Genomic DNA, 60,948 nt, shown 5'->3' with positions numbered 1-60,948 from the left:
CTTTCTCCCTAAAAAAACTCCATTGGCAAAAGACAGTACCAACGATGTAAGAAAAGAGAAGCATTACTACTAGTATCTAAAGGGTAAATATATATATGAACTTTTTAGTTAGTAATGAGCAAAGTTAACCTCAAGGCTATTGGTGAAGGCAAGTAGTCACACATCTTTTGTTTTTTTTTTAAAAAAAGTCATTCGCTCAACATCTTGCACTACTACAGAACATGGATGTAGTAACACCAACTTGTGTTCCTATAGTCTATTAAAAGTGTTACTATGGTGCCTAGTAACACATCTTGTTAGCATTACTATTTCTAATGTTACTACAGCCCGATCTATGGGAACACAAGATATGTGCTCTTTTACATAAGAGAAAATGTTACTACTCTGTAACACAATTTCCTACCTAGTGGAATATTTATCAAGTGTTACAATTATTCTCTTAGTAACACATTTTTTAAGCTATAGTAACACTTTCTCTTTGTGGTAGAGTACATGAACGTAGTTTAGAACACATGGTTTGCAACACGTATTTTACCTATTGTTACACATTCAAAAATTACAATAAATATTATTTTACACTTGCATTTCGCATATAATGTTTATATGAACTTTTCCACAGTGAATATGACACAATACAGAATCACTTAAAACCATATATATTGCAATAATGATAGAAAGATGCATTGATCGTAGGAAGGTTACATCGTGTCGTAGTACATATACATAAAGATACGATCCTAACAAGAAAATGTAATGAAGGGTACAAGGTCCATACTTTTAGACAAAGGAAAAAGGAAAATGTAGACCTAAACATCTAGTATTCTTAAACTTTATTACTTCTTATCGTTCTTGTATGCATCGATACAAGAATTTAGCCACTGATCATTTCAACCTGCATATAGAAAGAAAAATGTAACAATATATAATATGCTATGCATATATGCTACGTTAAAATTCAGAAAGCTAGCTGTAACATGTACACTTACTGAGAAATATTAATTGAATATGAACTATCTAGAATAATCTGAAATGCTAAGAAATTGATTCATTATTGGAAATATATTAAAAAGTAAACAAATAACTTTGTTAGGGAGGGTTCAATATTTCAAGTAAACGATTACTATCCTAACCTTTCAACAGCAGCTACTGTTGTTTCACCGAAAAATTGCTATCGACTGAATCCTGACACTTTCGACAAGTATGTGTAATGTTTGCACTCATGCCATGAACACAATAAGAAAATTGAGCAGCACCAATAACTAATACTTGTATAATATCAGAGAATTCCAAGATCTGTTTATTGGTATGAATATATAAGAATGTGTCATGCTTCATACAAAAAAAACATACTTTACCAAAGGTTCTCCCTCGGTTGTTGGCTAATTGATCCCCTTGGCAACACTGGTTTGTTTATTAGCTAGACAATGAGCAATCTGAGTGGACCTATCGCTAATTTGGAGGGCAAAACATGAAAGCACATAAATATAGTAAGGAAATATCACACCCGGTTTTAAAACAAAACCAAGTGCTACCTATATGTATGTCAGGATCTAGTTTCATAAATATAGTGACATCATTAGTGAATAACAATAACAATATCACGTAAAAGAATATAAATAAAGACTTATGATTCTATTAAAGATATACAACTTAATCCTAGAAACGGAGGCTCCAAACTTCACAAGCAATCGATTGGGGGCTGTGTACGCCAAGAACTCAGCATCATCTTCAGAAAACTTCACACACCTTCCTCTTCTGAGTAGCAGTAAGCAAGGGTGAGTACACTTATGGTTGGTACTCAGCAAGGTCACAAGAATTAACCAGAATAAATGATTTAAGTCCATCTTCAAGTTTAATTAATCCTGTGAGGGTTCAGGCCGCTCTTGACCGTGAGCACGTCTGTTATAACAATTTTACACTTTGCAGAGGTTGTACACTTTCACCACAAGTCATGTAAAAGTTCAGAAGAACTTTGGACCCAACCATGTTGTGCAAAAGTGGGCACTTATCACACTACGGAGGTGTGATTACATAGGGATGCTTCGAGGCCTTTACAAAGATTCCCTAGTTAGTGGTAGCCCGCTAAGGTTTCTGGATCAGTAGCAGAGCATAAACCTCCCTAGTGGGCATAGTGTCTTAGCAAAGCTCACTTCCCAAGAGGACCGGGTTATACACCATCTACCGCCACCCCTCTTGCCCTTTCAGTAAGATTACCCCAGACTAAAGTCTCTAATTAATTAGCCAAGACTAGAGCTATTTAGTTCTTGTGGTTGCATTATTTTCCTAGGTGGTTCTCCATGTTCCAATTAATGCATGCATGGTATTCTTGAAAATAATCATAGGCAGAAGGATGGTTAGGAACACTTGGCATTCTCCAACAAAAAGTTACTCTGACTACTCTTCAACTCTTGCTCTCTTGAAATTCTTAACTTCAAATCTATCGAAGGGCGATACTTCTACTCGAAGCAATCACCAGCAAAAACATACAAGCAAACATAAGAGGGAATAAAGAGACTATATGCTAGGTTTATTTTAATTAGAAAAACATAAGTAAAGGAGATTTCAAAAAGGAAATACCCTCAGTTGGAATTAATGCAAATTATACTTTATTTGCAAAGACCGAGGTAAAAACCTAGTCAAGTTTTATTTATAAATATTCATGTATAAATTACACCAATTACACACTTACTTTAGAAAGGTGAGAACAACTAATCCAATAAACACATATGTTGTGTTGGCTAAACAAACTTTATTTAGAAAACACATTCCATATTGACATTAATCATTTATCAATACTTAGGAAAAATCCAGTTATAACTTAACAATATTTTAATTACAAATATTGAAGTATAGATTATACCATTTGACATTTGGCTTTAGAAAGACTAAACTATATGAAACATCTAAACGTACACTTTATGATTCAAGTGGACCTAATTATTATTGAAAACATATTCACGTTTGTATTAATCATGTTAAGATTTATTTATAAAAGCTGGTGTAAAAACCTAATCATCTTTTATTTAGGAATTTGATTTGAACATTAATCAAATTAAGTGTGATTATAAAAAGTGGAGATACATTCTATTTTGATTTTATTTAGAAAACTCAATTAAATAGTATTAGTCAAGTTAATATTAATTATGAAAAACCGATGTAAACCCTACTTAAATTCTCATTAAGAAAGGCATTCAAAGAGGCATTAATCAAATTAATATTAAATTTATTTTCAAAGACATGGATAATCGAAAACATCACCACTATCATATAATTTATGTTCTTATGAATCTAACGCAACTTGAACAAGGTTAAATGGAGCTAAAACATGTAATCTATGAATTAAACAAGGTTCTAAGGAGCTAATAGTGATCCGTAGACTTCAGGGGCTAGCATAGAAGATCCACAAGACACATGGAACAGTTCTCGTGAATAGATATATACGCTGGGTTAGATCTGCAAAAGAGCCTTAGGTTGGATCTGTTTGCACGCATCAAACCTCTAAACTTTCCAAGGGCTTTCTGTAGAAAGCTCAAGACTCAAGGGAGAAGGCCAAACATAACCAGATCTTCCAAGGGCTAAAGCGCAAAACTGCTAGGGTCTTCTTCACCTCTTGGCGGGGAGCTCTGGACGGCGACTCTCACCGGCGCTACAGGCAGCCGGGGCTCTAGCGGGCGGCGTAGGAGGTGGAGGAGGTCGAGGGAAATGTGGGGGGGGAGGGTGGTTGGCTCACTAGCGGTAGGGCAGATGGAGGCGTCTGGAAGAAGTTGCGGTGGCGGAGACGGCGACTGGCTCAGGCCTTTGCAAGCGGCGGCTCTCTGGTGGTGGAACATGGGGCGGCTCGACGTGCAGGCGGTGGCAGAACGACCTAGGACTGTGGTGGCGTGCGGTTGGCGGTGCGTGGCAGCGGCGGCGCAGGGGCGACGGTGTTGGAGGTATGCCCTAGAGGCAATCATAGAGATGATGATATTCCATTTGTATCCATGATTTGTATATTGTGTTCATTGAATATCCATTAAAGGCTACTTGAATTGATTTGCAATTATGTGAATTGTATGTGAAACTCTTTACTTGTATGGTTATTCTAAAGTTGTCCCTAGTCGGAGTTCATGTGAGGACACACATGAATATTAGACTAGCACATGTATTAGTTGATGACTATATTTCACAAGTCATGGACATGGAGATGTTGAACTAATAATGTGGACACATGTGGAGACATGTGCTAGGACTGACCCAACACGAGAAGAAGTTCTCTCTTTAAACAACATATACGCTTTGTCCTTAGACCTGAGATTGTCGCATGTATTCTAGATGTGGATCGACCTACTTAGGGGCTATCAAACGCTACGCTGTAACAGGGTAGTTATAAAGGTAGCTTTCGGGTTTGTCAAGAAGCATGCTATGAGACATGGTCAATCAAGATGGGATTTGCCCCTCTCTGATTGAGAGTGATATCTCTGGGCCCCTCGAGTGATCGGATCCGAAAATGCATGGCCATGCTACGTACGGTTAAGAGTTAACCTACAAAGGGATTTCGAATTACAGGATCGAGAAAGAGCGGTCGGCTTGAAGCTAGACCAAATATCGTGAGGCAAAGGGAATAGCATGTATATTATGTTGTGATGGTTCGTCTAATATGATCTTCGTGTGCGTATAGGAGTTGGCACGTCTTGCTAGAGGCCGCTACCGACTATTGGGCCGAGTAGGAGTACTCGGGCCATGTCTATACGTATCCGAACCCATAGGGTCACACACTTAAGGGGCTGGAAGCCCAATTCGGATCTGATCCGAGTTGGATTAGGTTTAGAAGTACTAATGGGCCTCGGACCCAGAGGCCCGTTAGGAACCTCTATAAATAGAGGGGTGGGGGCGCCCTAGGGTTTACACCTTTTGGCGAAACACACTTGCCGCGCCTCCCACGCCCTCGCCTTGTTGCAACTCGCGGATCTAGCAGTCCGGCTTGCGACGCTTCTTCCCTGCACGTGTGGATACCTTGGAGGTGTTACGCCTGCAGCACTTGGACGAGCCACCGACGAGCCACAATGAGCCGCCGACGAGCCACGACGAGCTGACGACGAGCCGCGGCACGAGGGCGATCTTGCTGCACGTGGACGAGCTGCTGAGGAGCTGCTGGACGTTGACGTGATCGACTACGTACGACTACGTTGATCGACTACGTACGACTACGTTGATCGTCTTCACTGCATCGACGCAAATCTACATCTTCCGCACCAGTAGTGCGTCGAGTGGTAATCCCGTGATCCTTATATGGCAGTTCTTCCTAGTTTTACGCGGTAGAAATTTTGGTTTGCGCTAGTGTAGCCTACCTCGTAACCCAACAGACGGCGCACAAGTGTGGTGCTAGACACAGGAAGACGGGGACACGGCGTAGCCATGTGAGGATGGCGGAGGCAGATGCGGTGCAGCAGGAGGCCTCGGGCGGCGCGAGCGCTCGCCCTTGATAGGGCGCGGGGCCTTACGCGCGCACACCTAGGTTTTCCGGTAGCCATTGAGTGCCGACAGCGCATGGGTTTAGATGGGCCTTGGCAGGCCGGTTGCTGGGCCACAGCAGGTTGGGCTCGCGGGCTTAGCCTGGGGGAAAGGATAGGAATATATTTCCCATGAAAGAAAAATCTAGAAATTCCAGATAATTTATTTAATTCACGTGAAATAATCCAAAAATCCTAAAAAATCCATGACAAATAATGTAGATAGATTGGGACACGAGGAGTCCAAATAAAACACTTGGAACTCGTGAAAAGGATTCTAGAGCCTTCCAAAAATTGGGTTTACCTCTGAAAAAATCAGAATAAATTCTAGGAAATTCTGGAGAATTCTCGGAAGAACCTAATCATTTTCCAAATGCCTTTTAAAATATTTTGCACTCATGAAACACCAAAATGCATCAGCATGAATGCAACACACACAGAACAACACTGTTTAATTTAGAAAAATAACCAATTGTTTTTCCTGTACTATATTTCCTGAGAAGAAAAAAGATAAATGTTGGGAAAATTTTAAAATTATGAGAAAATCATTATTTAGGTATTCCTTTTTAATCACATCCTAAAATCCAAAAATTTTAGGGTGTGACAAGACTACCCCCTTAACAGGAATCTCGTCCCGAGATTCGCAAAGGCTAGCAAGAGACAAGGGTTTAGGTGGGTAGCATCCAACACTTATTAGCTTTCTTCCAGATCATTCATCTTTACATAAGCTCAGCAATCTCGCTTCTTTATTCTTCACAACTCACATAAAAGCAAAAACGCTTCAGGGATACTTAGTCTAATTTCACTTTTAACTATCCATTCCTTTTCTGGGCTTCGTAAGCCCATCTTTGAGGAACCTTCGTTCGTATCTTGATAAAGTAATTTGAATAGAGCTGGGTGTCTTCTCTCTAGCTTGACTGTCTCAAATCATCCTTCAAGTCTTCAGACCACTAGTATCATAGTTTCCAAAATCTTCCAGTGTAGTGACAAATATAAACAAACCACACAATTCCAGAGCTTCCAAAACATCCTCAGGCATTAGTTGCATTATCTTGTCTATTCTGACTATGAGCCTTCTTCTCCATTTGGTCCAAACGCCTCTTGGGGCATTCACTGATGAGATGTCCCTCTTCTTTGCAGTAGAAACATGATTTCCTTGCTTTAGTATCTTGGTAACTAGATGTGGTATGAGAATTGGGCATTGGGGATTGATGGCATTCTTTTCTAGCTGAGGCATCCTGATCATCCGTACTAATAAAGAGGTCAACTAATGGCATCTGGCTGAATATAGGGCTACTGAGACTTTGGTTATGTGGTTGATTATCCTCCTCTTTTGCACACCAACTGGCAAGATGTCCGTCTCCTCCACACTTGAGGTAATATAATCCAGCATCACGGGACCTAGTCATCTTACGCTTTGTTGGACATTTATTGACATAGTGGCCTCCTTCACCACATTTGAAGCACAATCCTTTAACATGTCCATCTTGGCTTCCTTTCAACTCTACCATAGCTCTTGGTGGAATGGCTTGTGCATCAGGATTCTTCTTGATAGAGTTGTCATTTGGAGGTTGAACAACTTTAGGTTGTGGATGGTTGGAACTGGGTTGAGAACTGCTATCTATCAATGGTTGAGGTAACTCCATCTTCTCTTGACTTGCTTCACTAGTTGGCTTCTTGGCGTGCCTACTCCTCTAGGGCTGAAATTCTTTGAAAGATATACTCCAATCCTCAAGGTTCATAGTCTGAGTACTATCCTCATCTTGAGTAACTCCCTCTAGGACTGGATCTTGGGCAGATAACTTCCTCTTGTTATTTATGTCTAAATGATAATGTTGTCTTGCTTCAGTTGTCATTAGGCTAGCTTCTTCCTGGAGACATGGAAGACCATGGTGTCCACAACATTGGCATGTTCCTGGAATCTTAACATCCTCATGTTGTCTCTCGATCTCCAGCTCTGGCGCTCCACAGCTTCTCTTATTCCTTTGATGGTTCCATGCTTCAGCAACTTGCCTCTTCATTGGTCTAGTGGGAACTCCAGCCTTGGTCATCTCCATGTTATGAGGGGATGATGTGTTAGTCTGCATCCTTCCTTGTAAGACTTGAGCCTGCATGGCTAATAGCTTCTCTTTGTCGAACGGTGACGGAATAGATGAAACCTAATGGTTATCACTGGTTACAGGTTGTGGTATGTAGGGAATGAGGTTTGCTCCGTGATATACTGATGGATATTAACCATGGTTTGAGCCATTGCTTGTAGAGTCTGAGTTTGTGCTACCATATACTCTAACATTTTGCGCTCATATGATGGGCTACGGATGGAATGTTGAGGTCACCTTCATTGGCTCTATCTTCATGATTTTCATTGGGACTCGCCATCTAGTTGGGTGGTGAAGATAAGATCAGAACAGAATGGGAATAAATAAATAAAATTGAAGAACAGGGTAGAGTACTTCATGACGTCATCTTCATCTTTTCTTGGTTGTGGTAAATTGGTTAGCAAATAAATCAAGGTAGAGAGGAGAATAGCACGGGAGTAGCAAAGGAAATAGAGCATCCTTTTCTTTAACTTCTTTCATGTGTCGACGTCTGCACATACTTGATGTTTCTGTTGTCAATGTTGGTGTTGCCTTCAACTTTTCATATTGGCGTCCTCCATTGGAATGGGGAGAAAGAAAGGGAAATGACAAGGACATGGGAGGGACAAAAGAAGAACCCAGCTAGGCAACTGATGCCATTGTAGGTAGAACCACAATACACCAACAATCAATACAAAGAACTGACTTGATCAATGATATAACAACAAACATCACAAGCACACTCACACAAGGATTATTGACAACTAACAAGAAATGGTGCTAATCTTTGTTATTAGAGTTACAAGCGATCCTCCTAAGCATGGGTTGTGTGTTAAAGGTTCGACATTCTTGAAAAAGGCAACCATTAGCTTGTCCAACATTGACTCCATCTTCTTGATGCACACTTTAGTTGCTCAGGCTTGACTTCTGGTGGTGAACTAGTAGCTCCATTCTTTGGATGACTTGGACAGGCTTTAGGATATGTGGCATGGATCATCTAAATATTTTTAAATAAAAGAGACACTTTGGAATCAAAATTTCAGAGTAGAGAATTCAAAGTTACAACATTATAAGAAACAAGGCAGAGGTAATTTGGAACATAGTGACAAAATGCAAGTAATGCCAAGGAGGGGATGGGTACAATGATAAGTAGGCAAGGAAAAATATTAATAATATAAATAAACAAGGGATGACAAGGTAGCAATATCACCAATAAATCAAGGAGGTGTATTGCATGAGATAGGAAAATTATTCATCAAAGGAGATGTATGAACAAGATCAAGGAGTCATCAAGGAGATAGAAAATAAATAGACAAGGATTAAGGGTCTAACATTTGCAAAATAAGAAAGTGCCAATTAAAAGGGGATCAAGTGGGAAAGGTGAATTATCAAGGAGGAGAGAGGAAAGAAAAATGGTCAAGGAGTGACAATTTTCACAAGAGAAGTCAAAGGTAGGAATTGTTTTTACAGTAAAATAGACCATAGGAAGCGACCATTGCTATCTAGACTTATGTCCTACAGTCGATACAGCTCTGATACCATTTTTATCACACCCGGTTTTAAAATAAAACCAAGTGCTACCTATATGTATGCCAGGATCTAGTTTTATACATATAGTGGCATCATTAGTGAATAATAACAATAATATCACGTAAACGAATATAAATAAAGACTTACGAGTCTATCAGATATGTACAGCTTAATCCTACAAAAGGAGGCTTCAAACTTCATAGACAATTGACTGGAGGTTGCGTACGCCAAGAACTCAGCATTATCTTCAGAAAACTTCACACACCTTCCTCTTTTGAGCAGCAGTAAGCAAGGGTGATTACACTTATGGTTGGCACTCAGTAAGGCTACAAGAATTAACCAAAATAAATGATTTAAGCCCGTCTTCAAGTTCAATTAATCACGTGAGGGTCCAGGCCGCTGTTGACCGTGAGGACGACTGTTATAATAGTTTTACACTCTGAAGAGGTTGTATATTTTCACCACAAGTCGCATAAAAGTTTAGAAGAACTTTTAACCCAACCATGCTGTGCAAAAGTAGGCACTTATCACACTACCGAGGTGTTATTGCATAGGAATGCTTCAAGACCTTTACAAAGATTTCCTAGTAACCGGTAACCTGGTAAGGTTTCAAGATCAGTAGTAGAGCATAAACCTCCATAGTGGGCATAGTAGCTTAGCAAAGCTCACTTCCCAAGAGAACCAGGTTATACCCCATCTGCCATTGCCCCTCTTGCCCTTTAGGTAAGATTACTCCAGACTAAAGTCTCTAATTAATTAGCCAAGACCGGATCCATTTAATTCTTATGGTTGCACTGTTTTCCTTAGTAGTTCTCCATGCTCCAATTAATGCATGCATGGTATTCTTGTAAATAAGCATAGCCAGAAGGATGATTAGAGACACTTGCCTTTCTCCAACAAAAAGTTACTCTGATGGCTCTTCAATTCTTGCTCTCTTGAAACTCTTAACTTCAAATCTTTCGAATAGCGATCCTTCTACTCGAACAAATCACCGGTACAAACATACAAGAAAATAAACAAGTACAACTAAGAACAATACACCAAAACAAAAGAAAAGCTTTAAAAGAGCATACTAAAGGATAGGGCTTCAATCTAAGGTCACGCGAATGAAAGAAACGCAGGGAAAGAAACTAGGGTTGAAAAGATAAGCTATCGAGAGATCTAAATTATAAGAGGGAATAAAAAGACTATATGCTAGGTTTATTTTAATTAGAAAATAATATGTAAACGAATACCGTTAGTTGGAATTAATGCAAATTATAATTTATTTGTAAAGACCGAGGTAAAAACCTAGTCAAGTTTTATTGATAAATGTTCATGTATAAATTACACCAATTACACACTTAACTTTAGAAAGGTGAGAACAACTAATCCAATAAACACATATGTCGTGTTGGCTAAACAAACTTTATTTAGAAAACACATTCCATATTGACATTAATCATTTTATCAATACCTAGGAAAAACCGAGTTATAACTTAACAATATTTTAATTACAAATATTGAAGTATAGATTATACCATTTGACATTTGGCTTTATAAAGACTAAACTATATGAAACATCTAAACGTACACTTTATGATTCAAGTGGACCAAATTATTATTGAAAACATATTCACATTGGTATTAATCATATTCAAATTTATTTATAAAAGTCGGTGTAAAAACCTAATCATCTTGTATTTAGGAAAGTTGATTTGAACAATAATCAAATTAAGTGTCATTATGAAAAGTGGAGATACATTCTATTTTTATTTTATTTAGAAAACCCAATTAAATATTATTAGCCAAGTTAATATTTATTATGAAAAACCGATGTAAACCCTGCTTAAATTCTCATTAAGAAAGGTATTCAAATAGGCATTAATCAAATTAATATGTAACTTATTTTTAAAGACATGCATGATGGAAAACATCACCACTATCGTATAATTTATGTTGTTATGAATCTAACGCAACTTGAACGAGGTTAAAGGGAGCTAAAACGTGTAATCTATGGATTAAACAATGTTCTAAGGACCTAATTGTGATTAACCGTAGACTTCAGGTTGGATCTGCAAAAGAGCCTCAGGTTGGATATGTTTGCACGCATCAAACATCTAAACTTTCCAGCGGCTTTCTGTAGAAAGCTCAAGACTCAAGGAAGAAGGCCAAACATAACCAGATCTTCCAGGGGCTAAAACGCAAAAATGCTAGGGTCTCCTTCTTCCTCTTTGCGGGGAGCTCTGGACGGTGACTCTCACTGGCGCTACAGGTGGCCGAGGCTTTGGCTGGCGGCAGAGGAGGTGAAGAAGTTTGAGGGAAGCGCGCGCGTGGGGGGGGGGTGGCTCACCGGCTGCGGGGCGGACGGAGAAGTCTGGAAGAAGCTGCGGCGGTGGAGACGGTGGCTGGCTCAGGCCTTTGCGAGCGGCGGCTCTCCGGTGGTGGAATGTGGTGCGGCTCGGCGTGTAGGCTGTGGCAGAACGGCCTAGGGCGGTGGTGGCGCGCGGCAGCGGCGAGCGGCGGCGTAGGGGTGACGACTGCATAGGTGGTGGTGCTAGGCACAGCAAGGCGGGGCGTGGCGCAGCCAGGTGAGGACGGCGGAGGTAGCGGCGGTGCAGCAGCAGGCCTCGGGCGGCACGAGCGCTCGCCCTTTATAGGGCGCGGGGCCTTACGCGCACACGCCTAGGTTTTCTAGCAGCCATTGAGTGCCGACGGCGCATGGGCTTAGATGGGCCTTGGCAAGCCGGTTGCTGGGCCTGAGCGGGTCGAGTTCACGGGCTCAGCCCGGGGGAAAGGATAGGAATATATTTCCCATAAAAGAAAAATCTAGAAATTCCAGAGAATTCATTTAATTCACGAAAAGTACTCCAAAAATCCTAAAAATTCCAGGACAAATCCTGGAGATAGTTTGGGACACGAGAAATCCAAATAAAATACTTGGAACTCGTGAAAAGGATTCCAAAACCTTCCAAAAATTGGTTTTGACTCTTAGAAAATGAGAATAAATCCAGAAAATTCTGGAAAATTCTCGGAAGAACCTAATCGTCATCTAAACGCCTTTTAAAATATTTTGCACTCATGAAACACCAAAATGCATCAGCATGAATGCAACACACATAGAACAACACTGTTTAATTTAGTAAAACAACTTATTATTTTTCCTGTACTACATTTCCTGATAAGAAAATAGTAAATATTGGAAAAAATTTAAAATTATGAGAAAATCATTTTTTAGTTATTCCTTTTTAATCACATCCTAAAATCCAAAAATTTGAGGATGTGATACAAAACCAGTAATTTCTGGGAACATTTCAACAAACAAGTTTTGGGCATGTCGATTAAAGAAACCTGCAACGTGTGCAACACGGATGCAATTTAATTAGTCAACAAAGATGTAATGATCTGTCTACAACAAATTTATTATACTTAAATTAGGACCCTTAGTCTGAACTTACACGAGGCGATCTGGTGCAGAGGCAAAGTTCTCGGTTCCGAGCGGCACCTGCTAGGGCCGAATTTTGCTACAGAGCAGATCTAGTAAAAATAAAAAAACCAATGAGCAAATCAGCATCCAGGAAAAACACAATTGAAGTACGGAATGAAGGCACGCATAAGCAGACACTCTAATCCCTTTGTCGAGCAGGGTGCTGCAGGGTCTCCGATAGGCCGGCGTTGTCCGTCAGTGCGGTGCCGCGACTTCTCGAAACAAGGCAGGTTGGTTGATTACCTCCAAGCTGGTGTAGAGGCGCCATCCCGGATGGCAGGTGAGCCGCCGCCGCCGCTGCGGCCGTCGCTGCCGTTCCTCTCGTATCCACAAAGGAGTAGTTAGATTTTACGGTGGCCGGGATGGATCCTTGAAACAAGGAGTGGTGGGCTTTTGTTGTTGCGGAACGGTTTTGTTTTTACTCGGCTGAACGATAATCGCGCTTGGACGGTGGCCTTGCAGCGATAGATATTCCATCGGCAGCTATCGTTTGTATATCAATATATGGGTGATCCTGTTGCATATAGTGTGTCATCGTTATACTACCACTTAATAAACAAATGATATGTGATGACAGATTGAGATATGTACTGCTCACAACGTTAACGCTATTAAAAAATAATATGAAGGGCCGATTGATAATGGGAACCACTTTGATCGTAATTGTTGTTATCAAGTTTAAATAAAAATACAATTGTAAACCTATATCGGAATTCTGCTACCATTAACAAATTTGATTAGTTCCTCTAAAAAACAAATTTGATTAGTTGGAGCAATGACAACGCGGGAGCTTACGGGAGGTCCAAATCGGCCACGCTGGTCACGGGTGAAAACATGGGGGCAGCCCGAAGATATGAAAATGATCAACGAACATGTGTTCGGCTATGAGAATATGTGCTATAGCTCACAGGAGATCCAAAATGGTCACGCCGGCTACCGGGGTTGCTAGCAGCCCTAACTTCGGGCTACGGCGCCATGCAGCATGGGGAGCCAAGTACCATATCCTTCCTCACGGATGGATTGGGAGTATCTTTTGGCATGACACCCATGCAAGGGTGCCCTCAGCTAGGTCTCCGGCGCAATGAACCACAATTCAAATTCTAGTAGCACCAAACAAAATCCTATCACTAGCAACCCAAAAAAATAGTGGAAGGACGCCGACTTGTTGCACCTGTGGTTAGTTTTGGTCCTACCAGGAGGTAGATGCAATGGTCGCTTGCCCAGTAGGTCATGGTCAACCAAATAGGGTGAGGGCAACGTTCATTGTTTTTCTTGACAGGCTTTGCTAAGGCTCCTTCTCTTTTGTAACATTGTTGGGGGTGGTCTTTCCCTTCAGAGTTTTTTTTATATAGATGAAGCACCCACATTCAATAATAACAAACCATTGTATGTCTATTATGCACCTAGGTGCATTCTATGTACAGAATGCACTCAAACCGGTAGGCGAGTCAGACCGAACAAACCAGCATGCATGTACCCAAGATAACCAATAGCTAATTTGCTATTTCTCACCACTCATGGTTAGCCACGTGCAAAAGACAACTAGCAGCCTGCATGCATGCATGGATGGAATATTTTATGAGTTCGATTCTTTGAAATAAATTTTCTCCTAAACCGTAACCCCAAATAAGAAACTGTCTGCTGCATCTTACTCAAAAAAATGTGCTTAACAGAACTAGATCCAATATGGATATATTTTATTATTTTTGCGCGAGTTGCATATCTATGTATTACCGATTGCAACTGTGTATACTACCAAGTTGCAACTAATTATAAGTCCATGTATTGTTTACATCTGGTCACAATAATCATATCAAGTTGCAATCATACCTTGTCGAGATCAGAGTGCCAACTGTGTTGCAACTGAGTAGTAACTAGCTACAATCAATAGTAACCGGTTCCAAATAGGTAGTAATTGGTTGCAATTCTATTCAGTAGGAAACACATCTGGTTGCAACTAACCGGGTTGCAACTGAGTAGTAACTAATTGCAACTAAAAGAAAAGGAAAAGGGGTTACATTAGGTTATAACTACTTGCAACTAGTGCTAATAGGTTACAACCAAGTTGCAATTGTGAACAACCTACTTCAAACGGATCCAAAAACGGATTTGCGGTTTAGGAGATACGACATTTTTTTCGAAACGAATCAAGAAAAGATTTCATCCATGCATTCCTAGTGGGTGGATTGACCTGTGAGGTAGAGTCACGTGGTTGGTTGTGTCCATTTAATTTTGCATGCACGAGCGCAGGTTTGGCAAGAAAATGTAGGGAGGGTCCTGCGGGCGTGTGCTGGGGCGTGGACCCTAGGGTTAGAGAGGGTCTGTGCACCCGTTGCACATAATGCATCTGGGTGCATTTTAGTCTATATATATATTCCTTTCTAACACTTTAGCTATAATATTATTTTATGATACTATAGGGTATGTATTTGTAACACATTATATGTGTTCTAGTTATGTGTTACAATATACTATCATTTTGTAACATTTTAGCTGTAACATTTATTTTGTGTTACTAAATAAATTACCTATAACACATTTTAACAAAACAAGTAATATGTGTTACAACATTCATTTGTAATACGTAGCTTTGTGTTCATATGAATCTTCTTTGTAACAGATTAAAGAATGTGTTACAAGAGTATGTTACAGAATTTTTGTTTTGTAGTAGTGTTGGTTATGGAGTAATTGCAGTTGTTTGATAAGTGCTGGTTATTTTATCAGGCACATCAAGCTAGAGAGCATGAGTATGCATGCCAGATTGACAGGAATAGTCAAACAAAAATTGGCAAAATAAATTAGAAAAAAACTAGGCGCCTAGTTTTTTCTATTGTATTTTGCAAAATAAAATAGAAAAAACTAGGCGCCTAGTTTTTTTCTATTTTATTTTGACTATACTTGTCAATCTGGCATGCATACTCATGCTCTCTAGCTTGATGTGCCTGATTAAATAACCAGCACATCAGATTTTCTGTAGTATTGACAAATGCAATTACTTTATAACCAAGATGTTGAGTGAACAACTTTTTTTAAAAAAAAACAGAAGATGTGTGACTACTTGCCTTCACCAATAGCCTTGAGGTTAACTTTGCTCGTTACTAACTTAAAGGTTCATATATATTTACCCTTTAGATACTAGTAGTAATGCTTCTCTTTTCTTATATCGTTGGGGCTGTCTTTCGCCAATGGAGTTTTTTAGGGAGGAAGCACACTTTAGCTGTAATATTATTTTGTGATGCTACAGGGTATGTATTTGTAACATATTATATGTGTCCTAGTTATGTGTTACAACATACTACCATTTTATAAAATTTTAGCTGTAACATAAATTTTATCTTATTAACAAAACAAGTGATATGTGTTACAACGTTCATTGTAACACATAGCTTTGTGTTACTATGAAATTTCTTTGTAACACATTAAAGACTGTTTTACAGCTGCATGTTACGGAATCTTTGTTCTGTAGTAGTATATGTCTAGATGCATACAAACATTTATTGCACCCAGGACCGGGTAGTTGATAGGTAGCCAGCCAAAACGACCTATAATTTGAAACGGAGGTAGTTGATAGGTAGCACATTGATGGGAAAGCGTCTTCAGGACCGAGTCCTAACCCCCCCTAGTACCGACTGTGCAACCGGTATTGCTACTCCGGTACTAAAGGCGATCAAATAACCGGTACTAAAGGGAGCCTTTAGTATTGGTAGTTTATACCAACCGTCCTAAATTGGCTACCACATCGCGCGTGGCCGAGGCCAATTTAGTACCGGTGTACTGAAGGTATTTTTTCTTTTTTGTTTCTTTTCTCATTTTATTTTCTATTTCTTTATTCTATATTAGTATTTCATATTTATTTCCTTTACATATACTAGTTCTAATATGCTAACATACATAAAGTTGTATTTGATCTATAATATTACATTTGAGATATTATTATATATAGACATCTTTTGCATACATATTTATGAATAATATTACATTGCATCAACACTTGAAGTTCAACATTTGGATCAACTATTCTGAACCCGAGTCCTGATGGTGATGCAGATTTGATCCATCATTATGGAGCCCCCCCCCCCCCCCCCCCCGCTGGATTTACTACCTCGTTTAGAAGAAATCCACTAAGTTGTTCTTGAATTGCCCTTATTTTTTCCATCTCGAGGAGTGCTTCCTTCATATCTCTCATCTGTGTCATTAGCAAATATTATTATATAGTAGATCAATGGGTCTGCACAATTAGAACTAATTTATTATTAAGAAATTTGTATACGTACTCTAAATTCGTGGTCGGTTATATGCTTGGGACCTACAAATCCATGGATGAACTCACATACGTAGTATCCGTATAAATTATTCCCTAGATTATCTTAACACTATATATATGGCAAAAGAAGTTATGAAATATTTGTTGTGTTAAAGGAAGTGTCATGAGATGTGGAAATTCAACACATACTAGGAATTCAGACATGAAATCAATTTCCTCCTTCAATTCACCTACATGATGTCGACGGAAGCGAGCCCATGCTTTGTTAAGAATGTCTATGAGGTTTTTGTATTGATCTCTTGATTTTCTCAAAGAGTCCATGATATAGACCACGCTTCGATCAACCATGATAACAAGGAGTATCCATGGAAGCCGAACATATGTGCATAGCCAAAGTTAGTTAGTCTTATATTTAACTGCTAGTTCGAAAAAGAAAAGAGATGCGAAACACGCTCACTCAAAGGTGTACCATAGAAGTATGTACTTCTGGTAATGTTGGTTGTCTAGGAACTTATATATGTTCTTCAAGGTCTGATTTGGTCTATCTCCTACAGTTGACTCGTTTATAATATCCGAGTCCATGAAGCCGATGTCATAGTATCCTTTCCTCTGGCAAGTTTGAATCTCCATCCTGCATGATACAAAATCGAATAGGAGTTAAGACATCGCACAATGACTAGAGAGGGGATTTTGATGTTAGAGCAAATAAAAGGCTTACAGAACCCAGGAACTAATGAGTGACATGTCAAGTGCATCTTAATTGTAAAGGAAATAGAGTTCCTCCATGCTTCTACTGAAAGCCCAAAATTTAATCTTATCAGGTGGTGGATCTTTCTTCACGGGAGGCTTTTGCGTGAAGTGAGCTTTAACCTCAGCATCCACTACTGCGTTGATTACCGCATCAACATTCGTAAGCTTTGGCTCTAGTTGCTTCTCCTTCGGCTTCTTCTCTTCTTCTTTGTAGCCGCAGTAGGCAGAACTGAAGGCGTCGTTCACCGTGTAGCCTTGCTCATAACAGGGGGAGGTAGACTCATGTTAGGATCCCTGTCAGTTGATGGAGAGCATGAACTCATGCTAGGATTGTCGATGTTTAAACCTGGCAACCTACCGAGGGGGGTGCCTGAGGTAGTGTTTTGGTTAGTGGGGCTCGTCGAGATCAGGAACTCGAAAGTAAATGTAGACACACGATTTAGGCAGGTTATGACCGCTAGATTGCGTAATACCCTACATCCTGTGTGTTGGTTGGATTGAATTGCTTTGGAGGAAGTCCCTGCCTCACCTTATATTGCCGGGGGCAGGGTTACAGGTTGGTTGGTTATAAGAATACTAGTCGGATACGACTAGAAAAGTTCTACTCTTATTACAACAAGTACTTTTCTAATCCTCGACTAGTTCTTATCTTTCCATGTAGACTACACTATCCCGTGCCATGATCTCCATGTTAGATGCGTCTCGATGTCCAACCCCATATTTAGGACTGTCCAAACCTTCTGGTGGGCCTATAAATGTATGTACGACAATCCCCCAAGTACTTTTTAGTCAAATGCAGCAGTTCCGAGTACTTTTGCAGACTTCACCGACTAGTTTTGGTGCTCTTCGAGTACTTCGTGTGGTTGAATCTTCAAAAGTACCCAAAAAACTGCCATACGGCTAGAATGTGCTCAAGCCTCATTTAACTCAGTCTCACATCCTTCAATCTTGAATTTTATATGGTAGTGCGACTTTTGTCGCACTTCGTATGGAGTAGCCCCTAAGCCTTAGGTTGAATCGAAGAATCATGTTGATGGTCAATTTGTAATTTGAATTACTTTCCCCTTATGACCCAGAGAAAAAAACTTTTTGTCGATGGACACGTGGTAGACAACCCCTAAACCTTTAGCCGACTAGTTTGGTGGGTATAAGGGTAAACCTTTAGTCAACATGACTATATCTGGAAGGGGATCTTATCTCCTCCTGAAATAAAGGTAACTGCCAATCAGGTGTCCAAAATTCTAGGGATCCTTTAAATCAAAATTCCCTTTATTTGCGTCGTTGTTACCGCACCACTGTGATAAATAGCGGAGGAAGTTATCCCTTCTATTTTACCTTTGCCAGTTGCCTTTCCAACTTCCACACTTTAGCCCTAGTGCCGCCGCCATTGTTTGATCTTCGAACACTTGCACCACCGTCTCCCCACCAAGCAGCCCCCGAGCATATGCAACCAAAAACGATCGTGACATCAAAGATGGGAAGGAAGGTTGTTGCGTCCAAAGCGGGCGAGGGTGAGAAGAAGAAAAGGTCCGACAAGAAGAAAGAGCCACAGTTGCTGGCACCCAAGTACGGGAAGACCGATTAGATTGTGCCTGGAAGTGGTCAACTCTGAAGGAGGAGGATATCAAGGCGCTCGTAAGTGCCAATTTACTCCAAGATCAAAACTTCATCAACTGGAGATCTACTTATGACAACACTTACACGTTAGAGACCTACCCCAATGAGATGGTAATATTTGCCCTCTTCATTGAGCGGGGTCTCGCATTGCCGACTTCAGACTTCTTTCGGGGCTTGTTGAATTTCTATAAGTTGGAGTTGGTTTATCTGAACCCCAATGGGATCTTCCACATTGCTGTTTTCATCCACTTCTGTGAAACCTTCCTGGGGATCTGGCCGCATTTTCAACTATTTTGGAAATTTTTCCGTGTGAAACCACAACCCTCAAGGGAACACACGTTTTTGGTTGGGGGCACCGGAATTCATATGCGGGAGACAGCCGGCAGCCAGTATTTGGTTTACGAGTTGATAGACTCCAATGATGGGTGGAAGGAAAAATGGTGCTATATTGGAAGCCTTGATCCGAAACTCCCCAAGCTGACAGGACACCGTCCTTCTTGGAACAACAGGTGGCTTGATGAGCCAAAGTATGGCGATTGCCTGCAATTTCCCAAGTTGATGGGTAGAATCGCCCAGCTGAAACAAGAAGGCCTTACTGGAGTAGGAGTGGCCCTTAGCTTTATCAAGCGCTGCATTTAACCTCTGCAGCAGTGTTGCCATTATGGTTACGAGCATATCGGCCTGAATGATCCATCCAGATTCACTTTTGATGAAATTAGCATGGATGAAGTCATGGTGAGGCTCAAGTGAATGTTCAAGAATGTGAGCGGGATCCCCACTATTGTGCGGGAATTCAGTGCCTTACACCCGCCAAAGCCTGTAAGTACTCGTGCTATAGCCCCCAAGTACTAATTTTGAAATGTACTAGTCAACTGACTTGTCTCATTTTGTAGGAAGATGTTGCTTTGTACTTCACTGCTCCACCTCCTCCCAGATCTGAAGAAGTCTGTGAAGCTATTCCTCACTTGTTTACACGGGAAGTCATGATAGGTGATGACCAGGAGGAGGAGGTAGTCGAGTCCTCCAGCGACACTAGTTCTGATGTCACAAATGAAGTCAAAGCTCAGCCGTCTGCTAAGGCTGGGTCTTTGTTTGTAGCGAAGAAATGCTCTGCAACAGATGAGCTTGAAGCCGCAATCCCTCCACTACCGAATAAAAAATGGACCATTGCTGCAAAATAGACCGTGAAGAAATCCATCACTGTGGATAATGTGCCCCCCAAGGTAATTACCTATGAGGAAGGATAAGGTTCAAAGTATCATATACTCCTAAAAGGTGGCTCCAATGTCACCACCATGTCTAATTTAGATGATACTAGTGGTTTGTAAGCGATCGAGCTGGCAACAGACGCAAAGAAGGCAGCTGCTTTGGCTGCTCAAGATAGGTTGCTGGCAAACATTGAAGTCATTGAAATTGACGATGATCCGTCATCTCGTGATGCTGCTGATGACCATGTATCTAGTCAAATGGTGGACCCTACTGACGCAAAAACAACTCAAAGACCAGAGAAAGTACCACAGGCTGGTCAAGTTTGCATTATGGAGGAGCAAACCATGCCCAAGATACCCTCCCCGAGCATCAAGCCCTTGCACTTAGCGGGAGAGCCAAAGTTGAAGTTAAAAAGATCATCCAGGTAATTCTGGTTCTCTCGCGATTACTTATTGTATCGCATTGTCTTCGCTACTCAACTTTGTGAGTTCTTGGTTTTGTAGGAAATCTTCGAACATGGAATTGTTGGGGCCTAGCAAAAAATCAAGTACTGATGGCCTTGCCTCCTCAGCAAAAGAACTTTCCCTAGCACCGCAAACCCCTATGCCTCAAGAACAATCTGAAGAGACAATGACTACATCGAGTGCTGTAGCCAGTGTGGCTACATTGATGCACAAGGTAGTCGAGTCAATGGTGGGTGTATAAGTGCTAGCCCTCGAGCCATTGCCCAAGGGACCAGTGACTATTTCTGGTGTCGTGGCCTCTCTTGTAGCCCCCGAGCCAGTTGTAGGAATTGAAATGACATCACCTCTAGAAGCCATGGAAACGGAAGTTGCAGTAGCTGGGCCATCAAGTAGTCTTGCCCTAGTGCCGCAAGGAGAATTCCATGCAGAATCTGGAGCTGATAAGAATATCCATCTGGAGGACATCCGATTGATCAATAACCCATTACTAAACCCTGAAATTGTGTTACTGATGATGGAGTTGCATCGTCGCATGGGCAATTATATGCAAGTATATCTTCTTGCCCTTATTTTGTTGGAGATAATCAATGAATTTGTGCTCATGAATTGCCACAAGTATTAATTTTTGTGTTGTAGGACATCATTGAGCGCTCCAGTCGCAAGTGGCAGATGCTTGAGGGAGATGGAGATACAGTGCTTTGCGCGGAGGTGCTGGAGGGGGAGCTTGCCAAAGTGAAAGAGTACTCCTCGCGGTTTCTTATGAAGTTTGATGGGACAGCCGCCGAGTACCGCAATCACATTTAGGAGCTCATGGAATAAAAGGATTGCCTTGTTGGGCGAAAAAGGAATAAAAGGTAATCCTCTACTCTTGCAATTTTGTGTCTGTTGATTTATCTCTGTAGTCTTTGACCCTTATTGTACATCCATGTATATCTTGGAAAAAGGTCGAGAAGGATCTCGAGGTGCAGGTCATGGATTGGAAGAATTCTTATTATCGTGTGACCGACCAGCATGACAAGCTTGTCCTTCACATGGAATTGCTGGAGCATCACCTTGAGAAGGAGAAAAAGATTTGCGAGATGGTGAGGCTGACCTTGTTCAAGCCATGGAGACTTTGAAGAACCGTGAGGCAGAGGTCGAGAGTACTTCCTTTGTTTCAAAGCAAATCTGTGAAGCCGCCCAGCCCATTGCGGATATGATAGAGCCTCTAGTTGATGGTGTGGAGCCGCGTCCTCTGTCAGAAATGTTGAAGGACGTGCCATACAAATTGTCCAGCTACATCCATAAGATGGCCAATTCGATCTCCTAGCAAGTGTTGAGCTTCATGAAGTCATTCTACCTTAAAGCCAATTTGGCACCCGTTGCTGAGGCATGGTGGGCGACTGCACTGATGAAGCCCTTCAACAGTATATGCAGGAGATGGCCCCAATTGATGAAGAAGTGGCCAAAAGACTAGACCTTGAGTAGTTTTGCATTGTAATCAAACATTAGTATGAACAATTGTCAATGCTTGTAATATATTGAAGTTTTTTAATGCAATTATTTTCTTGCTTTGCAACTTGTTATTTTTAGTGCCTCTCACAATCAATCCTGATAGTTGCTCGTACAATTAATGTGAGTGTCTGCGCATAATGCTTCTTTTGTGAGCCTCATCAGATGCACATTGTACAGTACTTAGGACGCGAGTCCTATTGTGGAGCATGAGTACTCGAGCTATCTAGATAGTAGACTCCTGGGTGAGTAATCTCTTCAGGATTTCGACGATTAGAGCCTATCTTTACAACTTCCCTGAGTTGTATTGATGTTACGCTCTAGAAAGCCTAGAACTACCGACTTGTTATTACAAGCCGTGACTAGATAGATTTTTGTGGTGAATTGTCACACAGGTAGTTAATTAACTCCTAAGGTACTGATGGCTTTATTTTTGCAAGCTGACAAGGGACAGGTTTATCCAATGAGTTAACTAACTTATGAAGTTTACTGCAGACTTGCCTTGCAAGCCGCAATTGGACAATTCTGTTCAGTGAGTTGAATAACTCAAAAATTTTGCAGACTTGTTATTACAAGCCATATTTGGGCAACTTTTGCCCAGGGAGCAAAATAGCTCATTAGAGTTGTGCAGACTTGTTATTACAAGCCGCGATTTGGGCGATTTTGCCCAGGGAGGTAAATAGCTCATTTAGGATTACTACAAACTTGCTTCTGCAATCCGCGATAAAGCAGATATAAGTAGTCAAATTACGAAAAGAATATGACTACTTTCTTGAGTTGTATTTCTACAACTAGGGCCGATGGCCGATGTACATGCATATGCAAATCTAAATCAAGGATTGTAAAGCACCAAGTCTTCGTTGGGGTTTGGTGCTGTGAGAACTGGTGGCTTTGATAGGAAGTCTTCTAATTGTTGTAGGGCATGATCTTCCTCCTCGGTCCAATGAAACTTATCTTGCCGCTTGAGTAGTTTGAAAAAGGGTATGCCCCGTTCTCCAAGCCTTGAAATGAATCTATTGAGAGCCGCCATGCATCCAGTTAGCTTTTGGACGTCCTTGATGCACGATGGGGCATGCAAGTTGGTGATGGCGGAGATCATCTTGGGGTTAGCTTCAATTCCTCGGTGACTAATGATGAACCCGAGTAGTTTCCCGGAGAGTACGCCGAAGATGCACTTTGTCAGGTTAAGCTTCCAATGGAATTCTCGCAAACTAGCAAAAGTTTCTTCCAAATCCACAATCAGGTCATCAGGATTACAACCACGCTGTCCATGTACGCTTCCACGTTGCTGTGTAGCTGTTTTTTGAAGCACTTCTGGATTGCCTATTGATAAGTAACGCCTGCATTTTTCAACCTGAAGGATATTGTTGTGTAGCAGAAAGCGCCATATGGGATGATGAACATGGTCTTGATCTGGTCTTCTTCCTTGAGAGCTATCTGGTGATACCCCAAGTAGCAATCGAGGAAGTAGAGTTGGGCTCATCCAGTTGTGGAGTCGATGACTTGATCAATCCTAGGGAACCCAAAGGGATCCTTTGGACAGTGTTTGTTGAGGTCTATGTAGTCGACACACATCCTCCATTCATTGTTGTTCTTCTTTCACACTAGGACGGGATTAGCGAGCCACTCTGGATGATAGACTTCTTTTATGAAGCCCGCCACGAGTAGTTTGACCAGCTCTTTTTTATGGCTTTCCTTCTATCTTGGGAGAATCATCGTAGGCATTGCCTTTTTGGTATAGCTTTTGGATTCACATTTAGTGAGTGCTCGATCAGCTCCTTGGGCACCCCCAGCATGACCACTAGTTTCCATGCGAAAATGTCTCGGTTGGCTCGGAGGAAGCTGACAAGTGTGCTTTCCTATTTAGAATCCAGCCCTTCGCCAATCAAGGCTATCTTGGAGCTATCACTAGTCTCAAGGTCAATGGCTTTGACATCTACTTCACTTACCAACTTGACCTTGGTTGCCTCTGACTTCTTTTCTAGACTCTTGAGTTCTGTTAGGGACAGTTTCTTGGATGCAGCGAAGACTTGCATCCTCGAGTTTGGTACTTGGGTAGTTGCTGCTAACTCCATGGCTTATGTGTCACAGTCATATGACCTCTTCAAGTCTCCGCGCAGGGAGAGTACTTCCTTGGGTCTTGGCATCTTGAGTACTAAGTACACATAGTGTGGGATGGCCATTAATTTGGCCAATGCTGGTTTTCCGAGGATGGTGTGGTACGATGTTTTAAAGTCCGCTACCTCGAACCGGATGTATTCTGTCCGGTAGTGTTCTTTGGTCCAAAGGTAACTGGAAAAACCACCTGTCCAAGGACAATCCCATAGAATGGAGAGTTCATTGGGGTGAGAATATCGGTGATGTCGAGGCCCATCTTCTTCAGTGTCTTGGTGAATAGTATGTTGAGACCGCTACCACCATCGATGAGTACTTTAGTGAGTTTGGAGCTAGCGACAACTGGGTCCAGGTCGAGGGGATAGCATCCTAGGTCTGAGAAATTTGTCCATTGGTCCTTTTTAGAGAAGATAATTGGCACCTTGGAACATTTGAGGAACGTAGGTGTCGCACGTTCAATGGACATTATCTCTCAAAGGGCGAGCTTCTGTGACCGCTAAGTAGCAGTACCTGGTGTTCCGCCGAAGATGACGTTGATAGTGTTGGATGGGTTTTGGAACTTGCCATTGTCACCATCATCTTCATCTTCCTTGGCCTTGCCCTTATCTTTGGTGCCAGATGGTTCTGGTAGGTCCTTCATGACTCTACGTAGACTGAAACAATCTATCGCAGAGTGCTTGTGGCATGGGTGCCATGGGCACTATTTCTGCAGGAGCTCTCTGAATGAGGGCTTGTCTTCATTCTTGTCGCCGCCTTTCTTGGACGACTATGACACTGCTGCCATAGTATTGTCTGGCTTTCGCTTGCGGTTGTGACCTCTCGAGTAGTTATTTCAGTTGTCATCGTTAGTGCGATCGTTGCGGTTCTTGTTGTTGCATTGGCCATTGTTCTGATTATTGTTATTCTGGCCCTTGTTGCAATTAGACTTGAACCTCTCAATCTCCCTGTCTTCTTCATCTACTCATGCAGGTACCATGATCTTGAGAGATTTGACATCAGCGGGGCATCCTCTGCCAAAAACTGGAACATCCGCGGTTGTGGAGGTCATTCTGGAAGAAATCTATAACGTCGCGCTCTGTGATGTCCACGATTGTGGCCTTCGTGTCAAAGAAGTGACGTAAGTAACTCCGCAGGATCTTGCTTTCTTGTTGTTTAACTTGAGACAGGTCGATCCTGTTGCCAAGACGCTGCATTGCCCCTATGTAGTTGTTAGTGAACGCTACCTTGAGGTCCTTCCATGATTCAATGGAGTTCTTATCCAACAATTCGAGCCATGTGAGTGGCGCTGCATCCATGATGATGGGAAAGTAGATGAATTTGGTGTCGTCATTCCCCCTAGCTGCTTGTACTGACATTGAGTAGCACCACATCCATTGGACTAGGTCTTGCTTGCCATCGTACTTGGTGATACCTGGAGGTTTAAATTTTTTGGTAGAATTTTCCTCCTCACACGTCTTGAAAAGGCGGGGAACCCGTCAGAATTATCTCCTAGGTTTTTGACTTCTTGCTCGCGCTTGCAGTGCCATCCATCATTGATGGTACAGGCATCGCGGCTAGCATTGATCTTGTTGTGGAGGTGTTCTACTAGGCATTCAGGCTCTGGGTTAGCTCCACGGTGGCCATGGCCTCCCAAGGGTCCCACCCGACTACCCTCTGCTCCAGCTTGGCTTGGTCTGGTACCTCCAAGTTGGCTTGGTCTGGACGAAGGGCCTTTATGGCTGTTGCCATGTTGACTACGCTAGGATGGGGAACGTTGAACTGATTGTATTAGATTCTGTTTGATCGAGTTGTTCGTAAGCGAGTGCCACCAATTGAGCCAACTATGTTGTGGCGAGAATCGTCATTCTTGGCGAGAGCAGGTGGCTTCATACTGGGCCAGTAGACAAATCTGCCTTGAGGAGTTGATGTGATTACCAGGCCCTGCTACGGACCTGATACAGGGGTCTCCTCATAGTCGTCGCGTTGCGGAGTTCGAAAGGGAATTGACTCGGGTGGTAGTCTGATTCGCACGATGGCTTATGTGCTAGCTCATGTGGGTCAATCCGTCTAGTGGAGAAAGTCGAGTTGTACTCGAACTCATCCTTCCAGCCTTTGACTAAGAAAGAAATTGGAAATTCGTTGAAATTCTTGCAAGATCCTCTAGAGCTTGATGCTAGAGCTTCATGGTTTGCTGATTCTTCTCCGGGGTTGATGCAATATGGTGGCAGAAATTTTCAGCACCATCTGCGACACAAACCTAGGAGCCGAAGATGAATGTCGTGCCTGCTTCAAACGCGACGATTGACTTGATGACGACTTGGGCCATGGAGTTCACCAGTGCATTCTTGGCGAGGTCCCCTACCTGGCGGTAGTGTTTTGGTTAGTGGGGCTCGTCAAGATGAGGAACTCGAAGGTTAATGCAGACATACAATTTAGAAAGGTTCGGGCTGCTAGATTGTGTAATACCCTATGTCCTGTGTGTTGGTTCGATTTTTTTGCTTTGGAGGAGTCCCTGCCTCACCTTATATTGCCGGGGGCAGGGTTACAGGTCGGTTGGTTACAATAATACTAGTCGGATATGACTAGAAGAGTTCTACTTTTATTACAACGAGTACTTTCCTAATCCTCAACTAGATCCTATATTTCCATGTAGACTACGCTATCTTGCGCCATAATCTCCATGTCAGATGCATCTTGGTGTCCAGCCCCATATTTAGGACTGTCCAAACCTTTTGGTGCGCCCATAGATTTATGTACGATAAGGATCCCTGTCAGCTAGTGGACTCAAGCTAGGATCTCTATGTCATAGTGGAGAGGGTGCCCTGGCAGATGGCATAGGTGATCTTGCCCTTGAGCCTTAAGGACATGATCCTAAGGTCGAGGGATTCGGCTGTGTAATCCTTATAAAGTGTTTAGAATCCAACCGTGGATGGTTTCTCCTTGATTCTTTTCCCCGTCACCTCTAGGGATCTCTAGTTGCAGGTCATTCCAACTGCCGATCACTCGGTCCACCCCAACTTTGGCGTAACCGCGAGCTGGAATCTCCACGCCATGAATTGTTTGGCCTTGTTTTGGTTATTCAGCCACACCATTAGCCACCACGATGAGCTTGTTTTTAACGGGAGTAACAAGCTCACAAGGGGCTCTCCCAGTGATGTCATCCATGGGGTGGTGTTGGTTGTCCTCAAACATGTCGGAAGATCCTCGGGCTTCCATGGAAGCGACGCTGCTTCGATGCTGAGAGGGGCTTATGTCGACATTTGCCCCTGATGATGCAACTGCTTGTTCGCTAGCTTGTTTGCTAAGAGCTAGAGCCGCACGCCAGTTGATTTCTTCCTCAATTCTTGCCTCTGCCAAAGCTACATGTTCTTGCAACTCTCGCAGCTGTCATGCATGTTCAGCCTTACTTCTTTGGTGACTTCTGTAGGAATCAATGTGCTCACGAAAGGCAAACTTCCATGGAATTACACCTTTGCCTCGACAACATCCAATGTGTTCTGGATTACCTAGTGCCATAGTCAGCTCGTCCTTCTCTTGATCAGGTACGAAAGATCCTTCAGCCGTAGCCTTTATTAACTCAACAAGCCTCGTAGCTGCTTCTCTTAGTTCTTGGCCGAGCAGAAATGATCCATCTTTGGAATTGAGCGTGCCTTCGTGAGCATAATACCAATGCTTTGCTCACTTCGGCCATTCGAGAGTCACCGATTCTGTTCCCTTAGCTATTATGTCATCTTCCATCCTCTGCCATTTGATGATCCCCTTCTTGTAACCTCCTAGCTCAAGACGATGGAAGTATTTCTTCTAATGACAATTGTTGGTGTTGGTTTCAGTTGCCTTAGCGCTCTTTTGCGACTACCTAAACTACACAAATGAATCCTAGTGATCTCTGAACTTTGGGTGCTTCGTGAAATCTGGTGTAAGGCCCTTCTTTATGTAGTCTTTGTTCAGGTTCTTGTTGGACATCTGAAAAGCAATTGCACCCTTCCGAAAGACCCAATATTTCACTTTTTCTACATCTACACCTTCAAACCTGAAGTTTCCTTTTATCTGCTCCCATAACATTTCCTTCTCTCCATCAGGGACCACGCTTATGGGGACCTCGAGTATGGGGACCATGCTCTAATCGATTTCACGGCTTTTCCAATTCAAAAAGCTTATTGGGATGCTATCCCTAACAAGAAATGCAATTTTATTCGCCAGTTTGGTCTTAGCATTGTCTGGAGCAGTTGGTTCACCCTCTTCATTAATTTCCGTGATGATGATATGCCTTCTAGCTTCTTCTTTGGGCCTGTTTTCCGTTTAGGCCTGCTCGATCAAGATAGCTTAAAATGAAAGAACTATTAATTCCCAATAATCTTGATAAGTATAGAATTCAAATAATGCTTACGTATACTAATTGCTATACTAATTACGTATAATAATGATTCCGATCCTTGTTGCCCATCATTGCCTCCCTCGGCAATTGGTTCCTCCTCATTGCACTCACGAGACATGTTGAGGTAGATGTCAGTTTAACTGTGATCGACCTCTTCGTTTGGTTGATCGTTTGTGCGGCCTTGAGCAATCAAGTCCATTAGGTATTCCTCGTCCAATCGGGCCTGCTCGTCCTCTGATCATGCCATTGTAACTAATATAATATAAAATTTATTATTCTAAGAAATAGTAAGCATCAACAATTGAAGGACCGAAATGGGCGACTAAAGGGGGGGTGAATGGGAGCCAATTCAAAAACTCTCCAAGAAATTCGATCTAAGTCCCAAAGTAACCTTCAACCCTCTCTTCTAGCTATGTCAAGATCACGTAGTCATAGCAGATCTACTGACCTTAGGAACGATGCTAGGAAGGCTTAGAAGCAACACAAAATCAAACCCAAAAGATTGAGGCAAAATAGAGCTCAAAACACCTTCTAGATGTCGAAACTTCTGACCTCTTATCGAAACTTCCGAAAGTGGGACCGGAACTATTTATAGAGGTCCGACAAGAGCTTCTCAGCGGTTTTGTCAGAACATCTGACCCTGTATCGGAACTTCCGGCACCTATCAGATGTATTGAGAAACTACCGACAGGGACTCTCGGGTTTTCAAAAAGAAATCATCGGAACTTCCGGTTCTGTGTTGGAACTTCCATCCCATCTAAACTTCCTACACAGTGTCGGAACTTCCAAAAGCACAAAAAACAGCCTTAAAAGTTTAGGTCAACACTTCAAAATTCAAACAAATGACCTCCAAAATTTACGAAATTTTAACATAGCTCCGCAACAATCTAGTGAGTCTTTTCCCAAAAGATCTCAAAAAGATCAAGACTTCACTATGGATTTCACGGAATTCGGTCAAGAACACAAGAGAGAGAATTTTGGGAAAACTTCAAATTCAAGCTGAATCCTTGGGGATTTGAGGGGGGAACACATCAAAGATGCTCACAAGGATCCTATCACCAATTTCCCCCAACAAACCTCACAAGATTTGAGCTCAAATACGAAGAACAAAAAATCCCCAAAAATAGCTCCAAAAATACTGAAAAAGAAAAATGGGAGAAACAAAGGATTTAGCCATGGATTTGAATCACAAATTCAACTAAATCATGAGGACAACATCTCTGCGAGATGAGGACTAGCCTCCTCCCTTCATCCACCCACTAAAAGGAAGAAATCAAGAGAAAAGAGCAATCACCCTCTCATCTCCCTCCCTCCTCTCTCTCTCTCTCTAAGCACTTGGCTAGGCTCTAAGCTAATGAATTAGGGTTTTTTTCAAGAGGTCTTGAAAGAACCAGCCATCCACTCATATATATAGTCCATGGCAAATGTCTAAACTACCCTACAGGTACAACTAAAATAACGGCCCATGCAGGGGCATTTTGGTCCAGATTTTTATCGGCGCATCGGACGGACATGCCACCTTCACGATTTTGCTTCACCTTGACGCAAGCTTTGCGATGATGCCACGTGCCATCCTTCTCGAAGCTCCGGCCTCCTCGGGCTTGCCCCCGGTTTTGAGGCCCAAATCGGAAAACCTGCCTGCGCGGTGGTTTTGAGGCCCAAACCACCCAAACCGTCCATCTCCGCTTGACCGTCCATGTGAACCGCGCATGACTCCGCTTGGACTCCTCGGGTCCATCGGTCCAAGCCTACTCGCATTCATCCTTCACTGCCCTTGGTTCATTGACATGAACCTTTCGCTTGACCTTTACCGCACGCCGTCGGCTGCCATGTCGCATCCTACACCCGCACATCATAAGCCAAGAGCAACATCAATCCAACACAATGTTGTCAATCACTCGTCATCCAAATGTGCCCACCATTGTTCCTCAATCTCCCCCTTGATGAGTGCATTGACAACAACCAACACAAATTCATAGTTGAAAATAAGAAAAGAAAGAGAAGGAAAAACAAAAGCTCATTCAAGTAATCAAAAGACAAAGGGAAAAGGCAAACTCAAGATCACTCAAAATGAGAAGTCTCGGTCCCCTAAGACGAGGGCAACGGCTCTACACAACTGAGATAAAAACACATGATCCCTCAAGAAGAGATAGAAATGACTCAACATCAATCATGTGAAGATCAAATGCTCACAAATATAGCACAAGAGCTCACAAAACTCCCCCTGAACATATGCACTCCCCCTGAAAACATGCATACCTACGATCTCTCCTCCTTGACACATAAATGAGTTTGTGTGAATCTCTCCCCCTTGTTGACAATGCAAACATCAAGGATAGCATGAGAGCACAAAATGCATGCCATGGAAATGTAGACCTAGCAAGCTTCTCAAATATATCACAAAGCACTCACAAAGGCTACCAGTGAGGTAATGCAGAAGCAGGTAGATCATAAAGAGCAATTGCATCGCCATAAATAGGATATTATGATATAAGCATAAGGCATAGCATGTGTCAAGTTTTAACAATTTGTAAAAATATCACCACATGAGGAGGCACCTAGTCATGAATCACCCAAGCAAGAAAGATGGATTCTCAACAAGAGATCATTGCAAACACCCACATATGCATCACAAGTCATGTCAAAGCTTGTTGAAACCATGTGCCTACATCTTTTGGCAGACATCATGTAACAACTAAGCAAGCAAAGATATGAACATTAAGCATAAACACTTGGTGAATTATTGAATTTTTTTTCATCATTTTTTTCATTCACACAAAAAAAAGTACATGAAGTGCCTTTGCGGCACAAAGAAGTTATGCTTCCCCAAGGAATGCATCATGGGCTAAACATTTGCAATGATAACTAGTTCTTTGACCAAATTGAAAAGAACATGAATTCTAAGCATAAGCTAAACATGGAACCAGCATTCAAGCAAAAACAATGCATAACCAAACATCTACTCATGGGTGATAACCAAGATAAGTTCATAGAGTAAAATTAACATGGGATTCCAAAAACAGTTATCTCATCATGATTATATGACAATATCATCAAGAGCATAATTGCACATTGCATCAAAATTACCAACCACAACACTAGCTCACAAGTAGCTTAAGGGAGTACACAGGGTATATAGGAGAAGCTCATCTAGTGCAATATGATACAAAATACATTATGATACAGATGCAAAGGAACTAAGCTAAAATGAGATGCATGAACATCATGCCATACCCAAAAATGAGAACTAAGCTAAAGCATGGCACAATGTTCATGTGAATCATCCATCAAGATATGAACACAGCTTGCATGATAAGATAAATAAGAGGATCACATATGCGAACATAAAAAGATGGCTGTCCTACCATGTTTTGTACAGAAATGATACAAGTATAATACAAGAGAAGCTCCAAAATCCAACTCAGAAAGGAAAGCACACACCCAACTCCCCTCGCAAATAAGAAAAAGTCACTTGATCCAAGGGTTTGGTGATGATGTCAGCAAGTTGGTGTTGGGTAGCAACGTGGCTAAGGTCAATATCTCCTTTCTCAACATGACCTCTCAGAAAATGATATCTCACATCTATGTGCTTGGTTTTGGAGTGAAGAATAGGATTCTTGGCTACACTGATGGCACTTGTACTATCACACAAGAGAGGTACATGGGAAAAACTCAAACAAACTCTCTCAAAGTGGAGATCATCCACAACAGCTGGGAATAGCAGCTAGCAGCGGCAACATACTCGGCTTTGGTAGTAGACTGAGTAACACTGGACTGTTTGTGGGAAGACCAGGAAACAAAAGATGAACCAAGAAACTAGCAGGTACCAGAACTGGACTTGCGACCCAATTGACACCTAGCAAAATCTGTGTCAGAGTATCCATGAAGTGTGAGTGTCGAGGAGGCAGAGTACCACAAACCAAACCCAGGCGTGAAGCGAAGATACCTTATGATTCTCTTTACTGCTTGACGGTGAGATGTTCTTGGTGAAGCTTGAAAACAAGCGCACAGTTACACGGCGAAGTGTATGTCCGGCCTCATCACCGTCAGGTACAGGAGGGAGCCAATCATGCTCTGATACTCCTTCTAGTCCACCGATTCTCCGTCTTCATCTACATCCAAAGCTATCGTCGTCGCCATGGGAGTTGACAATGGCTTGGCGTCAGCCATGTCGAACTTCCTCAGCACTTTCTTTGTGTACTTGCCTTGGTGAACAAAGGTCCCATCCTTTCTTTTCTTAATTTGTAGCCCGAGGAAGAAGGTCAACTCACCCATCATTGACATCTCAAATTCCCTGCTTATATCATCTGCAAACTTGGCAACCAAAACATGAGAAGAACCACCAAAGATAATATCATCCACGTATATCTGAATAATCAACAAGTCATTGGCTTGCCTAAGAAGAAAGAGTGTTTTATCCACTGACCCCATTTCAAACCCATTCCCAAGCAAAAAGGATTTCAATCTAGCATACCACACTCTGGGTGCTTGTTTTAGGCCATAGAGAGCTTTCTGGAATTTGAAAACACGATCAGAATGTTTAGGATTCTCAAAACCAGGGGGTTGTTTCATATACACTTCCTCTTTAATAAAACCATTTAGGAAGGCACTTTTCACATCCATTTGGAAGAGCTTAAAACCTTTAGCCACAGAGAAGGCTAAAAGGATTCTAATCGTTTCCAAATGGGCAACAGGAGCAAAGGTTTCCTCATAATCTATTTCCTCTTTTGGCTATAACCTTGGGCAACCAACCTCGCTTTAAATCTCACAACCAACCCATCCTCACCTTGTTTGTTTTTGAAAACCCATTTTGTTCCTATAGGATGGCAATTTGGAGGTGGTTTAACTAAAACCCAAACCCTATTTCGCTCAAAGTTCTCCAACTCCTCATGCATGGCATTAACCCAGTTTGAATCAGATAAAGCATGTCCAATATCTTGGGGTTCAAAATAGGCAACAAATGCAGAATGTGCAAAGTGTGAAATCTGCCTAGAGCTATGCCTAGTGGTGCTTTCATGTAAGTTACCAACATCTGTTGTGGAGGATGGTGATGCCGAATGTGTCATGGAGCCTCTCGCTCTAAAGTCGTCTCCCTCTCAATAGCAGCTGGATCACTCTGATCTTCTTCTTCATCATCATGTAGTGGTACTTGTTGATGGCTTGAAGTAGTAGAAGTAGAGGTAGGGCCATCAACTCTCGTAGTCGAAGTAGAAGATACAGGTGCAACAGCTGGAGCATGGTCAATCTCTTCATCCTCCTCTTTACCACTATCAACACGCTCTTCCTCTTCCTCAAAGATGTTTTGCCCCATTTCATGTTCGTCTGCAACCTCAAAGATAGGAGTTGTGAAAGGCATAGTTTCATCAAAGATAATCTCACAAGTTTCCATGATCCAATTAGTTTCAAGGTTAAGCACATGATACGCATGACTATGAGAAGCATATCCTAGAAAAATACCATCCGTAGAATGATACTCAAATTTTTCCAAATTACCTTGCTTGAGAATGAAACCTTGCAGCTAAATACTCTCAGGTGACTTACTTTGGGGGTGCATCGATGCATTAGCTCATACGAGGTTTTCTTCAAGAAAGCTCGCAAGAAGATTCGATTGGAAACATAACAAGCAGTGTTGACGGCTTCGGCCAAATATTTTCTTGGAGTCCTATGCTCATCGAGCATCGTCCTAACCATTTCACAAAGAGTCCGATTTTTCCATTAAACAACACAATTCTGAGGAGGGACATAAGGGGATGAAAACTGGTGTTCAAGACCAAGATAATTACAAAAGGCTTTAAAACGAGTGTTCTTGAATTCTGTACCATTGTGACTGCGAATAGCTCTCATGGCATCTGTAGGTCACTCATTTTTCAACCTCAAGATCAAATCTCGAACAAAAGGAAATGCCTCCTCCTTAGATTCCATGAAAAAGACCCACGAATACCTCGAGAAATCGTCAACAACCACAAGAACATACCACTTCCAATCAACTGAGCAAAAGCGAGCTGAACCAATTGTATCCATGTGCAACAGCTCCCCTAGATGCTCAGTCATCACCTAGTTCATAGGTAGGTAGGAAGCGGCAACCATTTTTCCATGACGACAGGGAGCACAAACAAGATCTTTCTCAAACTTGAGCTTAGATAATCCTTGAATAAGATCAAGAGCACTGAAGAAGAAAGCAAATCAAAACTCAAATGATCCAATCTCCTATGCCACTTTCAGAGCTTAGAAGAAGAATCAACAACTAAACACCAAGAGAGACGAAACGACTTAGAAAACTCAACTCAAAAAACCTGACCCTCGGGGACAATCATACACACAAGATCACCTCGAGAGTCTAAAATCCATGAGGCTCCTTGCTTGAAATAAATCTCAAAACCATCATCAAGCAGTTGCAAAACTAAAAGCAAATTGAAACCAAGGGAATCAACAAGAGCAACTCGCTTGAGCATGAAATTCTCACTTACCTTAATGGCACCCCCAAACAATACCTTTCCCTTGCTATTATCCCTGAAAGTGATGTACTCTCTGGTCATCACCGGGGTGAGGCTGGAGAACCATTTGTGATCACTAGTCATGTGTCAAGAACAATCGGAGTCAATGAGCCACGTGTTCTCCAGGGCTCCGACCTGCTCAACAAAAAGGAGACCAAGGATGAGCAAATGTCTCAACACTGGGGTTAGTAAAACAAGTAGAATACCAGTGTCGAACCATTTGCTCAAGATTGGGGTTAGCAAAATCAACCATCTCTCATCTCACTAGATGACTATGACAACCACGAGGGGGAAAATGTGGTTTGTTGTACCTCTGAGACTCAAAACCACGGCCATGTTATCCTAAGTCATATTGATCATGACGAGGAGCATGCCTGGCAAACCTGCGAGAAGGAGCTGAACGCACACTATCCACACGACGAGGTGGAGGAGCTGTTCTAGGCGCATGTACACCATGAGAGGAGTGGTACATGTCCTTGTTGCCTCACGCACACTCACACCTCAAAGCTTTCTTCTTTCGAAAACAAAACTCCTCAAGATGACCCTCCCTTTTACAATACTCACAGTGGAATTAAACAGGTTGTTTTGGCTGTGGGTTAGCTTTGGGTTGAGGATTAACTTTCAACTGTGGGTTAGCTTTGGGTTGAGTGTTCATTCTTGGTTGTGGTTTGGCTTGGGGTTTTGGTGGAGGTTGCTTCAAAGCCATATCAGGAAGTGTGTCAAGCTTTTTTCTGAGGTGATTGGTTTTTTCCACCTAGATAACTTTCTTTGAAACTTTTGGTGGTATCTCAATGAACACTCCATCTTTAACACACTCTATAGGGTTTCCCTCACAATCTGGGTTAGGTTGCTCTCCACTCAGCTTGGGTTGCTCACAAGGGTTGGAAGTTGCTTGTTTTTTCTCTCTCACCACTGACCAACCTTCTCATACAACCCATCAAAAACCTTCTTATACAACCCATCAAATCTTCACTGCTTGATCACATTCCCAATCCCAAAACCATCAGCCCTTTTAAACTCCTGAATCATCATACCCAACTGAGGTTCCCTACTTGACACCCAATTGAGAACTATGCGCAAGTAGTAATTTTCATCCTCAGTATTTTGCAAAGAATGTTTAAGTTCAGGACATTTTGTGCATTCAGCAACTTTAGATTTAGCAATTAAATCATATTTCTCAAGAGCTTTAATCTTAGCACATGCATCATCAAGTTGAATCTGTAAAGCAGGGCAAGATTTGCAAGCACCAAGTAAAACAGGTCTAGTCTTAACTTCATCAAGAGCAGCCCTAGTCAAATCAAGTTCATCTACAAGCAAAGCATGCTTAGATTGCAAAGAAGCTATACTAGCCATGTGAACAGCACATTCATCACACTCAACAACATCAGAAATAGTAGGAGCAGATTTTAGCATATCTGTTTCAATCAAAGCACTCTCCAACTTAGCCTTAAGCTCAATTCGTTCATGAGCAACCTTTCTAAGCAACTTATCTTAATTTAGCAAGCAATCATTAAGTTCCTCTACTTCTAAGTCAAGTTGTTCAGGAGTAGGCTTTACCTCTGTGTTTGTGTCGGAGTCGCTTTCCTTGCCATCCATCTTGTTGTTAGTGTTGAGGGCTATGATGCAGTACCGTCATGGTTCTTGCCGGAGTAGAAACAGAGGCCGTTGAAGTTCTTGCCGCCCTTCTTCTTCGCCCTGTGGTTGTCGTCCTCCTCACTTGAGCTTGAGTCGGTGTGGTCGTCGGTGCCGGAGTCGACGTCACTGAGAGAGGCGATGAAGGCACACGCTTTGGCCTTCTTGCAGTATTCTTTCTTCTCACGATCGATGTACTTATTCTTCTTCTTCTTGCCATCCTTGTACTTGTTGTAGTCGTACCTGCTCTAGGACATGTTCTTGTCAGGGCAGTCAGCGGCAAAGTGATCTGGCTTGCCACACTCAGAGCAATTGTTGTTGTTCCTTTGCTGGTTCTTGCAGTTGTCGTTGAAGCGCATGAACCGCCTCATAATCAAGGCGAGCTCCTCATTGTCAAGAACCTCCAACTGCTCCTTTGAAATAGACACCAAAGAGGACAAAACAAAGGACATGGTAGAAGGGTTAGCCAAAGACGTAGACTGTCCAGAGCCTGACACAAGAGCCATACTATGCGGATCAGTAGGGCTTCCTTGTTTTGCTCAGAGCCTCTTGTCAACCTCTATCGACTTCAGCTTAGCAAAGAGCTCATCGGTAGTAAGAGTCTCATAGTTTGTGGACTCAATGATAGCATCAACCTTTGTACCCCATACCTCGTGATCCAAGCCATGCAGGAGCTTTAAAGCTCTATCATGATCAGTGTAGGGCAAGTTGGTAGTGTTTTCTTTCATCTTGTTCACAATAGCAAGAAAGTGCTGGAACAAAGCATCAACAGACTCACCGGGCAAATGAACAAAATTCTCATACTCACGCCGATAAGTCTCAAAGAGTCGTGCCTTCACTTGACTGTTCCTCTCATGAAAACTCTGAAGTCGGGACCAAATCTCATGAGCCAAAGATAGATCCTCGACACGATCAAACTCAGCCCAGCACAGACTAGCAAACAAGATATCAACTGTCTTGTTGTTGGCGTGATATTTATCTCTTTCATCTTGAGTCAAGCGAGTAGCAGAAATCACATAAGTCATATCCTAAGTGATTTCCCAAACCCCTACTCCTCTACTATTTAGATGGGCTCTCATGCGAGTTTTCCAATACCAATAGTCAGAGCCATCAAAGTAGGGCGCATCGGTTGAGGAAGAACGCTCAGAGGTGGCCATAATGGGTTTCGAAACCGATTAGGGTGTGGAGAAACCTTAACCAGCTCTGATACCAATTGAAGGACCAAAACGGGCGACCAAAGGTGGGATGGATGGGAGCCAATTCAAAAATTCTCCAAGAAATTTGATCTAAGTCCCAAAGTAACCTTCAACCCTCTCTTCTAGCTATTGTCAAGATCACGTAGTCACAACGGAAATACTGACCTTAGGAACGATGCTAGGAAGGCTCAGAAGCAACACGGAAGCAAACCTAAAAGATTGAGGCAAAACAAAGCTCAAAACTCCTTCTAGGTATTGGAACTTTCGACCTCTTATCAGAACTTCCGAAAGTGGGATAAGAACTATCTAGAGAGGTCCGACAAGAGGTTCTCAGCGGTTTTGTCCGAACTTCCGACCCTGTATCGGAACTTCCGGCACCTATCGGATGTATTGAGAAACTGCCAACAGGGACTCTCGGGTTTTCAAAAATAAATCATCGGAACTTCCGGTTCTGTGTCGGAACTTCCTACACAATATCGGAACTTCCTACAGCACAAAAAAACAGCCTGAAAAGTTTAGGTCAACACTTCAAAATTCAATCAAATGACCTCCAAAATTCATGAAATTTTAACCATAGCTGCGCAACAGTCTAATGAGTCTTTTCCCAAAAGATCTCCTCAAAAAGGATTGATACTTCTCTATGGATTTCACAGAATTCGGTCAAGAACACAAGAGAGAGAATTTTGGGAAAACTTCAAATTCAAGCCGAATACTTAGGGATTTAAGGGGGTAACACATCAAAGATGCTCACAAGGGTCCTATCAGAAATTTCACGCAACAAACCTCATGGGATTTAAGCTCAAACACGAAGAACAAAAAATCCCCAAAAATGGCTCCAAAAATACCGAAAAAGAAAAACGAGAGAAACAAAGGATTTAGCCATTGATTTGAATCACAAATTCAACTAAATCATGAGGACAACATCTCTAAAAGATGAGGACTAGCCTCCTCCCTTCATCCACCCACTAGAAGGAAGAAATCAAGAGAAAAGAGCAATTACCCTCTCACCTCCCTCTCTCCTTTCTCTCTCTAAGCACTTGGCTAGCCTCTAGGCTAATGAATTAGGGTTTTTTCAAGAGGTCCTGAAACAACCAGCCATCCACCCATATATATAGTCCATGGCAGATGACTAAACTATCGCTAGAGCTACAACTAAGATAACCGCCCACGCAGGGGAATTTTGGTCCAGATTTTTATCAGCGCATCGGACGGACACGCCACCTTCACTACTTTGCTTTGCCTTGATGCAAGTTTCGCGATGATGCCATGTGCCCTCCTTCTCAAAGCTCTGGTCGCACCAGGCTTGCCCCTGGTTTTGAGGCCCAAACCGGGAAATCTGTCTGCGCGGTGGTTTTGAGGCCCAAACCATCAAAACCGTCCATCTCTTCTTGGTCGCCGCGCGACCTCCTCGATGTTGACGCGTGTCTGGCCTCTGCCATGCCTCCTACTCAACTCGACCAACGCCATCTCCATCCCGTCATGTTCTCTTCCCCTTCCGTGCACCATGTTGACCACCCATGACTCCGGCCGGACTCCTCGGGTCCATCAGTCCAAGCCAACTCGCATTCATCCTTCACCGCCAATTGGTCCTTTGACATGAACCTTTTGCTTGAACTTCATCGCACGCTGTCGGCCGCCATGTCGCATCCTACACCTGCACATCACAAGCCAAGAGCAACATCAATCCAACACAACGTTGTCAATCACTCATTGTCCAAGGGTGACCACCATTGGTCCTCAACAATAAAAAGAATGACAAAAAAAAGAATGAAACACATGGTACAAATTGTTACAATAAGGGACTAAAAATTTATTTACATCGAATTGCGCATCATTTACAACCATCATCAAATATTTTTAAAAATTTTATGCACAATTATTACAAAAAATGACTACAAAAATGAATGACTAATAGTTATACATTTTGCAACAATAAATGACTACAAAAAGAATGAAACACTTACACAATTTTTTACATTTCTAATATTTTATGCACATTTCTATAATTTATTGAACTATTTGATGAATTTCTAATATACATGACAACAAAAATATTTACAACGAAATGTAGTTGCTCACTATCATCAAATTTCATGGAAATTTATAGAAGTATCACAGTAATTTTTACTTTTTTTAGACATTTCTAACAGTTAACACGATACAATAAACATGGCATAATCAATGTTGTACAATTTACAATTAATATGCCTTTCCAAGAATTTTTCTATATTTTCTAGCTATTTCAAAAAATTTCTATAATTTCTAGCTAATTCAAGAATTTTCCTACAATTTCTAGCTATTTTCATATACCGCGGACTTACGTCAGTAGAGAAGACGCGAAGCCTGCGGCCGACTGTGCGGTACGGGTAAGGGGGAGAGGGCGGCATCATCGTCGGGGCAGGGGAGGCCGGCAGCGAGGTGGAGGGGGAGCACAAGGAGGGCTGGCGGCGCGGCGGATGGGCCTGGGGGCGCGAATCATCAGGGGAGGAGGTCGGTGAGGAATGCCGACGGTGGAGTGGCTATGGAGGTGGTTGGGCGTTGTCGTCGGGGAGAGGCGGAGGGCTGGCGTGACAGCTGGAGCGCATGGGGCACGCGGCACCGGACGGGGGTGGTGCAACAGTGGTGGAGGGCGTAGGGGCAGCGCCGGTCGGCAGCGGGCACGCGCGGAGTGGTTCAGGGAGGATGCCACCAGGAAAGAGGAGAGGGCCGCCGGCGGAGAGTAGTAGGGCCAGTGGCCGGATGGGCGGCAGCGACAAAGCACGTCAGGGCGTCGGTTGGGGGAGGCGCGGCGTCGTCAGGGAGAGGCGCGTCGGTGGCGGCGCGCGATGATGATGCGGGGACGGGGGCATGGAGGATCCGGAGAGGGTCGGCGGCATCGTCGATCGCAAAGTTTAGCTAAGTGGAGGAATACGGTGGGTTTTTATCCCCCGACCTTTTAGTACCGGTGCTAGCTAGCATCCCATACTAAAGGCCTTTAGTAGCGGGTGCTGGCTAGCACCGGTACTAAAGGCCACCCCTTTAGTACTGGGCCTAGCCACTACCCGGTGCTAAAGGGGGGTAGAGCGTGCCAAAGCGAAATTGCTCCCCTTTAGTACTAAATAACTTTGTAGCCCACTGTTTTGGCTTCCCGCCTAAACATCTTTTTATTTTTATTTCTTTTACAATTGCTATTGTATTAATTTATTGCGTAGTAAATCAAATAACATTCACAAAAATTGCAAAAACAATTTGCTATCTTGATGTTGATTAGATATACACTATAAAAATATTAGATGCATTTCAATATCAAATATAGTAAAATTATTAATTTTCACTTAGTAATAGGTTATAATGGTCATAATACTTATGTTAACTTTAAAATTCAAAAAAATAGATATGTTGATGTTTACCATGACTTAATCATGTACTTGTTTAATTGTACGTAAATTTATTGTTTAATATTTATTGGTGCTACAAAAAATCAAAATATTTAATATTTTAACCATGCAAAAATCAGTTCTTGTTTAATAGGGTGAGATTTTTGCAAATAGTATTGTTAATAAACCTAAAGAATATGTGACATATAATTACAATGCATTATTACATTAATTTATTCCTTTGTTGATCATCAGAAAACACAACATAATGGTTCTATACATTACACGTCATAATCTAGCAGAAGGTTAATAACCTTCCTCTTGATGAACATCCCTTGATTGTGATCGCGGCGTAAGTATGGAGCATCCTCTTTGGCTAACAGGATGGTTGGGTCAACATCGACTAAAAATGGAGAAAGATAATCGAATTGATCATAATCTTCTGAAATATCAGTCTTGTCCTCAACTCCAATGATTTTTCTTTTCCTTGGAAGAACTATGTGGCGCTTTGGCTGGTCATCTGACTTATTAGCACCCTTCTTTATTGGTTTGCTTGATATGTCCTTCACATAGAAAACTTGAGTCACATCATTGGCTAGGACGAATGGTTTATCTCTATATCCAATCATGTTGAGGTCCACTATTGTCATCACATAGTTATCTATCGTTACGCCTCCTCCAGTAAGTTTCACCCGTTGCCAACGAAACAGAGGGATTTTCAAAGGTCCATAGTCCCGTTCCCATATCTCCTCAATCGCACCATAGTATCTATCTTTTTTTTCCATCATTGTCTATTGCATCTATACGGACACCACTATTTTGGTTTGTGCTCTTTTGGTCTTGGACTCTCATGTAAAATGTGCACCCATTTACCTCATATCCTTGGAATGTCGATATTAAGATATATGGACCTCTAGCCAACCATGCTAGTTGTTCTTCAATCATGTCATCACCCATCAGTCCTCGCCGCAACCAAGAGGTGAAAGTGTCAATGTGATGACGTGTAATCCAGGTCTCAGTCTTTCCTTGGTTTGAGGACCGTATAATAGTCTTGTGCTCCTCCATGTATGGAGCCACCTGGGATGATTGTTGCAGGGCCATGAAATGTTCTTTACGCCATGTACTCTCATCGATGTCCATCCGAGTTTTCCTCCCTAGTGCGCCCTTTCCCTTGAGTCTCCCCTTATGACATAATACAGGGACTCCAATCGAACCTAGGTCACCAATAAAGTCAACAAAAAACTCAATAACATCCTCTGTTGCTTATTCCTTTGCGATGCTTCTTTCTGGATGGGCACGATTACGAACATACTTCTTCAGAACTGGCATAAACCTCTCGGAAGGGAACATATTGTGTAGAAATACAAGACCAAGAACAAAACTCTCTTCAACAAGGTGGACTAGAAGGTGGGTCATGATATTAAAGAAGGAAGGTGGAAAGACCATCTCAAAGCTAACAAGGCATTGCACCACATCATTCGGCAACTTTAGTAGATTGTTTGGATGGATTGCCTTTTGAGAAATCATGTTGAGGAATGCACATAGCTTCACGATTGTCATTCTCCCATTCTCTACAAGACAAGGTTTTACCCCTAATGCAACAGCCTAAAAGTGTTGCAATATACTAAAAATGGTTGTGAAATATAAAATTGCAATGGAAAATTTTATTAGCAGGCGTTGCCATAGTAATCGTGGGGAAAAGTTTGCCCAACGACTCATTTTGGTGTTGCAATAGGTTTTCCCCTATTGCAACACAAAGGAGTGTTGTTGCAACCATCATGGGTGTTGCAATAGTTACTATTGCAACACACCTGGTGTTGCTAGAAATACCTATTGCCACATACCCAAAGTGTGGCAATAGGTGCACTAGCAATGATATTTGGTGTTGCAATAGACCTTATTGCCACGCATCAATAGCATTACAATAGATGGACCCTCTATTGCCACGCTATCTCGGTGGTTGCTATAGGTGGAACCCTCTATTGCCACGATAAATATTTGGTTGCTAGAGGTAGTCTCTCTATTGCCACACTAAACATTATGGTTGCTATAGGTGCATCCTTATATTGTCACGGTAAATGTTTGGTTGCTAGAGGTTGCTCTCTATTACAACGATCGATACTGGTTGCTATTGTTGGACCCTCTATTTCCACGCTAACTATTGTGCTACTACAGTTTGAAGACTATTGCCACGCCCACAATTCCATTGGTATGACGTTTTTTGCAACACCGTTTGTTTGTTGCTGTATCATATATTGCAATGCCAAATTATTTTATCGATAGTACATATTGCAACGCTTTGTTTGCTTCAAACAATAATTGCATGTTGAACAATATATGATGAAAGAAGCATTTAGACATCCATTAATCCAAAACATGCTTTGTCCGTACAAATCATTAATGAAACCATCCAATGTCAAACTTAGTCGATAACACACGCACAACTATTGAAACACATAAGGTATCCGAATCACACTAGCTAATTTGAACACATGAAAATGGAATAAGCTATGTCTAGCACTGTAGCAAAGGTTGGCTTGACATTGACCGTCCATCATTTGTGCGCTCCACTCAAACTCTATATTGCTCCTGAAAAAATCACTAACATTGGTATATGCATCAGGTAAACTGAAATTGTATTATTTTAGCAACAACAGCATGGACTGAACCATTTTGAAGGTAAGCAATTTGGAATCATAAATTAAAGACTAATGGGTTTGAAATTTGCTGATGCATTCAAAGTAAAATTATCCATCAAATGACTAAATAGAAGCTATGTAAATAGAATGTCATTACGAGTTTCTTACAAAATCCAGGTTTCTAGTTTCATGGGAACATGTCGTTTTGCCAATTTGCCTAAACGAACACAATTCTCCCAAGGCAAATAACCAACCAGATTAGATTACAGCTACACCTGTTTGAAAACAAAAGAACAGGAGCAAGTAAAAGTAAGGAACCTTATGGTTTTGAGGTAAGTAGTCTATTTACTGGATTATAACATGAAACCAGTTTATGCAGAAGAATTTATGTTTTGAGTTAAAGTAGATGCATGACATGTTTCTCAAAAGGAAAAGTAAATGCATATAGTCACCAAGGGGGAGCATGAAAATACCTCATCACCAGATTCGTCAATGGTCGGACCCCTGTTTCGCTCACCAGCATCCTCATCATCCCAGTTTTCTAAAATATCATCAGCATCACTATCCTCAGCAGCTTGAGGGAAATAGCCAGAAGCAGAACCGTTATCCACAGAGGGATCATTTCCTATTTCCTGCATTTCACATCACTTGTAAATACAAATCCTCTTTCATGCCATGCAATAAGGTCATCAAAGAATAACTAATAAAAGCAAGCGTGTTGATGAATACCTGGTAGGTTAGAAGAAGTTCAACCAATGACTACCATTATCCCCTGAAAGCAAAAGCAGCAGTCAGATAAGAGTGTATGTAAAATCACCAATAAGGCAATAACCCAAATAAATGGGAAGAAATGGGTTATTAGGTAACTACCGTTATCCTTCATGGCCTTCAGAACCATCTCCTCCAGGAAACCCATATCCACATATGTGCTTCTGGAGATTATCTGCTGAGAAGCCAATCTCATCGAGCAAAACATGGTAGTGGGTGGGTCTTGAGGTACCCTATAAGAGCAACACATGAAGTCAAGTTATTCAGGTTAATAAACTAACACGACTGACAAGCACGCACCAAAATCCAAAACTATGCTAGGAGAACTTACAATTGGTCCAGCATGAGCACACATGTAAAAATCATACTGCCTTGGATGAACAATACCAGAGTCTACGACAGTCCCTGATGCAAAGCAGAAGTGCCAGTTGCTCAAGCTGTTTAAGTGGCAAGTACCTTTAGCAATATTAAGTGGGACAGGGGAGCTTACCAGGTGGAACGTTGTCTGGCGAATCAGCTTGGAAGAGTTTTGTGTGGTGATTCTTTTGAGCAATGATCACTGTGAACTTCGGAAGATCCCCCTGTCCCATACTCTGATAAGCCTGTATTGTCGAGCTCTTGTTAGAAAAGGATGCCAGAAAGCCAAGGAATTCCTAGGTAAACTAAATGTCACCTTTATGATTTGATTAAGCTCAATATTCAGTATTTGGCTAAATTGAGACTCGCTCACACCATCCCTGCATACGTAGACCATAAGAATAAGAACTCATCAATACTGTGGACACAGAAAATTCATGGCAGAAACACTGGAAAATTCACAACACCACAGTGAGGCACTCTTCCACGAAAAATAAAGACAAAGGAACATATATTATCTAATTAACCATCATTGTATGAAATTACTTAAAAATTTAACAGTGAGTTAATCAAACATGACAACTTCAATCCTCCCAAAAATCAAAGAACATCAACTGAGTATTCAGAGACCATTCTTACAGGAAAAACAATATGGATACTTGTGATGCATTTCACGCAAAGTGAACTCAATCCTGGACTATTCATCCTTTAACAAAGACAGAGGAGCTCACATTTAAATAAAAAATGCAGCGGATTGGGAGAAGGCAGTTAGCAGCGGTAGGTAGGGTAGCATAGATACCTGACGAAGGTGATGTGGACTCGAGGCTACGGTGGACGGCGGAGCAGTCGAGGCAGAGGAAGATGCCGTAGGTGACGGAGGCCCACGTTCTTGGCGTTGCAGTCGAAGCACATCTGGCATCATGGGGGTGAGGGGACGCGGGTGGTGGTGGTGACCTTGACCTTGTTGCCATCGTCGTCGAAGCGGTACTCGATGACCTTCTTGAGGCCGTTCTCATCGGGCCCGACAACGACGCGGGGAGGGAGGAGGAAGTCGAGGTTGCCACCATCGTCCTCCTCGAGCTCCCCCCACCGAATAGTCCTCCTCGACCCCATCGAGGAGTACCCGTCCCCGCCCAGCCGCCGCGCCATCCCGCGAGGGAACCCAAGGCGGGAGGCCGCCGCGACGACGGTCAGGCGCAGCAGCGACTGCTCCGGGAGGCCGGGCCGGCGGCAGCGGGGGCCGGAGGGAGGGGAGGGGGTGCCGGCGGGAGACGGAGGGAGGGGAGGGGGCGGCTGCACCTCCTCATCCGCGGGAGAGGTCGATGGCGCGGAGGGATCTGAGGAGGGAGGCGCAGTCGGTTTGGCTGATGGAGGAGGAGTCGTGTCCGCCTCGGCAGTCGGTGGAGGGAGGAGATGAGGGCGTAGCGGTCGGCAGAGGAGGAGGAGATGGGAGCGTGGTGGCGGCTGAGGAGGTACGGTCTGTGGTGGAGAAAACGGCCTGTGGTGGATGAGATTGCAGAGACGATGACATTCGGGGCGTGGGTGCAGGATGAGATTACCAAGACACCATACAAAATATGGGGAATTTTTGGAGGAGGATGGTTAGTAGCATCAATTGACTGTGTGAAATTTTTGGGCTGGCGCCATTTGACTGAAGAAGGAGGCCGGGAGCGGGGGCAGCGCGTGAAAAGCTTATGTGAAGCAACTTTTTTTAAAATAAGAAATTAAGGTACCTTTGTGAAACAACTGGTACATAAACTATATTAAATACGATGAATACATTTTTCAAATGTAATAGGAAACACATAAGTTGTCATGTAGGAGTCTGAATAATTTCTGAGTAGATTTTGTATTTTCTATCATTTAATTGACTTTTTATGTCTTTATTGAAAGTAATCCTAAGTTGAACTACGTGTCCCTCCAATAAAATTCGAAAAATTGCACAAAAATATTTTTTAGATTCATATGTTCCATTACAGACCATATATTGGAGATGAAGAAAAATTATGTTGTCTTCTAGAGACAATTCAGAATTTATTGAATAAACTACATATAAGTTGCCTCATAGAAGTTTCAATAAATTTCTAACTCATTTACTATTTTCAACAGTTTAAATGATTTTTTGTAGGTTTATTGAAAGTAATTACAATTTGAATTATATGTACGTTGTTCACAAAATGGATAGACCTCTCATATTGTTTCATACAACTCAAGTCAAACTTTGAGATTTGAATACCTCGTAATATGTTCGAACTCGTACGCACCACAAAATTGGACACTGTAACACTTGGTGTTTTGATGATCAAAGATGACAAAGAAAGGTTAAGAGTGAATTGTGGAGAAAAGGAAAGAAATTGACTGGAAGTCAAATTCAAGTTGAATTTGACCAAAATTTGAATTTTGGAATTCAAATTTAGAAAAATTTAGCAAAAATATGAAATGGAGGCCTGAGAGTGTTTGGAACTTCAGGGATTAAAATTGGAGACTAATCCTAGGCCTAAACCCCTCAAGAAAAGCAATCGAAAAACAAAAATCAGGTAAGCACTATTCATTATCTAAATATAGGAATTTTAGAAAAACAATGCGAGTATCCAACTTGGAAATTGATTTCTGCCAAACTTTCCAAGTAAGTGGACAAAGGCAACTACACAGCAATGAAGTATGATCTTTGGACAAGTATAATAGGGTGTTGTTGATTAGGAATAGTGAAGGAATCAAATTCAAATTGAGGCTCAAAGTCAGCACTCTGGCAATATTGGCTTAACTGCTGAAACTGCATTTTTCTCTAAGTCTGAAACAGCAGTAAGTGGCTATGTTTGGAGCAAGATTTAGAGAAATGTAGTGCAAGAGGTATAGGTGTTTATGAGCAAAATGGGATCCCTGTTAGTTGTAGAGTACGAATGGTTAGTGTTTGGGCTATGTGGACTGAGTTTAAGCCACTGAAAACGAATCAAAAGAAGGGCAAATGGCCATGAACAGGGCCTGTCGAACTGAATCAGAAGTTTAGAGCATTTTAGTTTGCCCGAGAGAAGAATTTGAAATTGGCAACCTTGGGATGTTTATCTCGGGTGGAAGTTTAAATATAAATCAAAGAGCTCAAGTTTATCTCCAACTTTGCTTAAGAGACTTGTGGACCGTCGGATTAAAAATCGGCCGTGGGGAAAGTCTGAACTTTCGGATGAAAGAAAGAAAGGGGGAGGAGAAAAACAGAGCGGCAGAAATGTGTCACCGCCGGCAGCTCGCCCATCAGCCAGCTCAACGCCTAAGGCCACCTCCTCACCACGCAAGCCTACGACTAGGCCACGGTGTCGTTCATGCGCATGGTGAAAACTTCATATATTTACTCCTCCCGCCGCCACGCTCATCTGTTTCATCGCGCCGCCATTTTTACCGCACCAAGCAAGCTTCTGCCACCGAGCAAAATTCCACCGCCACATCGCTTCCCGTCTCGATTCCTCTCGCCCACACCTCCGCTAACACCTTGCCAATAGCCGTGCCTACTTGTTGTTCCACTTCTCCGCTGGCGAGCCCTTAACCGCCGTCGTTTCCGTCCGCCGCCGCCAAGCTCCCTACTCACGGTGAGCTCTTCCTTGCCGTCGTTTTCCTTCCTTGTGGTAAGTCGTAGGTAAGCTCATGGGTCACTAGGAAGCTGTAGGGGTAGTTGGAGGACCGAGTTGTGCCGTTGTCGTGCTTGGCTACGGCCGGCCGTCAGTCAAGCCGCCCGCCGCCGTGGAGAGGGTAGCTCCGGCCGTCTCTTGGGAAGTCGCCGCCGCCTACGGGTGCGCTGTGGCTTGGGGATGCCTCCCCAGCCCGACCCCGTCGCCGGTGGGGCGTCGGCCGTCGAGCCGCGCCGCCCCCTGCCGCGCTCGGTTTTGGCGCGAGGTTAAAGGAGGCCCCAGTGCCGGAGGCCCACGCGATAGAGGGGATAAGAGGAGAAGGGGAGAAGGCAGGCCAGGTGGAGAAGTAGGTGTGGGCCGGGTCCAGCAGGCCCAGGTGCCGATGCAGAGATCGGTGAAGAAAGAGGCCGTGAGCCGGTGTAGCAGGCCGGATGCCGGGGAAAGAAAAGAAAAAGAAAGTGGGCCGTTGGGCGGGCAGAAGAATAGGAGAGAAGGAGGGGAGGTAGCTTCGGCCCAGTAGGCCGGCAGTGTTAGGAGTGGGCCGCCGGGTAAGGAGAAGAAGAGGAGAGGGTGGACCCGAGCCGCAGGCCCAGCGCGAGTGAGAGAGGGTAGAGTAGGTGCGAGTGAGAAAAGTTGGGCTGGGGGTTTTGGGTTAAAATTTAGATTTTCCTTTATTAGATTAATAGATTAAATTCGTGTATCACCATTTAAATCACAGAAATTTCTAGGAGTGTGCAAAATTAGTGAAACCAATTTTGTTAGGATTGTTTTATTTTCCTTTATGCATTAAAATTTTTATACCTTAGGAAAAATAATAAAAACTTAGGTATTTGTTTAATGCCTTTTCATTAAGGTATTTAAATAAATACTTAACCTTTATTAAATGCATAAAATATGGAATAATGTTTTTGTATTCACAAATTATTATGAACCCATAGGAGTTAGGTTTTGAGACTAGAAAGTATTTATAATATTTTCTAAAAATAAAAGGATAAGCCTAAGATAGGATTAGTAAAGAAAATAAAAATGATGGGTTAATCTTTTCAAGTTTTTGTGTGTTGGCTTGCAACTTTATCATGATAAAGTGTGTAGTCACTTGTTGGCTTGCAACTTTATCATGAAGGAAAGTTGTATAGTCTTGTAGTCAAAAAATTGCATCACTAACCCATGCCTATGTTATATCGTAGACACCGAAGCACCTGAAGAGGAATTCTTGGAATTATCAGAAGGACCTTCGGAGTTTGAGGAGATCGTTGAATTGATCCCCTGTGAAGCCAGTCCGTCGGACAGCGCTAACATTTTTATAGATCAAGGCAAGCCCCGGTGCATTTATACCTATCTACTTTGGAGTTATTATTTCATGCATCCAATTAATGGTTAATTCCTATATGAATGCATTAAGTCTAGGAGTTGATTGAAACCCATTCCTGTGCATGATCTTACCTTGTTTTAAGGACATCTTTGCCACTTGTTCAACAATTAGTAAGTAACCCAAGTTTAGAAATGCTTAGATGCTTAAAGTAACTTGGTTACCGAACCTTAAGATAAAATGTTGGGTCATACATGCTAGATATGGAAAGATAGCTTGGAAATCTGGAAAGCCGACAGAAGCTAGAGATGTTAGTTCTGTCTGCCAGTTTAATTTGGTTAAGGCCCGATCGTTGTCTTAACCTTTGATCAAGTGCTTGTCACCTGGTTGCTTACTGGGTATGGGACCAGTAAAGCCCGGTAGGTTAGTAGACTCTCTGATCGGGAATATTTCGTACCCGTGCTTGACGTGCTGGAGATTGGTAGGGGCGTAGCCTGGAACTCACATGGAGATCGGGCTAGACGTGGGGTCCCATGTGGGGGTGCGTCCCTGGGTTCGGGTAGTCTTATTCCCAATCTTTGGGTATGCTAATTGAAAGGTTGTTATGTATCACCCGGACAGTTGTACATAGCTGGTGATCAGGGTACTCTCCTGCAGGATGTAAATTGATCCGGATCGCCGCAATTCTCGGTTATGAATGCACTTGATCACTGTTGAGCATCGTAGTATAATCTCATGAATGCAATGTCTCTCCAAAATTAATTTGTTGTATGACTTAATTTCCTACTGTTTGCAAAAGTATCTCTTTGTCATCATCTAGATTGGTTAGGTAATAACTTAATTGAATTAAAAGATAAAGTTAAGGTCTCACTTTTAGTAAGCTCTTTTGGCAAAAGGTGAGTCAGCTAGTACACTAAACAGCTATCATGTAGTTCCAGAAAAGCTATTATATTGGTTAGTCGGGTAAGCCTTGCTGAGTACCCCGTACTCAGGGTTATCCCTTGTTGCTGTTTCAGAGCCACAGCAGGAGTCCGCAGAGGAGGAAGCCCTGAAAAACTAGGGTATTGTTACGAATCTCGTAATACCCTAGAAGTAAAACTTAAATGTTTCTCTCTCACCCAGACCAGTTTATGTTTTAAACTCCTAGAACCCCTCTAACCTGCACTGTTAAGTTTATTTCAAACTATGTTCTGTAATAATTCATACCCCTTGTATGTATGTAAAAATGTAATATTTGTTGATGCTTTCCCATCGTGGAAGCGATCCTGATGTATGGCTATGAGACATGTCGTGGATCTTTCGAGGAGTCCTAAGGACACTCGACGAACTACCGGACTTATGCTGTTTTAAGTGCGTTTCGGATAATTGCTATTCCGACAGCGATTAGGCGTATTTAAACCAGTTTAAGTTGGGCGGTTCCGCCACAGACACAACCTTACCTTTACCATGTTGTTGACATTTGTGGATTTACACTACCACGTGTTATGCAAAAAAGTTATTTTTCTATTTTTTAACTAACTAATTAATACACCAACTTGCAAAAGAATTATTTTATATACCCCTAATTACATTTTTACATGTAATAGAAAACATCTAAGTTGCCATGTAGGAGTCTCGAGAATTTTTTAACAGATTTAGTATTTTCTATCATTTAAATGATTTTCTACGTGTATATGGAAAGTAATTCCAAGTTGAACTATGTGTACCTCCAATAAGATTCACAAAAATTATATCTAGACTTGTATGTCCAATTCTAGCCCATGCCTTGGAGATATATAAAATAATTCAATTGTCTTCTAGGGAGAATTTTATTGAGCTGATGTGGATTGGCGAGGCATCTCAGGGCTGAGGCATTTTGTCGAGCAAGTCAAGGGTGTCACTTGGAAGGGTGAGCTTGAGCTCATGCACCTTCGATGTGCTCGTCTAAACGGCGGCCATGCGCTTCACCGACGTTGTTCGGAACCTCTGATGGTGGCGATGCATAGGCGCCGGAGCCGAGACCAGCGGCAAGGCAGAGCACATCATGGTGCCGAAGGCATCGCCGCCTGGCAGTTGCGCAATTGCCATGACACAAGGAGGGCCAATAGAATTTTTGAAATAAAAAAATTGGAAAAATGAAAATAGAAAAGCAAATATAATATTTGAAACCAAAAATCACGAAAAAAATAGAGAGTAAAATGGAAAAATTGGGAAAAAAATAGAGAAAAACATGCAAAGTCTAGGTATTTATCATGGAACCTCCTACCTAGGAACCACCACACTTACCACTAAGCTTCATGTTCTTTGTTTTAGATTTGTGGTATTTAATAGTTCTTAACACAATTTGTTGCACTGTTGCTTCCGTGGCACACGCCATGTCACCCGGCCGCTTGCCCGCCACATCACCTGACCACCGCCCGCGCCAGGTCACCGGCCGCCGGCCGCGCGCCACATCATCGGCCCCGCGCCATGCCACCCGGCCACCGGCTACGCCCACTGGAAATTGGGAAAAAAAGTTAATTGGGAAAAAAATAAAAGATGCGTAGTGGGGGAATCAAACCAAGGTCGCCGGAGTTAAGACTCAAGCACCTCACCATCATGCTACGCAATAGTTGGGTGATGTGTTGGACACATTTGGTTGTTTATTTCCAGCGTGGTAATTTGGCCTATTATAATGAAGAACAGATACATGGTCCTGTAATTTGTATCATAGAAATGCCCCAGCTGAGACAAGCCTCGCAAAGCCACATCAGCATGCCATGTAAGTGGTAGGTGCATACGTGGATGGATGTGGACCTACGATGAACAACTTTAAAAGTTCATGTACCTAAAAATGAATTTTCAAAATTTATGGACCTAAGTGACACACTCATGCAAGTTTAGGGACCGCATGTGCATTTTACTCGATAGCAATTAACATAAAGCAATACGTCACTAAATGAAAGAGCGTAATTTAGAAATTTTTTGAAAAAAGAACCATCTAATTTGGAGTTCTATGAGAGAGAAATACTACTTACAAATTTTATCTCCAGATTAAAAAGAGCAAGATGAGCTCAGCAGGCCGGCAGGCGCACCAGCATGTAGCGCAGGCCAGCATGCGGAGCCAGCTGCACGTCGGCAGGCGGCGCAGCATGCCTGCGCATGGTCATACGCACAAGCCAGCTGAACCCACTGGTCATACGTATGATTATATTAATACTACAGCCGATGTTGCTTGGTGGTTCGTCTGGTGCTTGAGGCACGACAGGTTGCCGGTTTGATTCTTGGTGAGCGTAGTTGTGCTTTTTCTGCTCCATTTTAGATTAACTGCTTGTTTGAAACTTTAAAACAGATCTAACACTGGAGCACATCACATATACAACAATACTGTAGTGGTAGGTTCTCTGCCCTATGTAACCTGAGGTTGTGGGTTCGATTCTTGTTGAGCGCACTTATGCTGTTTTGAGTTTTGGATTTTGGGAGGAAGCGAGCTCAGCTCAGGTAAATGTGCCAGAGCCTTTTTTTCTTCCAGGATCCACGGGAGGAAGGGCTCCGCTTAGCCCAGGAAAGCAGCTAGGATGTTCCCTGTGCAACAAAAATTATAGAAATTTTAATGGAACTAAAATTCAGGCTGAATAAATTGTCTAGTAAAAGTTTCAAAAACTTTGAAACTGATTTACTATTTTTTTTCTTTTTCCCTACCTAGCACAATACTATTGTAGAAAGCCTAGAAGATGATTTTTTTTAATACTTATCTTTTGTTTAACAATGATGTGTTTCTCGATTTTTTGTTGAAAACTATCACATTGTCTGGGATAATGAATAGCTGGAGTTGGTCTTTAAACTATTATACTTATGTTTGTTTTCTATCATAAGCACAAATATCAGCAAGCTGGACAATTTTTTGTTTTATGAAATTGTCATGGAAGATGCGGATGGTGATCGTCCATGTTGAAAAATGAAGTGAATTAGCCATCTTCATCATGTAAACAAGTAATATAAAGGCTTCTTAATGTTGAACACACCTCAGTACCCCAATGGTAGATGTGGGTTTGCTTGTACTTCAGTTCCTGGGATCAAATCCTTCGTGGAGCATTTTTTTTATTAATAGAATATATTATTCAGAACTGCGTGGAGCATTTTGTCTATTGCAACCATTTTTTGGTATATTGCAACACTTTTAGGCCGTTGCATCAGGGGTAGTCTAATACGTGGAGCATTTTGTCTATTGCAACACTTTTAGGCCGTTGCATCAGGGGTAGTCTATAGCAATAAAAAAATCGTGGCAATATTAACATCATATTGCATCCATTTAGGATTGTAGTTGCAATAAATACCTAACAATTGCAACGCCACAGCAGATTATTACAACTCCAAAAAACTGTGGCAATAGGAACATGCTATTGCATCCATTCAGAATTTTTGTTGCAATATACCATCATTAATTACTCTACTTTTTGTTTGTGGCATCAACTAATTAATTATTTAACTATTTCAATTCAGCGAGCATATGGAAGAACTTAAAAAAAAAAGATAAGGAATCTTAATATACGACATGAGGAGCACTTTGTAAGATGGTTCGAGGGCAAGGTTAATTCTATTTTTTAATTTTTTTATTCCATGTGATGGTTAGAACGATGTACTTATTAACTACCATTTGTTTTCAAACTGTGTTTGCATATCACCAAACTATATGAGAAAAGGGAAGCGAGTGAACTGATGTATGCCCTTTCTCAAGGACCGGACCATCGAGCTCATGTGTTCAATAGATGCTACATCAATATTTGGCTTTTTCGAACGACTACCATTGTGAGAAACCTCGTCACACAAAACAGTGGTGTGCTTGTGAGGGGTGATGGTACTACTGGCAACATGACCTGGTATGGAGTGATTAGAAGAATGATCTCACTCGAGTTCCCTGCACATAAAGAAGTTGGATTGTTTCACTGTGATTGGTATGATGTGCTGGCTGCCAGTACCAGCAGAAGTAGAGGATACAGTAGGGAAAAATATGGTGTTATCGATATCGATACTTCCAGGTTCAGATATTCAAATGAACCTTACATTCTGGCAACACAGGCATAACTGGTGTGTTTTGTCAACTCGTGAACAAGCTAGGATGGTCTAGTGTTGTTGCGGTGAGACCAAGAAATTTGTTTGCCATGCTAGAAGCAAAAAATGAGGGTGACATGGAAGTCAATCTACTTGATGTGGGAATCGAAGATATGAATTTATTAGGCCAAATGAGGATTTGTCAAATTGGACTAGATCAGACAAGGAAGGCACAACTGGTGATGCCTCTGTTCTTAATCAGGTGCGTGCCGGAGCAGTTCTCGAACTAGATGATGCGGTCTTACTTGATGAGGATGATGATGACGAAGATGGCACCTACATTGACGATGGAGTTGTTGCACCAGTTGTGGTAGAAAGCCTAGAAGATGATTTCTTTGTTTAAATACTTATCCTTTGTTCAACAGTCATGTTTTTCTGGATTTTTTGTTGAAAACTATCACATTGTCCGGGATAATGAATAGTTGTAGTTGGTCTTCAAATTATTATACTCATGTTTGTTTTCTATCATAAGCACAAATATCAGCAAGCTGGATAATTTTTTTGTTTTCTGAAATTGTCATGGAAGATGCGGATGGTGATCTTCCTTGTTGAAATATGAAGTGAATTAGCCATCTATATCATGTAAACAATATATAAAGGTTGCTTAATGTCGAACACACCACAGTAGCCCAGTGGTAGATGAGAGTTTGTTTGTACTTTAGTTCCTGGGATCAAATCCTCCGTGGAACTTTTTCTTTGTTAATATAATATATTATTTAGAAATACATGGAGCATTTTGTCTATTGCTACCATTTTTGGTATATTGCAACACTTTTAGGTCGTTGCATCAGGGGTAGTCTAATGCGTGGAGCATTTTGTCTATTGCAACCATTTTTGTATATTGCAACACTTTTAGGCCGTTGCATCAGCGGTAGTCTATAGCAACACAAAAAATCATGGCAATATTAACATGATATTGCATCCATTTAGGATTGTAGTTGTAATAAGTACTTAACAATTGCAATGCCACAAAAGATTATTACAACCCCAGAAAACCATGGCAATAGGAACATGCTATTGCATCCATTCAGAAATCTTGTTGCAATAACTACCCTAGCAATTGCAACACCATGGAACATTATTGCAACCCATAATAACCATGGCAATAGTTACAAGCAAAAGCAACCAAAACCAATATAGTTGCAATAACACCAAGTAATTGCAATGAAAATCAATACTATTGCAACTCAAAAGTTCCATGGCAATAATGCCAACTAATTGCAACACAATTCTTAAATGGTTGTAGTAGCACAAGCCTGTTGCAACGACAAACCACACATATTGCAACACATTTGGTCCGTTGCATTATAGGCACATATTGCAACCATTTTATGGAAAGGTTGCAATACGACCCACCTATGGCAACCAAATTAGTGGTGTTGCAATCATGTGGCGTGGCATTAGAGGTAAAACCTTGTAGTGCTAGTAGAATACCCCTTAGTGCAACAAGCAGCGATTGTGTCATTAGGACGTGGTAGTCATGGGCCTTTAGATTTCTGAATTTCTTCTCTTTAATATTTATTATTCCCTGTATATTGGAGGAGTAGCCCGATAGGACCTTAATACTATTTAAGCACTCAAACATTCTTTCCTTCTCTTCTTTGCTGAGAGTGTAACTGGTAGGATGCAAGTAATGTCCATCATCTCTCTTTTCCGGATGTAGCCAAATCGTTGTTTCATACATTTCAGGTCCCGACGTGTTACAATTGTATCCTTTGCCTTTCCATATGTACCTAGGAAGCCGAGTAGGTTCACACAAAGATTTTTCATCAGGTGCATTACGGACCTCAAGGACTTTCCAATAAGGTAGCTCCCAAAATATAGACTTCTTCTTCTACATGGGTGCATGTCCGTTCTCATCATTCGAAATAGGTTTGCTACCACAGCCCTTGCCAAATATTACCCTTACATCCTTTATCATTACGGTGAATGGGTTTAGTACGTTTTTCTTCCTCCCCTTCAAAATGCTTCCCTTTCTTTCTTAACGGGTGTTTAGCAGGAAGAAATTGACAATGGTCCATATACATGACCTTCCCACAGTGTTTCAAATACATGCTGCAAGTATCATCTAAACAGTGCGTGCAAGCTCAATATCCCTTATTTGTCTATCCTGACAGATTACCAAGCACGTGCCAATCATTGATGGTTATGAATAGCAATGCTCGTAGATTAAATCTCTCCTTTTTGTCCTCATCCCACACATGTACAGCTTCTTTCTTCCATAACATTTAAATTTCATCAACCAATGGTCTTAGGTAAACATCAATGTCATTGCTAGTTTGTTTTGGGCCTTGGATAATTACCAGCATCATAATGAACTTCTGCTTCATGCACATCCAGGGCAGAAGGTGGAACCCTCAGCGGGGTGTCTGATCATTTCATCTTGCTTATGTTCTTCTTTGTGCCAACTCATCAACTTTGCCTGTGCCTTGTTTCTGAACAAATGCTTCAAGCATGGTACTATAGGGAAATACCACATCACCTTTGCAAAAACTTTCTTCTTGCTGGTCTGCCTCTCAACATCACCAGGGCCATCTTGCATGATCTTATAATGCAGCACTTTGCCTACAAGACAAGCCTCCAATTTCTCGTATTCCTCACCACGATAGAGGATACAGTCATTAGGACATGCATATATCTTTTGTACCTCCAAACCAAAAGGGCAAACAACCTTTTTCGCTTCGTACATTGAGGACGGCAATTTGTTCCGCTCAGGAAGTATTTCATTATGATTTTCATTAACTCATCAAAACCCTTGTCAGAAACTCCATTTTTTACCTTCCATTGCAGCATTTCCAGTATGGTACCCAACTTTTTGTGCTCCTATTTGCAATCTGGGTACAATAATTTCTTATGATCATCTAACATACACTCAAACTTCATTGACTCCTTCACATTCTAACGCAGTCTTCCTTTGCTTCTCGCAAAACCTGACCTAGATCATTGGTAGGACCTTCTTCTGCAACCATCTCTTCTTCAACCTTGCCCATTGCAACATCTGCAAAGGCACCTCCTTATATCCAGTCAGGAATGTAGTTATCATCTTCTTCTTCATCATCATCTTCCACCATAACTCCTGTTTCCCCGTGCTTGGTCCAAACGAAATAGTTAGTCATGAATCCCGATTTGTATATGTGGGTGTGAATAGTCTTTCTAGATGAGCAATCCTTCTCATTTTTGCAAATTTGGCATGGAAAACAAATGAAACCAGACAGCGGCTTGTTGGACTCTGCTAGATCAAGTAAAGCTCGCAAGCCATTAATGTACTCCATGGAGAGTTTGTCCGTATGGTACATCCATTGCCGGTCTATCTACAAAGTATTACCGAACTAAAGATATTTTGATCATCCATAGAATTATACATGAAACATAACAAACATGATACAAATTTTATTAAACTCAACTGTTGTTGAAAGTTAGATAGAAATACACAAATTTAAATTTCAGGACCAAACAACATGATACACTACGACAAACCATCCGCTGAGTACTAGCAGGAGGACTTTATGCATCTTTGGGCGGTGAAGATGAGGGTTTCGCTGATCCAGCCTCATCCTGTGGTTTATTTGTGCCTCCTACGACGGTAGTACTCAGTGGAGCTAAAACCCCCGAGATAGGCGGTGGAGCATAACGACCACCAAAAGGAGGTTCTGACCCGCCGCAACAGCATTTTCATGACATCTTTCTAAATAATGAAGCATTACTCTCTCCCACGTGCTTATTTTTTTGGTTTATCATGAGGGTCAACTATGGTTTTCTCCTTGCTACGAGAGGAACGACGATCACCCCCACCATCACTACTACCTCCAGCAGCAGTAGCCATCTCTATGTACCACAATTTATTTGCTCACATTTGCAAATGATTAAACTATGCCACAATTTATTTAGCTCAAACATAACATATAAATGTCAAAATTTTCCATTGTAGCTTATTCTTAAAATGACTAATTTCATACCTCTATTTCATCTTATTATCTCTATGTACCACAATTTATCTCCTCATATTTGCAAATGACTAAAATATGAACAAATTATATTTTCCCCATATTTTATTTAGCTCATATTTGTAAAGGACTAAACTATGAAATTATTCCTCTAACCTCATATCAATTTCTTTAACTGATACAAAACATAGCATGCAAAAAATTGTAGCTTATTCTAAAAATCACAAATATGAGCTCTAAATAACACATGCATATAAATGAAAATTTTCTCCATTGTACCTTAATCTAAACATCACAAATTACTCTATCTCTAAAGCATAAAACTTAGTATACTAACCATGTATCAAGGGATGATGAAGTTTCTAATCTTTAGAACACTTGAATGAGTGAAATCCCAACGAAATGGTCAAAAATCCGGCAGCACCTCCCCCATTTTGCCATGAATGAACGAAGCACGAGCTTGAGGAAATAGCTCGGGCAGGAGGAAGAAGACGTCTTATTTATAGGAGGGAAGTTAGTACCGATTGGGGGCTCCAACTGTTACTGATGGTCATTTATTAGTACCGGGTGGAGCCTCCACCCAATACTAATGGGTGACCTTTACTACCGGTTGGAGCTCCCAACCGGTACTAAAGGGGGTCAGGGGGCTCGTGGGGAACTAGTCGTTAGACCTGGTACTAATGCTCATATTAGTACCGGATCAAAAACTAATCGGTACTAAGGGTTAGGATCAGTACTCAGTTTATAGTAGTGGCTTGATTCGTGGGGTATCTGTCGTAACCCGTGCCTTGAGCTTTGATAAAGTCTGATGACCTCCGCTAAATACTAACAAATTGCATCGTTTGTGCTTTGCTACCGATAGTAGCTTGGCTAAATTGCAATCTCTGTAATTAGCTTTGCATATGATGGAGTACGTAATTATATATTACTCCACTCTTCAAATTTGTAAATCATCTTAGTTTTATCCTAAATCAAACTCATCTAGGTTTGACTAAATTTATAAACAAATGCACAAACATATAGATAACATCAAACTAGTTTCATTAGATAAATCATTAATATATATATATATTAATATTGCATTTGTTTGATATCATAGAAGTTAATATATTTTTCTATGAAGTAAGTTAAAGTTGGATAAGATTGATGTATATAACAAAGCTAAAACGACCTTTCGTTGAAAATGAGGGTTTGAAACGGAGGACGTTAACTTTTCGTTAAGATATTCTAATGAATAACTTGTTATGAAGTACTCCCTCCATTTCAAATTGTAGCTCATTTTGATTTTTCTGTGTTCATAGATGTTTGTATGCATCTAGACATACACTATATTTAGATGCATACAACATCTATGAATCAAAATAACCTACAATTTGGGATGGAGGGAGTAGAAAAGGAACTGATCTTACAGATAAAATTCAATATTTACATACATACATGTGCATCGAAGCAATATAAGCTACCCACCCTATTGTTGCTTCTCTTAAAACTGCCGTCGAACAACTAGTAGGCAGCCTCTCTCTCCTCACCTGGCCAAATCGATCTGGCATTTCTCTATATTGGCTCTGTATTCTACTGTGTCGGACAGGAGGACAGAGTGGGACTCCCGCCACTTCGTTGGGGCGAATCTTCTAGAATATTTCTTCTCTCGTTTTTGTAATGGTTCTTCAGAAAATAGAGAACAATCCTATTTTGTAGTATTTTGTCCTTACGTTAGTGGCCAATGTCTTATGTCATTT

At 41.8% G+C, this 60,948-nt stretch overlaps 1 protein-coding gene and 1 long non-coding RNA gene across 7 annotated transcripts; both read right to left on the bottom strand.

Moving 5' to 3' along the window:
• Positions 1–4,880: 4,880 nt before the first annotated feature.
• Positions 4,881–12,930, bottom strand: LOC117863324 (uncharacterized). The gene is made up of 3 exons (XR_004642199.2): positions 12,807–12,930; positions 12,535–12,613; positions 4,881–10,072 (listed from the first exon to the last, which is right to left on the bottom strand). It is a non-coding gene; the product is annotated as an uncharacterized lncRNA (long non-coding RNA).
• Positions 12,931–43,846: 30,916 nt separating this feature from the next.
• LOC117865752 (protein argonaute 16-like) lies at positions 43,847–46,808 on the bottom strand. 6 transcript variants are annotated; one of them, XR_011898773.1, is made up of 9 exons: positions 46,069–46,804; positions 45,586–45,649; positions 45,403–45,514; positions 45,244–45,317; positions 45,015–45,145; positions 44,874–44,916; positions 44,618–44,776; positions 44,313–44,419; positions 43,847–44,106 (listed from the first exon to the last, which is right to left on the bottom strand). XR_011898773.1 is itself a non-coding variant. In XM_072295109.1 (6 exons), exons 3-5 carry the CDS (start codon positions 45,500–45,502, stop codon positions 45,017–45,019), a joined length of 303 nt encoding a protein of 100 aa, XP_072151210.1. In that variant the 5' UTR covers positions 45,503–45,514; positions 45,586–45,649; positions 46,069–46,808; the 3' UTR covers positions 44,873–44,916; positions 45,015–45,016. The 6 variants fall into 6 exon arrangements, 1 of the variants encoding a protein (XP_072151210.1); XR_011898774.1 differs by having other exon boundaries at positions 43,847–44,094; XR_011898772.1 differs by having other exon boundaries at positions 43,847–44,419.
• Positions 46,809–60,948: the final 14,140 nt, after the last annotated feature.

The sequence above is a fragment of the Setaria viridis genome, chromosome 7 (assembly GCF_005286985.2).
Source record: "Setaria viridis chromosome 7, Setaria_viridis_v4.0, whole genome shotgun sequence".
NCBI lineage: Eukaryota > Viridiplantae > Streptophyta > Magnoliopsida > Poales > Poaceae > Setaria > Setaria viridis.
This window is presented reverse-complemented; position numbering and strand designations above follow the sequence as displayed.

Excerpts from the sequence above, each read along its gene's own strand:
- LOC117865752 (XM_072295109.1), bottom strand. The coding sequence starts at position 45,502 with ATGGGACAGGGGGATCTTCCGAAGTTCACAGTGATCATTGCTCAAAAG. Across the intron at positions 45,318-45,402 it reads GCCAGACAACGTTCCACCTG|GGACTGTCGTAGACTCTGGT; the intron begins GTAAGCTCCCCT and ends GCTTTGCATCAG. Across the intron at positions 45,146-45,243 it reads GTGCTCATGCTGGACCAATT|GGTACCTCAAGACCCACCCA; the intron begins GTAAGTTCTCCT and ends TTGCTCTTATAG.